Raw genomic sequence first — 72,089 nt, 5'->3', positions numbered from 1 at the left:
ACAGAAAGCAACAACTCAGATGGACATCGTTGCCTCAGGGCTTCGTAGATTCCCCGAACCTGTTCAGGCAAGAACTTGAACAAGTGCTGAGTCACTTTTTACCAGTGGAAAGAACTAAATTGCTACCCTATGTAGACGATTTGTTGATTGTGGGTCTGAGGGAGGAGGATGTAAGGATGAGTACCATTGAACTTTTAAACTTTCTTGGGGAAAAAAGATTAAAGGTGTCTAAGTCAAAGCTGCAGTTCACAGAGCCCGACGTCAGATATTTGGGACATTGGTTAACCAAAGGAAAAAAGAAGTTAGATCCTGAAAGGGTGGTGGGGATTATTGATTATTGCCCTGCCATCCCCACGGACAAGAAGTGAGGCAGTTGCTGGGGTTGTTGGGATATTGCTGGCAATGGATCAAAGGATACAGTGAGAAGGTGAAGTTTTTGTACGAGAAACTCACCACAGACAGAATCAAATGGACAGAAAAGGATGAGGATGAATTTAGGGGAGTCAAGGAAGCACTCATGGCAGCACCAGTGTGGAGCCTCCCCAATGTGAAATGGCCATTTCAGCTGTTTGTGGATGTGAGCAGTCACACAGCCCACGGCATGCTAACACAGGACTGGGCTGGGGCCAGGAAACCGGTCAGTTACTTGTCTAGGCTTTTGGACCCTGTAAGCAGGGGTTGGCCCATGTGCTTGCAAGCTATTGTAGCTGTGGCATTGTTGGTGGAAGAAGCAAAGTAACTTTTGGAGCACCATTGGTAGTATTCCCACCGCATAGCGTGCGGGGTATACTACAACTAAAAGCAGATAAATGGCTCACGGATGCTAGGTTGTTAGAATATGAAGCCATTTTGATCCACTCGCTGGATTTGGAATTGTGAACAACTACAGCACAAAATCCGTCTCAGTTTTTGTTCAGGGAAGCCTCGGAAAAGCTTGTTCATGACTGTGTGGAAGCGGAAGAATTGCAGACCAAGATAAGACCAGATTTAGAAGAAGAGGAATTGGACAAAGGGGGAAAATGGTTTGTAGATGGCTCAAGCAGGGTGATCGAAGGGAAAAGGAAATCAGGATACACAGTTGTGGACGGAGGAACAGGAAAGGTGATAGAAGCGGGTCCTTTGAATACAGGATGGTCAGCACAGGCTTGCGAATTGTACGCAGTTCTGAGAGCTTTGAAAGGACTGAAGGGAAGAAAGGGAATGATTTTCACAGATTCTAGGTATGCCTTTGGGGTGGTTCACACATTTGGGAAAATTTGGGAAGAAAGGGGGTTGATCAACACTCGAGGATGAGGACTGATGCACAGGGAATTGATCAGGCAGATTTTGGAAGCGATAAGGGAGCCTGAAGAAATTTCGGTAGTTCATGTAAAAGGGCATCAAGTGGGGATGCAGTTTCGAACCTGGGGAAACAATTTGGCAGACCAGGAGGCAAAAAGCGCGGCATTGATGATGGTAAGTACCCCGGAGATGGAAAGAATTGAGATCCCAGACCACCCTCCTCAACCCTCCCAAAAGGAGATTGAAAGCTATGAGAAAATAGGGGGAAAATTGGAGGAAGGTAAGTGGAAATTACCAGATGGGAGAGAACTAGTCTCCAAAGGCTTTACCAGGAGGATCTTGAGGAGACTGCACCAGTGAACACATTGGGGGGCTCAGACACTAGCAGAACAATTTCTGAAATTTTTCAGGTGCAGAGGAATTTATGAATTGGCCAAAAAGGAGGTAGAGGGATGCAGGGATGCCTGATCTGCCAGACAATTAACAAAACTAAAGTGAGACAGGCAATCCTGGGAAGTCGTCCCATTGCGTACTGACCTTTTGAAAGAATCCAAGTTGATTTTACTGAATTGCCCAAGGTGGGAAGGTTCAAATTTGTGCTTGTGATAGTGGATAAACTGACTCACTGGGTGGAAGCTTTTCCGAGACCAAGAGCAACGGCTCAAATGGTGTCCAGAAAACTGTTGGAGGAGATTGTGCCCCGATATGGGGTGGTAAACTACATAGATTCGGGCCAGGGAACTCATTTTACTTCGAAGATTATTAAGCAGTTGGCAGAGGTGCTAGGCATTTGATGGGAATACCACACCCCGTGGCATACCCAGAGCTCAGGACAAGTTGAAAGGATGAATCAGACCTTGAAAGCGCAGTTGTCTAAATTGATATTGGAAACTCGGATGTCCTGGCTGAAGTGCCTCCCTCTTGCCTTGCTTAATATCAGGACTATGCCTCACACAGAAACTGGGCTCTCACCATTCAAGATGCTGTATGGAATGCCATATCAGCATGGGATGCTGGTGGGACACCCCAGATTGGAGGATAGCCAAATTCAACTGTACTTAGTAGCGATAAATAAAAACCTACAGGAACTAAGGAAACAGGGAATAGTATCTCAGAGCACCCCTCTGGGATTCAGTATCCACAAAATTCAACCAGATGACAGGGTGCTTGTGAAAGTGTGGAAAGATGTACCCCTCTCCCCTCACTGGGAAGGCCCCTTTCTTGTCTTTCTGACAACAGACACGGCCATTCGGACGGCGGAGAAAGGTTGGACACACGTGTCCAGAGTGAAAAAGGTCAAGCATCAGGAGGAGGCTCCCAAGTGGAGGGTCACTTCTTCTCCAGGCGACCTAAAGATCAAGCTTCATCGTCCACATAAATGACTGACGGTGATTGGATAGGTTGTATACTGTCAGACTGTGTATGCTATCCGTTTGTACACTTCAAGTGTGAATATTGTCAAGGGGTTTTTGTTGTGCATTGTAGAAGGGGACAGAGACCAAAGGGATTGTGCACTCAGTGTTTGGAGGAAGAGCTTGAGCTGACTGACCGCATTCTAACCCTAGCCACAAATTTAGGTATTATTGAATTGGACTCGCAGGAGTGGTTCCACATTTTCCAGAATGGGGTACGTGGAAAACTCAAATCAAAGGCAGAGATATTTGATGTGGAGTGCCGAAAATCAATCAAGGTACCACACAGCTCAGATGCTGTCAAGATATCGAGGTGGGGTGCCTTTAAGAGGAGGTATGTGGCACAGTCTGAGAATGCATTCCCTGAAGAGTACTCCTGCTGCCCCAAAGATGGTCTTCCTCGATGCTGGTGGCACCCTAGGGGGCGGAGGCAAAGGCAGAGGAGTATGCCTGGTGGGAATCCTGATTGGCCTGAGCCTAGCCATGTGTGGGACGCAAAGTCTGCACATTGAGACCCCAATCCATGACGGGAATCAAAACCTCGTAGATGAGTGCAGTGAGTGTACGTAGATTGTCCTGATTGGACAAGGAGATGGGGATCTCAGCATACCAAGCCCCGGAGGAATGCATCAGGGAGCCAGGCAGGTACTGTTCGATAAACGATAAACGGCACTCGGGTGAAATTGTGCTAAATGGGCAAAGAGGTGTTGTGCTTAGATCCAAAGGCTGGAATGAAGAACAGGTGGTCAGACAGGCTCAACCACCGAACACTGAAAAGAAATGCGGAACCAGTGTCAATCCCCATTTGTAGCCAATGTAATCAGACAATGTGGGTCGGGGGAAAGTTGGAATCGATTTTTGTAGCATATCATCAAGTTACTCCATTGTGTTATGATAATTCAAAATTGGGAATGTGTGTAATGAGTGGGAAAACGTACTGGGTTGGAAGGAATTTGAAATTTGATAGCAAGCTCACCCTAAATAGAGAGCCCATCATGCTGGATTTAGTACAGGCAAACGATGACAGAGTTTGTCTGCAGTATGATAGGGCTGTCTGTTTTGCAAAGAACAAAGATGGGATAGATCCTGAGGGGAAAATGAAGTAAATTACTCAGGAGCTGAAGAGAAGGGAGTCAGAGTTGAGAAAGAAAAGGGTGGAGCAAGAAAGGATGACAACGCTGAGTGAACAGTACAAGCAGCTCGATAAACAATATGCTGATGGGGGATTACCTTCCCCAGACTGAAACCTATTCATTGACTTGGTTCAGGAGATAGCAACTGAATTGGGATTGTCAAATTGTTGGATTCGTGGGGGGCTGAAGTCTGATGAAAAATGGCCCTGGAAGGGTGAGAGTTTAGCTCCAGAACAACTTTTGAAGTGGGACAATCCACGGGTCTTAAAATTAGCACAGAGACCTGAGGGATGGGTGTTGGACCAGGAAGTGATTGGAACTATTTGCATCAGTCAACAGGGAAAGAAATATACCGAAATGGTGGGGTATACCCCTTGTATATCCACTTTGACGATAAATTAAAATAGTAGGAGCAAAATCTGGCAACCAGAACCTCCTACAGGATATTGGAGTCAGAAAAATGAGACAAATTGCGAATGGAATGGTCAGATGGGACTTTGCTGTGTCAAGAGTCCCGGAGCTAACCCTTACCAGTCATTGGGGGGACTGAAAGAATATTGGGGAGACCCAGGGAAAACTAATATCAAGTGGAAAGCCCCAGATGGAATTTATTGGATTTGTGGGAAAAAGGCGTACAGCGAATTACCTCCCAGATGGAAGGGATCATGCACTTTGGGCGTGATCCGACCTGTATTCTTCACTCTTCCCTGGACGAAAAGTAACCTGCTAGGGGCCCCCTTATATGAGACCCTGAACAGGGAAAGGAGAAGCTTGAAGAAAATGATACCTGTCATAAGTGGCAGGCAAACTTGGGGAGAGGAGGAATGGCCAGCGGCAAGGATAATTGATTATTTTGGGCTGGCCGCGTGGGCTCAGGACGGAAGCTATGGATATAGGACCCCAATCTATCTGCTGAATTGATTGATCAGGCTGCAGGCAGTGGTGAAAATTGTGTCAAACCACACCTTGGAGGCCCTGGACTTATTAAGCCGGCAGCACACTCAGGTGTGGGCTTTTGTGTACCAAAATCAAATAGCTTTAGACTATTTGTTGGCTAAGGAAGGGGGAGTGTGTGGAAAATTCAACGAGTCGGAATGTTGCATTGAAATTGATGATTATGGAGAAACCATAAGGGGTTTAGCACCCAAAATAAAGAAGGTGGCCCATGTCCCAGTTCAGAACTGGAATTCCATTTTGCAATCATCTTGGTGGGACAGATTATTCGACGGGGCCTGGTGGAACAAAATAATGTTTTTTGTAATGTGTTCAGTAGCTGGGGTCATATTCCTCCCATGTCTAATACCTTGCTTTATTAGACTGTTACACTCCATGGTACAGGGTATGCAGATAGCAGTAGTACCCATGGACCTGGAGCTGGCTTCTGGAAACAGCGTGTCCAAAATCATGAGCCTGGAAGAGGGAAAGTGTACAAGCAGTGCTGCCGAAGTCCTGGCAAAATTTGAGAAACAGGTCAAACGCAATGAGAACAATTATAACGGCTATCAAGGAATCCCGTAAGGAGAGCAGGGCATGATGAGAATTTAAATAAAGCCTTCTCTTTGTAGGAGATCCTTGGAGGTGGAGGGTAGATGTAGAAATTATATAGATGATAGTTATATTGTTAGCATTCAAAAACACATAATCACATAAGCAATTATATGCGGTGCTTTTTATTAAGAGCTCTGGGAATCGGGGTAGTTTCCACCCAAATCTGATTCCGACCATACATTTGAGGTGAACGTGTTTTATACTCTATCATTACATAACTTTCATGTTAATTATTAAACTTATATTGTTCTAGTGTATAAACAGATTTCAGCTAAACATAGCCCCCTTTAAGTTTCCAACATAGTTTCTCACAATTCTTCTTATGGTTATATAATAATTATATTTAATTACTAAACAATCATCACATCTAACAATTATATCTTTTATCATACTGCTTACGCAGGTGCAGTGATCTGAGAAAACACAAAGCCTAATATTTTCAAAGACTATTTTTCACATTTTCCAGGGCTCCACTATCAATATGAGTTGTAGTGGGAGCATGAACTAATGTGTTTATATTGAAGGGGAGGGATTGTAATACATTTTGGGAAATAATTCATGCTATAAAAGAATGTATTTTATAAAGATTGTGAAATCCAAACGAGTCTCTGACCACAAGCAGCCCAAGAGGCAGACGTCTATTCGAATTCCGAGATTCCTGGAGGCAGCAGGAGAACAATTGGCAGTTAACTTATGAATAGACGTACCCAGTGCGATGATCACCGATATCCCGAGTCATCGGAAGACACCTAAGAGCAATCATCGCCCTGTTGATAATATCGAACAAGATAGCTGAAGTCACCAGAAAGATACGTGTGAATACACGACTTCCCCAGACTCGATCACCACCGGCTGTCAACCAGGAAACAGCAATCGTCCAGCTCTGCACAGTGAAAGAAACAGCTATGAATATGCAGAGTTACAAAAGAAACTGGGACTCCTCTTCCTCGGGCATAATAAACTGTATAAAGCAACCCCGCTAGAAGCAGCTCTCACGAACAGGGAAGGGTCCGATGCGATAGAGGTCAGATCCAGGTTCACCCAGCGCCGAACCCAGGCTCGACGCTGTCTCTTTGGCTGTGGTGGTTTTGAGGACCGTATTTTGGTCATGGAAAAAGATAAATAAAATCTTTTCTCATTTTTGATAATTTGGCTTCTCGATTGATCATTTATAACAGTTTCTTTACATTGTCAGTGGAAAAGGTTGTGGGGTAAGGAGAAGTGTTCTGAAGGGTTTCTTTTGATTCCTACTACTTTTTTTTCCTTTTAGTTACTGTTAATAAAATTTTCTTTACACCCTTTTAAAGTTTTGAGCCTGTTTTGCCTTTCTCCTAATCCTATCTCACAGCAGGAAGTGAGTGCACTGGTGATTGGCCAGCACCGAACCTGCCACACTCTTTAGAGCATTGGCCAGGAAATCTCAAAATTGGTGAAATTTCAGATTTGCGAACCAAAACCACTACACGAAATTGGTATTTCTGCCTGGTTTTGAACTGAAACCACCACAGTACCAATTTTTAGTTTACTGTATTTCCCTCCTTAATTGTGGAGGGGGGCAATCTAAACATGCTGTAACATATATGCATACTCATGACTTCAACAAATCTATTTGGTGTGAATCAGCTGAAACATCAGTCTATATCTGTTGTGTTGTGTCATTATGCTCCCCCGGTTTAAGCTGGAATGTTCTGTTACCCCCTTTTTCTGTATAATGGTTCTGTCTGGAATTCCCCCTCTTTCCCAGTTATCTGTCAATCACCAGTTACCCTGGAAACCCGCGCCCTTTCTGTCACCCCCAAATGCCCCCCTTTTATCCAGAAACTTCGGTGTTATACATGGAATTATTGGGCCGGGGACCGGGGTCCCACCTTTGAGCTCTCTCCGTTGGCTACCCGTCCTGTCTCTCTGAAAAGCCCGCGCTCACCGTGGGTTCCCATTCGCTGCCTGTCTGAGCTCTCCCCCTCCCTTTTCTCCTATACAACACGTGTATTCCCTCCCCCCCGCCGCCCTTCGGTCCGGCGGCTTCCCCTGGGTGTTACTCTGCGTTCTGGAATAAAACCTGGACTGGCCCTGGTCGGAGGGATGCTCTCCATCCCTTTTTGTCTGCCTCTGGCAGAGCTGACAGCCGATCCAGCGCGCGCCTGTCGATGGAGCGGCTCCCGCGTGCCGAACCGAGAAACCACGCACCCCCCCCCCCCCCCCCCCCCCCAACTCCGTCCGCTGGCAGGCAGGAACTTTAAAGTCACGGTCACCGTATATATCCTTAAAGGAGAAAGCCCTGAAACTACAAATTTCTTGTGACACATGCTATTCTGTTTATCAATAACTGTGCCAGCCACTCTAAGGCTATATGAACAGTGTTATAAAATTGACTCAAAACGAGTAGTTTCCAATCAAAGAATTTATTAATTATTGAAGCAGTTATACTACGTAAGCAAAGGCTCAGTGCTGGGCGACAGGGGAGTCTCCACTCCACCTACTGCCGCTCCAACTAGTTTCTGATTCAGTCCTTTTATCCTCTCTATCCTTCAGGAGTCCATGTTATCTCGGAGTACTCTGCGCCTGCGCTGGTTGTTGCTAGGGGGTCATCCTTCTGTCTCCTGGTGGTCGGTGATAAAGGCTGCGGAGTCTTCCTCAGCTGCGTCTTCTTCACCCTATGTCCTTATTTGGTGACTTCTCCGTGGAAAATTACCAAAATCTTATGATTAACGCAACATGTGCCCTATCAAGTTTAAGCAAGCAAATGTCCTGCCTTGCAAACTGTGCCCTATCAAGCTTAAGCAAGCAAATATCCTGCCTTGCAGACTGTTTATCTGCCCCTGCCCCTTCCCCAGCTTTTCCCTGGTCGTTATCTCTGTGAGTTATCTGCTTGTACCATTTGTCAGCGGGAAAGGTTTCCCTGCTGGGTGTTTATCTGCCCCTGCCCTTTCCCCAGCCTTTCCCTGGTCGTTATTTCTGTGAGTTATCTGTTTGTACCATTTGCTGGGTGGGACTATGTGTGGGCTCCTGCAACCCCTTCCCTGGTATCCTTGTGGCTCATATCTCATGAAGTAGTACAGAAATAGTCAGCAGACAACTCTTGTAACACACTGATCTCTTTTTCGTGACGAACAAAATGTAATCCCTCATCTCAAACAGTACACAATATAAGGAATAATAACCCAATCCAGAAAACAAGGAAGCATATAGTAGAGGAAATGTATTTGAATATGTGTATAGAGGCTTTGCCCCAGAGGTCCCGGTTGCCCTCGATGGGCTGCAGCTGCGATGTCCTTAATTGGGCTGCGGCTGTGACCAATGAAGATGACCGGGATAAAAGGGGGCGGGTAAGCCAGTCAGGAAGAGTCTTGGAGGAGCCCTGACCCGAGAGAGAGAACAGTGTGTAGAAGAAGGAGTCTGTGCAGCGAAGATCTGCAGCCATGAGAATATGCCAAAGAGGTATGGACTCTAGAAATAATAGAAGAACAACAGAAGCATGTTCTGGTTTCTTCCATAGAATTACTCATATGCTTCTTATGTTAAATACAGTATGGGATTTCTTAGACTGAAAATGTTTTGGTTTCAGGCTCCAATTAGCCCTAGCATAAGAAGAAGGTGTCAGAAAAAATACATGTCTTTCAAATAATCTGCATGTAAATAACAATTTAAAAACACATTGGCACTGTGCCTTGTTTATTCAATTTTAACAGCAAAAACCCCTCTTCTCCCCTCACCTCTGTGTAGTTCATTTGTGTGCCCCCTAGGCAAGTCTGCCCATGAAGCACCCTTCTTGCAGCATGACCCCTGAAAGCCAGTGGGTTTCTGTGCTCCTTTTTCAGAACAAAGCACCAGGATATGACAGCATTTTCATGAATCAGATTACAGCCCCAGCAAAGGATATGCAGAATTAGACCTCCAGCTGAAGGGAACAATTGGAAACACCTAATTTTGCTTAAAATATGTTAAAGAAAAGTCAGCATTAGAAAAATGTGGGATCTTATGGTATAACTTTATGAAGAAAAAAGTTCCCTTTAGCCAGTATACTTTCTCTAAGCAAATTAGCATACAAATTTAAACAGCAGCAACAAATACTACTGAAATTATTAAAACTACTCCAGGGGCAGTGCCTCTTGGATAACATATTTAAGAAGGGAAGAAAAATTGTGAAACACCAGCAGCTGGGAGAGCAGGGTGAGAATATGTGAGAGGAACAACTGCAGACACCCAGGTCAGTGCAGAAGGAGGGGCGGGAGGTGCTTCAGGTGCCAGAGTTGAGATTCCCCTGCAGCCTGTGGTGCAGCCCATGATGAGGCAGCTGTGCCCCTGCAGTCCATGGGGGAGCAGAGATCCACCTGCAGCCCCTGAAGGAGCCCATGCTGGAGCAGGCTGTGCCAGAAGGACTGACCTCGTGGAAAGGGACCTGCATTGGAGTAGGGGAAGAGTCCTCCCCTGAGGAAGAAGGAGCAGCAGAGAGAATGTGTGAACTGACTGCAGCCCCATTCCCTGTCCTCTTGCACTGATGGGGGGGGGAGGTAAAGAATTTGGGTTTAAAGTTAGGCCCAGAAAGAAAGGAAGGGTTAGGGGAAGGTGTTTTAAGATTTAGTTTTTATTTTCTCACTATCCTAATTTGATTTGATTGATAATAAATGAAGCTAGTTTCCCCAAATTGAGTTGTTTTGCCCATGACGGTATTTGGTGAGTGATCTCCCCCTGACCTTATCTCCACCCATGAGTCTTTCATTGTATTTTCTCTCCCATGCCCACTTGAAGAGTGGAGTGATAAAGTGGCTTGGTGGGCATCTGTTCAGCCAGGGTCAACCCATAACACCTTGGCAAAAGCTTTAAGACCCAGTTGTGCTGGAAGAGCACCAAAATTATAAAACTCAGCACATACGGGTGTGAGGAGTCCATGCATGTTCACAGCAAGCTGGCAACATGCAGTGGTTCAGCCTTCCTTTCCCACAACAATCCATTGGCAGAATCTGACAAGGAGCAGCCTGGGACACTTGGCTGAGGCAGTGCCACCTCCAGGGGCCAGATCTCCACCCGAGCAGGGGACATAGCTGGCCACCACTGATGCTGTGGTTCCACTGCTGTACCTGAAAATTGGCTCCCTCCCCATTGCCTCCAGCCTTGGCTTTGCAGTGCTTCACTGCCTCTTTCAACCTTTCAGCAGGCTAACTCTGGGCACAGGAGGCCTACCTGGGATTGTGGGCCTCAGCACTGCTGCAGTTCCTGCCAACCACCTGCCATCACTCTTCTCCTCATGAGATGGGGACAGACCTCCTTGCCTCACCACATCCCCTGCTTGCCCAACTCCCAACACCCCAGCTGAGAGGGCTTGCAGTCCAGGCTAGTCAGCCACTGCAGCCATCTTTGTTACAAAACCTTGGACAGCTCTGGCGGCGATGAGCTGCAATCCCACGACTGGCTATCACCTGCCAGGCACAGCCCCCTGCACACCACTTACACCCTTCGGGTCATTGTACCCCATGTTAGAGACCCTTACCCTAGGATTTACATGCTGCACCTCCCTTTCTAGTGTCAGATCTTTTAATGGTACAAATTATTTCCTCAACAGGCCACCAAACTCTCAAAGGAATCGGAAAGACAAGTCCCAGCAGAGACGTTTATAGATGTCAGTCAGGGAAAGAAGTATGAGGGAGCTGTGAGAGCATTACTCACACCACACACAAAGCTGTGGGCAGTATGCAAACACAGGCATGCTCCCACAGTTAGGTCTAGCCATGGCTAAAGCTTTACAAGATCTGAGCTAGTGAGCTCCAGGTTCTGTTGTACCTGCCTGAGCTGCTAAGTGTTTAACAAGCTACAAATTATTTGTATTTTCATTGTAAACAGGTTGCTTTAATTTAAAAATTATTTTCTAGAAGCAAACACTACAGTTTAAGAAGGAAGTTGTTAGAAATAACAAAAAAAATTTCTGACTGCATGTTACATTTTCACAATAGTCCCTATAGAACACATACTTTGGTCCTTAAAAGTAAACAACCAAATTAAATATCTATTTAAATGTTTCCTCATTTGAAATAATACTGTTACAGAATTGGTGTAAGAGACTACCATATTCTGCACCATTAGCTAATTAAAAATTCCACTGCAAGCATGAAACAGTAGAAGCTGCATGATCCTCCTCTAGTGACCATCTCACACAGGACTGACATCCAATTCCATCCTCATAAGCCTGCAGATGAAACATCCTTTTGCAACTGTTTTCAAAAAAAGCAGCTAATCCTTTTTAATATTGTGTGAATAACTTGGCAAATCTCAAACTATTGATCAGCACCCTTTCCTCTCCCTGCCCTTCTTTCAGAAGTAGCTTGTGGCCGACTTAATGTGTGCCTTGGCTGGGTTTCGGGGTATCCCCGGCTGGCTGTCGCAGGTCCGGATAGCGCAGTCCTGTTCAGCACAGCCTGCCTGGGCTCCCAGGCAGCTCCCAGCCACAGGCTACCTTAGCAAGCTCAGCTCTTAAGTGAGATCTGCTCTTTAGTGATTATCAGCTCATTTATGATTTCAGCTCTTTAGCTTGCTAAGTGCCTTAGGCAGACGCAGGGAGAGAGAAGAAGGCTGTGTAAGGTTCCACAGAGATGTCTTTATTGAAGTCTTCTGTGAAGGTTCTCAGGGACAGCTCTTCTGTCAAACTGGGCAAAAGTAGGGGTTTTTATAGTATGCAGGAGTTTTAGAAATTGTCCAATAGTAAATGACAAGGCGAATGTGACCTATAGTCTTACAGAGAGATAAGCAAGGGTCCAAAGGCGGAAGAGGGGCATCTTAGGTCTGGTCATCATGACATGGCATTTCTTAGGCTGCTGAATGCCATGGAGGCATTGCAGGCCCTGTGCCTGCTACAGTGGCCTCTCATGAATATTGTATATAAATCCACAAGTCTCAATTTAATGTTCACTTTTTATTTTGTATCCAGACACACCTCACAGGTTTTTGTTCATTCCACCTTTTCCATTTCTCACTGCCTAGACCCCAGTGCTTTAGGCCAATTACTTTCATTCAGCATAAATTCAAGCATTCCCTTCATGTGACACAGCCCACTGCAGGCACCAGGCAAAAAGTGCAGCTGCATGCTGCCTCATTGCAAGCTACAGACCAGTACCTGCATAACAGAGGGCACTCTGGGAACCAGCAGTATATACTTATTTAAAGGAAAAAACTCCTCCAGTGGTGAATAGGTATATAGTTTGGAGAGGTCTGTAGGTCTATACAGACATTTGTGGCAGAAAGAGGATGGCAAGTTGGCTGTAATAGAGGGCATCCAGAACTTGACTCTCCAAGTCAATCATCACTCCTGCAGTTGCAGTAAGGAGGCATGGGGGACTCCACTGGTAGAAGCAATTTGAGAAGGAAATTCTAGGGAAGAGGGGATTGCAAAGGGAAACACTTTCCAGTGGAGTTATTATTTAAGAGCCTTTCACCCTGTCCCTCAGTGAGGAGAGGTTTGGTCATGCCCCCACCGCATTTCCACCCAGGCTCAACAGAAGTCTGTATAGAGGCAGCACTGGGCACAACAACAAAGCATCATTTCTCTCCTACCAAATTTGCAGGCTGTTCTTAAAAAGGAGAGATCAAACAGAACAAAAAAATAGCTCAACTGTGCTTACCAAATTATAGCCCTGCTATCAATATCACCTAACTGCTCATTTTACATTGGACTTAAATTGCCTAAGTTAGTTTCATTAATTAGACACAACCAGATTGTTCCTTTAATTCCACTGATACAGATCTGGTGTCTATATGCCTAAATGCCTAAAAATTTAGAGTTATGCAGCTAAGCATATTACACCCCCTCCATGTTTAAAAAGACAGGCTTCTTATCAGAAGCCAGGTATAAGTCCAATAGCTATCTTTTACTTTCATTATTAACATCAGGCCATTCTTTTCTCTGCACAGAATCTCATCCCATATTATTTGCATCTCAGAACATACAAAACTGTTGCCGTTCATTTCGGGGGAGGCTCCCCGGGGAGTCCCTGGGGGGCCCCCTAAGCTGTATGTTTACTGGTAGCAGCAGGCAGGCAAGGAGACTCCACACGGCTTCTGAGGGTGCTAATTAGATGAGGGTTTATTGGGGGTCCCACCCCCGGGAGCAGCATAGTTTCTGAGGGAGAAGGGGGAGAAGCGGGAGGGAGGAGGAGGGGGAGAGAGAGAGCCTAGGGAGAGAAGGGCTAAGAGAGAGCAAAGGGTCAAGAGAGCATCTAGTCTCCCTCTCACAGCTTAACAGGGAGATTCAAAGTGGGCGCGGAATAAGACTTGGGCCAATGGGATTACAGATACATGATACTTCAGGGGAGGATCACAGGCTTGGAATAAACCGTACATTTTCGAGGGGTGAGACAGAGCATACCATGTAACTAAAATGTAACACCACAATTCACTCTTTTTTTGTTAGAAAGAAAAGATAAAGAGAAATATGACAACAATTTAAAAAATGAAGCAGTAATTACACAGTTTCACAGCATAAAAATAAATACAATTCCGGTGAGGATTATGTTTTAAACAGTCAATTTGACCTGATGTTTGCCTTTGGTGGTAGGTATTAAAGATAAAATGAGCATTTAATTGTAATAAACGGGTTATGTGGGTCCATATTGCAGATTTTAAACGAATTTAAAGCATGGGCAAGTGCTTAAAGGGCTTTAGCCTTATACACTAAACTCATATGAGAGTTCTGGGATTGGCCTTTTCAGCGTGACTGGCCCAATGATGTCTAACTTTTTCCAACTGGCTTTTCGGACCACCACAGCCCCCAGTTTAGGCTACGGTGACGACTTTTGCTCCCCCTCTCAGGGACAGGGAATCATCTGGCGCCCCCCAGACTACAGGCAGGTTTGTGGCCTCAGATTCTCACCCTTGGATCTGAGCTTTACCGCTGCTTTCACCTTCCAACTGGTTTAACCCAGAAGACCCCCCAGTTTTAGGTCATTAAAAGAAAAACAAAAAGAAAAAAAAAAGAAATTCGGCTTCAGCTACTACCTATACTCAGGGAGCATTCACCACAAAACCGTCAAAATACTTTCCCAGACACCATTTTATGTTATCAGTCACCCTAAGAACCTACTAAAGACAGCATAAACCCAACAGCGATTTTGATTCAGCAGTCTAATACTATCTGAACACTTGCTATTAAAGAAACAATCGAAAACTGCTTCTCGTTGGATCTACCCTTGTGACCTGACAGGCCCTTGCTTTCTAAAACTGAAAATATGACAATCTGCAATATGAACACGCATTTAAACTAGAAACGCATAATTATAAAAACTACTTCATGGGAATGGGAGGGAAATGGAGAGAAGACAGATATTGGATCAGAATGATAAAAAGGTTAGAGGGTTTTAGGATAAAAGTTCTAGCTGACGAGCTCTTTTCAGCTAGAACAAGTGGATAGGGATTGGGAATTGGGGAGGTTATGGGGAGCCAGGGACTCTGCGAAAGAAAAACCTTTTCAGGGTACCCTGCGCCTTCGAGCGGTTTGCTCCCAGTGAACTACCCAAAATAAGGAAAAAAGGGGTATGGATTGCAGAGAAGGATATTATTCTGCTCCTGGAGTAACAGGGGAAGGAGATCATAAAGTAGAATTTTCAATTCAACAAAATGTTGAGGCTTAGCCGTGTGGCTGCTGTGCCGGGCTTAGCAGGACGGAGTGGACTTCTGGGGGTTTGTTAAGGGGAAGGCAGGTTAGGGATGGAGTTAGGGAGAAAGAGCAGCGAGGGGGGGAGAGAGTAAAACCGAGGAAAGAGGTCACAAAACTGACGAAAGCAGTTTTGGGGGGGGAGGGGGGGGGAGGAGGTGCGGGGCTCGGGCAAAGCTGAAAACTGCTTCTTGCTCGTCTGGTGGCTCCCCCGCGGAAACTGGTGGGCTTTGGTTTCTTCTTTCGCCGCTGCTGTGGTCCAGGGCAGCGGCTGCTCGGGTTCGACGATCCGCACGGCCCGCCCGCTCTGCGGGGCCCTCCCCCGCCGCCTCCGGGCAGGGGGCAGCGGGCTCGGCTCCCGGCGAGCGGCGGTTCCGAGCAGCCACGTGGTGGCCACGTTGGCGCAGGGGAGCCGGCAGCTGCTGGCGGTGATCTGAAAAGCCGCGCGGGCTGCGATGGTGCAATGGCGGCGCGGTGTCTCGCGGGGCATCTGCGCGGTGGTGGCGGGGCCGCCCGGGGTCGCGGCTGCGGCCCGGCGCGGCCGCCCCACGATACTGGAGGCGGCGCAGAAGCGGTGCTCCATGGGGTTCTGCGCTGTGCCGGCGGGGCGATGAAGGTCCATTTTCGTCTTAGGGTTGTCGGTACTCGAACCGCACGTTGGGAGCCATTTGTCGCAGTTCGTTTAGAGGGAGTCCCCGGGGGGCCCCCTAAGCTGTATGTTCACTGGTAGCAGCAGGCAGGCAAGGAGACTCCACACGGCTTCTGAGGGTGCTAATTAGATGAGGGTTTATTGGGGGTCCCACCCCCGGGAGCAGCATAGCTTCTGAGGGAGAAGGATGGGAAGGGGAGAGAGTGAGAGCCTAGGGAGAGAAGGGCTAAGAGAGCAAAGGGCCAAGAGAGCGTCTCGTCTCCCTCTCACAGTTTAACAGGGAGATTCAAAATGGGCGCGGAATAAGACTTGGGCCAATGGGATTACAAATACATGATACTTCAGGGGAGGATCACAGGCTTGGAATAAACCGTACATTTTCGAGGGGTGAGACAGAGCATACCATTTAACTAAAATGTAACACCACACAAAACTATCATGACATAAGATGGACTGTATGCCTCATAAGAGGAGGAGGGATTTGGCTACAGAGAGCCAGTCCATTATATGAACGCAAGCAGGTAGCTATTGGTCAATAGCTGGGTTGTAACCAGAGTCGAACGCGGAGTCTTTTGAATAGCCTATAAAAAGGTCTGTGTACACCAATAAAGGCTCTCTGCTGCATGAAACCTCAATGTCGTGTCATCTCTCAGTCTCCCAACACACCATGACACAAAACATCACAAAAAAAGAATGCAAATTACATTAATTAAATGGTTTGAAATTTTAATTGAGATTCATGTTTGTTTTGCAACAGTTTCTCCAAGGCTAGCTATGATGAAACACAAGAATCATTTTGAACGATACTAAATAAAAGCAAAAATCTCAAGAAATAATTTTGCATTTGGAGAAGACTGAATAGAAAAGCCTGATTTTAAGCAAGATCTACAGGAATACCAAGAGCATTAGGGAACATCCTTGCAAAAATTCCTCCCTTTACTTAGGGCTTTGAAAACAAAGTTTTTCAGAAATAGGGAGGCACTTCTAATCTCAAGGCAATAATTGAGCATTGGAAGTCCTTATCATCCTTAAACATAGAGCCAGACAATATTTTCTAAACAAACTTAAGATTAATAGGTCATTACTGTAAAGTTATTAAAATTATATTGATTCTTGTCACTGGGATCTGGCACTGTAATTGACAGTCACTCAGTTGTTCCTAATTTATTGGATTAAGAAAATAATGCAATATTTCATAGATGCTATTGTTTTGTTGTCTAATACTGATTAAATATTTGCACTCCTACTTTTCAATTCACATTTTAGCATTCATACCTATGGCTTTTACTTTTAGTACAATGTCTTTGTGTCACGTGTCAGAATTTCATTAAAATAAGTTAGGAACCTGATACCATATAGATAAGCCTTCTCTATATGTTTAAAAATCTTCCTTTTCAAAAATGACAATTTATAAAAGAAGTGTCTGCTGGTAGCTTTCTTCCAGCTCATGTTTACCACAGATTCTACTGAGCTTTTCCTAATTTAAAGTGTCCTTTTTAAAGTGTCCTGCTGCCTCCACATGGAATGTTTCCTCTCTCATCTCCTCCTAAATTTAATGAAAAAAAACCCTAAATCAGCAGCTGACAATTTTAAGTAAAAATATAAAGCGCTATATAACATTATCCACATTGCCTTTTATTGAACTAGGTTGAACACTCTCTCTAGGAGCTTTGTGGAAATTTCACTCCTGTTGAAAAGGCACAGTATTTTTGTGCTCTGAGACCTCCAGCAACAATGTTTTTTCCCCAGCCTGAAAGTTAGGGACTGCTGTTAGGAAACAGCAAACAAACAGTCTGCCCAGAAAATTCACAGGTACCTGATTATCCACTTACATTAGAACCCACCAGATTTTACTGATTCTTCTGCCAAAAACACCCTGCAAATCTATAACAAGAGTTTGCTTCTATAGCAAGAAGAAAAGAGGCAAAGTTACTCTTACATATACCTAGGGATGATGTAAATGATACAAGCTGTTCATTATTAAAATCCTAACAAAGCTGTGGTGGTTTCTGTTCCATGGCACTACATGAATGGTAAAGTTATTTTTCACATAGGAGAGGTTTAGTTCTACATGAAGAAAACTAACTTTGGTCCACTTGTCCAGCTTCCTAAGGACAGCATATTGGAAAGGTGACCACAGACCATTGGTTCAAAAACCAATGTAAAAGCTAACAAAAATAATTGGGTACTTAATTCCTAAAGCTGCACAGTGTGGTCATTTGTCCTAGTTATCCACCTTTTCATTCTGTGTGTCCACTAATTGTTGAGTTTTTAAGTCTTCAGCTTGTTCATGATCTTCCATATCTGCATCATCTACTTGACTGGTTTCATTTTCTTCTGCTTCTCCTTGATCAACACTTTCATATTCTACTTGTTCAAGGTCTGTTCCATCTATAAGTTCTGCCTGTACTTCTTCCATCTGTATTCGACTTACACGCCCAACATGTAATTGCTCCACATGCACTTCAGCACCTTGTTCAGTCTGAATGTGTTCAACTTCTAAATAACTAATTTGCACCTGTTCTTGAAGTTCCTCCATCTGTGTGCTTTTCACTTGATTTTCCTGTATGAGATCCTGGTGCATCTGTTCCACAGTTACCTGTGCAGGATCCACTTGTACCTGAATTACTGGTAGGACATGGACTTGCTCCACTTGTTCTATTATAGTCATTGATGTTACTGGTTCAGCTTCCATAGCTTCCACTGGAAGAATCTCTTCTGTCACTATTTGTTCTGAAATATTGTGCATGTCTTTGAGATGCCTTCTTAGCTCACTGCCTTGCATAAACCACAAATCACATAAGGTACAGTGGTTGGGTTTGACACCTGTATGTATTACCAAATGATTTTTAAATTGATCCCAGCTGTTAAACACACTGTTACAAACCTGAAACAAAAAATACAGTGTGTTAAACAGTGCCAACAGAAATATAACAAAGTATAGTACCTATTTCAGATCATGGCTTCACATAGCATAGCTTCTTGCTACTTGGATTAAAAAACCCCACCATGTATGTTAGAGGTAAAAGCAGAGAAATCAGCTTCAAATGAACAGAAGACCTGGTATTTATTTATTTTTAAGATACAGTGTGCCATTTTGAGTTGTGCATACAGAGAATACCTACAAAATTAATCAGCCAGTACAGCATGTAAAGCTTTCCTATTTTAACTTTATGTGAAATCCACATACAGATTTACACCCCAATAAATGTCTGATGCTAGAATTTTGAGTGGAAATCTATTTATGTAATATCATATGATCAAAGTGCAATTCAAACTGTCCTTTTACTGAAGTTCTAGATGCAGTACTAATAGCCTACTTTTATTTATCAGTTTTCATTTGTTCATGGCATTGTAAGATTTAGCTGTATAGACTAAACTCTCACATTTTGCCATTTCAAAAAACAATATTTGAGCGATTTTAGCAGATAAAAATCTCTTAAAACTCCATCTTTTTAAGTTTCTTCCAGCTAAAAGTACTGCTTTGACTGCAGACACACTATTTTCATAAAGCACATGAGCACACTTCCCTTCAGCTGGCAGTGAGGTAAGTAGCTTGAAAACAATACACAAAGACTGCAGAAATGAATGAGGTACCAGGGTAGAAGAGAGAAGAGTGGGGTAGAATCAGGCTTGGAGTAAAGAAACAGGGTCAGGGATTTCTGTCCATACAAGTGCTCTTGGCTTCAGAAAGAAGCAAAGAACATGCATTTCACCGTTGGAACCCCTTCACTGTTGGCAAATAATTTGGAAACAGAATGTTCCATCTCCTCAATGTACAGCAACAGCACAAAAGGATGATGGAGTATCTGACAGGGATTAACTCAAGGAATGGGTCTATGTAATGCAGCTGAATATCCCCATTTTGCTGTTGAAATCTTAAAATCACATTTGTGATGCTAGCAACATGCTTTTTGTATATGTGTGTCCCCATGGCTCATGCTTTAGAAAGAAGTTGCACACACAGACTTCTCAAAATACTAACTGTGGTGGTTTGACAGGAAATGTGTTTTCTGGGATGCTGTGGTTAGGCCAATGGATGTTCAGATTTTAATATTGGCATCTAATGTGGCCATTGGGACATTGGATCCGCCTCTGAGAACATGGGGTTAAAAGCAGAGCTCTCCCCTGGGAGGCTCTCTTGGGTTTCCGGCGGGAAAGAGTTCGGGTCTCTCCCCCCGCCCAGCTGCTGGCTGGGCAGGGAGAGGGGAAAAGCCATGTGGCCAAGAGAGGTAGGCCTGACCCCGGGGATGGAAGGGTGGAAGAGAGAGAGAGACACCAGGAGCCATCGGGCAGCCCCCCCCCCCCCCCCCCCCCGGGAGACAGAGAGAGAGAGAGAGAGCCGGTGCCTGGGACTGTTACCTTGAAAAGAAGGGGGGGGCGGGGGGGGTGTGCAGCCGGCCGCTTGTAGGAGCTTTTAACCCCTTTTCGGACAATGAAAACTTTACAGAACATTGACCTTTCCTAGAAGAGAGATAGAGTGGAAGATGAGGAAGGAAATGGGCAAGTGTGAGAGAGGTCTGGGCGAGTGAGAAATAGTGGAAGAATAGAGAAGTATCTTAGTGGGAAGAGATGATGGAGTGGCTTTTGCTGGACTCTTTTTGTACAGCCATGGACAGAACCATGTTCCTTGTGATACAGAGACTGCATCTAGGGGGAGGCAATGCCTCAGAACCAAGAGGGTTCAGTGTTGGTACCCCTCGGCCCCAGGGGGTGAAAAAATATGGGGGGGACAGGTGTCCCAAAGGTGAGACTGTGCCCTTTTTGGAACAGGACAAAGCATCCTTAAAAAGACAACCCTAGAAGCAGCTCTGGTCCATGTTCAGTGGTGAGAGCACTGGACATGAAAGGAAGAGGTCACGACGGCAGATGTACTCCGGGCGGTGCCACGAGTGACACAGAAACACACGAGGCTTCAACTGTGTTTCCAGGGGAAGCCCATGGTACAAGAAGGACTCCTCTCCTCTTGATGAACTGAGGATTGATTGTCTGAAGGGTGGTGCTGGACCAAGAGTTGGTGATTTGGGAAATAGATGTATTGTATTGGAATTTGGTGGGGGGAGGAGGAAGTGTATTTGTAAGGTTTTCATTTTTCCTGTGTGTGTTCCTTTTTATATATAGTTGTAGTGTAGTTAATAAAGTTCTGTTTTCTTTATTTCTAAGTGGGAGCCTGCTTTGCTTATTCCTGGTCACATCTCACAGCAGAAACCAGGGAGAGGGTATCCTCATGGGGGCACTGGCATTGTGCCAGTGTCAAACCATGACACTAACCTTATAGATAAGTACTCAAAATTAATTAGTCATACATAAAGGTAATGACTATCAGTAATGCCCAAGCACATAATTACTGTTCTTGCCATGTGGAGCCTAATTCAGTTCTCACGGCATTCACTGAAGAGCATCCAAAGTGCTCATCAAGCAAGTGCAATTTTGTTTTTTCTTTCTTGTTCAGTGAGCCAAGATTTTATTTGTTGAGCACCATTCAAATTCAGTTTTAAACAGAAAAATAAATCAAGAATTTGTGCAAGAATTCTTGTAGTTGCTGAGGGCTGAAATAACACTAACCCATATTCACAGTTATCCGTAACAGAAAGCTACAAGGTGAAGTAATTAAACCAAAGGCTCACAAAGACAAAACAGAATCTTCAGTGAAGCTACTAGGTACAATTTTGTGTTATATAGTAGTTCTCATGTTCAAAACAAACTTATCTTTTAAGACAAAGGCATGCTCCCAAGAATTAACTTTAGTCTAGTATAACAACTAAGCAATGCCACAGCATGGGTAAAACTTGGATTAAATGATGAATTTATTCACCTCCTGCAGTATTTGCTGCTTTCTTTGAATAAGATCACTCTTTTTTTTCAAAATAAAGCCAATATCCAACAGTTTTCTTTACTATATGACCCAATTTAACCTCAAACCACAGCAATTCTGTGAGCTGAATAAGGTGAGAGCCTTATTTGAGACTGTCACAGCAGTGGGGCAGCAAAATGGCAAATAAAAATGCTACAACCAACCTCAGCTCTCATATTTTCTAGCTTTTCAGAATCAACTTTTAAAACCTAAGTAATAGTCTTCTGAACAGCTTTTCACATGTCAGTTGTGTAGTAACCAAGTACCCTAGCTATCCATCTACAGCATTTATATTTGCTTAAAAGACATTACAGATTGTCATCATAAGTTGAAATGACTTCCTAGCCAGTCAGTATATTGGTATTAAACAGAAAAAAAAAATTAGGAAATTGTCACCATTGAGTCAGAGATGACACACAGTTCAGTCAGAAGGCAAAGTAGCAAAGGCCCTGTTTATTCCATCCTCTCTTCTTTAATAGCTTAGTTCGCTATGGGTGGACCTGATTTGTCATTTAATCAATACATTTCACCTGTTTGGCTAATTAACAAGACACCCCCCCCCCCCCCCCCCCCCCCCATTTGTAAACAATCTTATGAGAAAAACAGCAAAACAGATTATTAGAAAAACACCACCTGCAGGTTAATATTTTGCTATCAATGTTTATCTCCAGCTGCCTAAAGCTTCCCAGGCCGATTCTAGGAAAACTTAGCTATAGCTTTCTCTGTCTCTGACTACAGAGCTACCATCACAGGAAATAAAATAGTACTTTGTATTTTGGACTTTAGTGAAGCATGCTCACGAGCAGGAAAGGCCTAGGTCTGTGCATCAAGAAGCAAAAATATTAGTAAGATGCAGATGAACACTTACCTACTCACAAGAATCTAACTGATTAACTATTATGAAGCTCCATATCAGTAATTTCATATTTTAAATGGAACTACTTAGATATAAGAATTTACCTTCATGTCATGGTTGAATGCAGCCTTTATAATTTATTTTGCTAAAAATAGTTATTGGATACAAAAGTCCACTCTCTATGCCTTTCCTGCTCAGTACTCTCACACTCCCTCCCTCAGCACAGGAAGGTGTCTAGCCTCAAACTCTGCTACTTCTATTACCCACCTGACATTCGTACAGCTTCTTTCTTCCCTTTTTAGCTCCAGCTCCAGACTGACAGGCTGTCAGGTGACATTTGAGTGTACTATTCCTAGCAAAATGCTCATGGCAGTTTGGACATTCAAATGGTTTTTCACCTGTTAAGACAAACATGGGGATTTGTAAGTGTATAAAACCAGCCAGTTTTTGGTCAGCTCTTCCTTTTGTGTAGGTTGATAAATATGCTGTAAAGATGTGGCCAACTGGACTATTCTACAGAAGAAAAAGACATTCTATGTAAATTTTATGTAAATAAAATTGCAAAAACCAAATGTGGAGTCATAACTCTCATTTATAAAAACAAAACAAACTGGACAAAACAAAATAAAACCCACAGACATGATAAAGTAACACAATTCCCAGTGTCATTTAAGGTATATGCAGGTTTTTATGAAAGTTAGGCTATTATTCTGATGAAATATCTTAAAGAAAAAGGAGCTATTTCTCTCTTTTCACCTGATAATAACAGTTAAAGACTCAACATTGGTATATACAAAGTGACACATTAAAGAAAGAGGTATTTAAATAATACAAAGTTTTATTTTCAAGAACAATGACAGCTTATGCTTGAGAGCTGAAACTAAGCTCCAGAAAAAGAAGTTGGCACAGAATGACCATGAAGTAACAATGCATTGGTATTAAAACAAACCAAACCCAGAAATTTTAATTCAAAGTAGTATACTGTTATTAGCATCATCAAATAGTAACAAAGAGCAGCTGCTGTTTCTGTTTACTAATTTCATCATGCAGAAATACAATGAAATTCAAGGAAATTAAAGTACAAAAAATTGGTATCAGTGTGTTTCTTCTAAGTCTGATAATTAATCTGTGGAGGTACTGATACCAACATCACTATTGAAACAAACTATTTAATGAACTCCAAAAGATGCTGAGACATTTCATTGAGTAACATAAGAATCTATTCTAGCTTAATTCAGTTTAAAAGCCTACATTTTCAGGGATATAGTAATTATTGACAACTGAGATGGAAAGCAAATAAACCTGTATTTTGAGAAATAAAGATATTCAGCACGATCTAACTTTTCAAAAGAAATCCATAACTAGCCTATAATTCTCACTTATACACTCAAAGGCCACGGAAAAACATTAAATGGAGGGAACATTCCCCTTAATGCTTAAAAAAGGCTACACTTTTGGAAACTTTCGTACAGGTAATGCAGAGTATGCTGAACTACCATCTGTCTCGCAGATCAAAAATCACAGACATTGCATGAGCAACCAAATACATTGGTGAGCCTAAAGAATGACCCAGGAGGTGATCTCCAGGAGTAAAAAACTGGACAAGTGTCGTGGTGAGGGAAACTTGGACGCTCAATATGAGTGTTTAGCAAGCTTCATTTATTGAATAGAGCATCAGACTTTTATGCACAACAAGTAATAAGCTCATACATATTCTGCAAGCTAAGCAATCTATTTGCTATACTACAATATTAGCTCTTCCTCATACCTTAGGGATTACATCTTTCTTTTCTCATGTCTCTCTAACTACTTGTTATTGTATCACAGCTATACTCAAGGACAAAGTGCTTTGCAGGTGCAAAGACCCAGATTAGCTGCATCTTCCCAATTCTTGGTCTAGAACGTGGCCCCTGTCACGTAGTCATTCCTCCACAGACAAGGAAGGCAAGAGACTGGCATGGCTGAGTGGGGAACTGCTGGTCAAACTAAAGGGAAAGAAGGAAATGCACAGGTAGTGGGAACAAGGACAGCTATCCTGAGAAGAGTATAGAGATGGAGTTTGGTTGTGGTAGAGATGGGATGAGGAAGGCCAAGGTGAAACTTGAACCGAACCTGGCAAGGGACACAAAGAATAACAGGAAGGGCTTCTACAGGTCTGTCAGCCAGAAAAGGAAGGTCAAATAAAGTATTACCCCCTGATAAACAGTGCTGGAAAACTGGTAACAATAGACAAAGAGAAGGTTGAGGTACTCAACTATTTTGACTCAATCTTCAATGCCAACCTCTCTTCACACACCTGTCGAATGGATGGACAGCAGGATGGGGACTGGGGGAGCAAAGTCCTTCCCACTCTAAGATCAGGCTCATGACCACCTGAGGAACCTGAATGCACATAAGTCCATGGGACCTGATAAAATGCATCCCAGAGTCCTGAAAGAATTGGCTGATGCAGTTGCCAAGCAACTCTCCACGATATTTGAAAAGCCATGGCAGTCAGGTGAAGTCCCAGGAGACTGGAAAAAGAGAAACATCGTCCCCATCTTTAAAAAGGGTAGAATTCACAGAATTCACAGAATGACTAGGTTGGAAAAGACCTTCAAGATCATTGAGTCCAACCCATGCCCTAACACCTCAACTAAACAATGGCACCAAGTGCCACATCCAGTCTATTTTTAAACACATTCAGGGATAGTGACTCCACCACCTCCCTGAGCAGACCATTCCAGAACTTTATCACCCTTTCTGTAAAAAAATTTTTCCTAATATCCAACCTATATTTCCCTTGACGCAGCTTGAGACTGTGTCCTCTGGTTCTGTCAGTTGCTGCCTGGTGAAAGAGACCAACCCCCACCTGACTACAACCACCTTTCAGGAAGTTGTAGAGAGTGATAAGGTTGACTCTGAGTCGCCTTTTATCCAGGCTAAACAACCCCAGCTCCCTCAGCCGTTCCTCATAGGGCTTGTGTTCCAAGCCCCTCACCAACCTCGTTGCCCTCCTCTGGATGTGCTCAAGCATCTTAACATCCTTCCTAAACTGAGGGGCCCAGAACTGGACACAGTACTCAAGGCGTGACCTCACCAGTGCCAAATATAGGGGAAGGATGACCTCCCTGGTCCTGCTGGCCACACTATTCCTGATACTGGCCAGGATGCCATTGGCCTTCTTGGCAGCCAGGACACACTGCTGGCTCTTGTTCAGCCAGCTGTCGACCAGTGCTGCCAGGTCCTTTTCCACCTGAGCACTGTCCAGCCACACTGTCCCCAGCCTATAGCGTTGCAGGGGGTTATTGTGGCCAAAAAGCAGGACTCGGCACTTGGATTTATTAAACTTCATCCTGTTAGACTCTGCCCATCCATTCAACCGTTCCAAGTCTCTCTGCAGAGCCCTTCTACCCTCCAACAGATCGAGACATGATCCCAGCTTAGTGTCACTCGCAAACTTACTAATGAAAAACTCAATCCCTTCATCCATGTCATCAATAAAGATATTAAATAGAACTGGTCCCAGCACAGACTCCTGAAGGACACCACTGGTGCCTGGCTGCCAGCTGGATGCTGCACCGTTCACCACCACTCTCTGAGCCCGGACATCCAGCCAGTTCCTAACCCATCGAAGAGTGCTCCCGTCCAAGCCATGGGCTGCCAGCTTCTCCAGGAGTATGCTGTGGGAGACAGTATCAAAGGCCTTGCTGAAGTCCAGGTACACAAAATCAACAGCCTTTCCTGCATCCACCAGGTGGGTCACTTGTTCATAAAAGGAGATCAGGTTGGTCAAACACGACCTACCCCTCCTAAACCCATGCTGGCTGGGTCTGATACCCTGGCCATCCTGTAAGTTCTGTGTGATGACACAATATAAACCATTCCATAGCCTTACCTGGTATAGAGGTCAGGCTAACTGGCCTATAATTGCCAGGATCCTCCTTCCCACCCTTTTTATGAATGGGCGTCACATTGGCCAGCTTCCAGTCATCTGGAACCTCACCAGTGAGCCAGAACTGCTGGTAAATGATGGAGAGTGGCTTCGCAAGCTCATCTGCCACCTCCCTCATCACCCTGGGATGGATCCCATCTGGCCCCAAGGATTTATGAATGTCCAAGCAGCTCAGCAGTTCTCTGACTGCCTCCTCTTGGATAATGGGGGGACCATTCTGCTCCCTGATATCATCAAACAACCCAAGAGGACAGTTATCCTGTAAAGGCAAGTCTTCTCACTAAAAACCGAGACAAAGAAGGCGTTAAACACCTCTGCCTTCTCCTCATCTGCAATTACAAAGTTCCCTTCTGTATCTAATAAAGAACAAAAGTAAGTCTTTCTCTTCCTTTTACCATTAATATATTTATAAAAACATTTTTTTATTATCCTTTACAAAAGTCACCATTTTAAGTTCAAACTGAGCTTTAGCCTCCCTAATTTTTTTTTACATACTCTAGCAACCCTCTGAAATACTACCTGAGAGACCTGACCCTCCTTCCAAAGATAATACATAGGGTTTTTTATTCCTGAGTTCCTCCAAAATCTCCTTGCCTATCCAGGCTGGACATTTGCCTCGTCGACTCATCTTTTGGCACACAGGGACAGTCTGTTCCTGTACCCTCAAGATCTCCATTTTGAAGCACGCCCACCCTTCCTGAACTCGTTTATTTTTAGGGACTACTTCCCAAGGAACTCTCTGAATAAGTCTCCTGAACAGGCCAAAGTCTGCCCTCCAAAAGTCCAATGTAAAAGTCTTATTAATGTTCCTCTTGACTTCACCAAATATTGAGAATTTTATAATTTCATGATCACTATGCCCCTAGCGGCCTCAACCATCACATTTCCCACCAACCCATCTCTATTTGCAAATAGCAGATCTAACATAGTCCCTCCCCTGGTGGGCTCACCCACCAGCTGCGACAAAAAGTTGTCCTCCGCAAACTCCAAAAATTTCCTGGACTGCCTTTTTTCAGCTATATTGAGTTCCCAGCAAATGTCCGGCAGGTTGAAATTGCCAACGAGAACAAGGGCTGATGATTCAGAAACATTCTCTAGCTGCTTATAGAATGAATTGTCCACCTCTTCTTCCTGGTTGGGTGGATGATAACAGACTCCCAGTAGGATGTCAGCCTTATTGGCCTTCCACCTAATTCTTACCCATAGGCATTCAACTTCATCATTATTAGTTAGGCATCCAAAGCCTCCCTAATATAAAGGGCCACCCCTCCACCTCTTCTCCCTTTTCTGTCTCTTCTGAAGAGCTTGTAGCCACCCAGTGCAGTGCTCCAACTATGTGAGTCATCCCACCATGTTTCCGTGATGGCAATTACATCATAGCTCTGCTCTTGCACCATGGCCTCCAGCTCTTCTTGTTTGTTACCCATGCTATGTGCATTAGTATACATGCACCTCAGCTGGGCTGCTGATTTCACTCCTGTCTCAGGCTTACCACCCTTGGGCCTGCTTCCAGACAGCCCAACAGCATCCCCTTCCTCCTTCAAACCTAGTTTAAAGCCCTCTACACAAGTTCTGTCAGTTCACAAGCTAAAAACCTTCTACCCTTAACAGAGAGATGGAGCCCATCTGGAAAGGACCCTGGGAACCACTGCTCTGTCAGCTTTACCTCTGTGCCTGGGAAAATCATGGAACAGATCCTCTGGGAAAGTTCTGCAAAGGCACATGGAGGGCAGGGAGGTGATTCAGGACAACCAGCATGGCTTCACCAAGGGCAAGTTCTGCCTGACCAACCCAGTGGCCTCCTCTGATGGAGTGACTCCATCAGTGGACAAGGGAAAGGCTAGAGATGTCCTTTCTGTGGACTTCTGTAAAGCCTTTGACATGGAGCCCCCACAACATCTTTCTCTGTAAATTGGAGAGAGAGATTCAATGGGTGGACTCTTAGATGGGTAACAAAGTGGTTGGATGGTTGTGGTTTGACACTGGCCAAACACCAGGTATCAACGAAAGTCATTCACTTACCTTTTTTTGCTACAGTTGGGCAGAGGAGAGGGAAAAAATTAACGAAGGGTTCATGAGTTGAGATAAGGACTGGGAGAAAAATACTCTAAGGGCAACACAGGTTCAAATTTAAAGGTATAAAGTAAATTTATTATTAACAGTCAGAGGAAGATAATGAGATGTAAAATAAGCCTTTAAAACACTTTTTCCCCCTAGTCCTTCTCTCTTTTCCACCAATAGCGCAGGGAGACAGGGCATGGGGGTCTTGGTCAGTTTGTCATTTGAGATCTTTTTTTTTGTTCACTCAGGGAGACGAGTCTTTTCTCTGCTATGCCATGGGGCCCCTCCTGTGGGCAAACTGTCTTCCCAAAACTGTTGTGGTGTGGGTCACTTGTCCATGGGGTGCAGTCTTTTAAGGCTAGGTTGCTCTAGTTTGGAAGCAAGGGTCTTTTTGCTCTATCTCTGGAAGCAAGGGCCCTCTCTCTTTATTCAAGTTTCTTACTAGATAACAGTTTTCTCTGGTATCCACCCACTCCAGCGTGAGCACTTTTCTCATGAGCTGCGAGTGGATTCTGCATCTCCCATGGATGACATGCATTACAGGGAGACAGTTTGTTTCACCATAGTCCTCACTATGGCTTGTAGAGGAATTTTGGCTCCGATGCTTGGAGCACCTCCTCCCCCTCTTTCTTTTCCACTAACCTTGGTGCTGCCATATTTCTTCCTTATATGTCCTCACTTCCTCCTCTTCTCTGACTAGAAGAAAAATTGCTGCTTGTGGGTACCATTACCAACAAGTTTCACTAATTCAAAGATTCCTGAAGGATCCTGCAGCGCCAAGAAGTTGATTTCGTCCAGGTTCCGCATCAGGGAGTCGTCCACCATGTTTTTGCCATCGGCCATGTGACCCTGCTGACACCACATGGGCAGTGGTGGCCGCTGCAGCGCTGGCACTATTTAATGCCTTTCTTCAGGTGGGGCACCAGGAAGGAGAAGATACCGCCCCTGTCCTTTTGCCCGCAGGAAATTGAAAGATGAATTGGAAAGGAAGGAGCCATTTGCAGCTTTTGGAAATGGCTCTTCTCAAGTGTGAGGGCAAGATATCCATGTAAGGAAGAACTTGTGAAATCCCCAGGGAAGTGGACCACTGCAGATGAAGGTAGCCAGTACTTGAGAGAACTAGCAGTGCTGGAAATCATCTATAGTGATCTAAAGAATGACAGTGTTTCTAAAGATCCAGAGGATGTCCCTTGAACACTGGCCATGTGGAGGAAGGTGGTTCAAGGTGCCCCAGCATCATATTCCAGCAGATTGGTAGCACTGTATTATCCACAAATGGATACACCAACTGTAGAGGTGGTGTCCTCCTGGCTCCGAAATGTAGAAGAAACCCTGGCTACTCCCTCATCCCGATGAGCCAGTACCCCAACTTTTAGGGGCAGCCCAAGAGATTGCGCCTCTCCAACCCCGGTCAGAACGAAGGGAAGCCCCAAGAACAGGCCATGTAATGAACTCTGGTTCTTTCTGCGTGACCAGGGGGAGGATATGAGGAAGTGGGATGGTGAACCCACCTTTAAGCTGAAAGCCTGTGTCCATGAACTGAGAGGGAAGAGACGTGTTAAGAAGGGGCCGCCCAAGAAGACTGTCAGTGTAGTTGCCACAGAGAGACCAGAAGACAATCAGCCATCTCCCAGATATAAGAGAACTAAAACCATTTCCTACAGTCCTGATGAGGGCACTTCTGATCTAGCATTGCAAAGGTCAGATAGTGAATACTCTGACCAGGAACAGGAATAGAGGGTCCCTGCCTTCGGCCAGGAGGCAGAAAGAGATGACTGGGTATACTGGACTTTGTGGATTTGATGGCCTGGCACATCCAATCTACAGAAGTATAAAGCTTTAGTAGATACTGGTGCACTGATGCCATCAAGGCACAAGAGTGCAGAACCTGTCTGGATCTCTGGAGTGACAGGGGGATGCCAAGAGTTGCCTGTAATAGAGGCTGAGGTGAGCTTAACAGGGGACAGATAGCAAAAGCACCCCATTGTGACTGGCCCAGAGGCCCCTTGTATCCTTGGCATCGATTACCTCAGGAGAGGGTACTTTAAGGATCCAAAAGGCTATTGATGGGCTTTTGGTATAGCTACAGTGAATACAGAGAAGATGAAACAGTTATCTACCCTGCCTGGCCTCTCAGAAGATCCCTTCACTGTAGGATTGCTGCAGGTGGAAGACTCACAAGTACCAATTGCTACCAGGACAGTGCATCAGTGGCAATATCGCACAAACTGAGACTCTATAACTCCTATCCATGAACTAATTTGTCGACTGGAGAGCCAAGGAGTAATCAGCAGAACCTGCTAACCCTTCAACAGCCCCATATGGCCTGCGTGGAAGTCAAATGGGGAATGGAGGCTAACAGTAGACTATTGGGGCCTGAACAAAGTCACGCCATCTATAAGTGCTGCTGTACCAGACATGTTGGAACTCCAATATGAGCTGGAGTCAAAACCAGCCAAATGGTATGCCACAACTGACATTGCTAATGCATTTTTCTCAGTCTGTCTGGTGGCAGAGTGCAGACCAAAATTTGCTTTTACCTGGAGGGGTGTCCAATACACCTGACACCGACTGCCCCAGGGGTGGAAACACAGTCCCATCATCTGCCATGGCCTGATCCAGACTGCCCTGGAACAGGCTGGAGCTCCAGGAGACCTACAATATATTGATGATATCATTGTGTGGGGTGATATAGCAGAAGTTTTTGAGAAAGGAAATAAAATGATCCAAATTCTTTTTAAAGCTGGTCTTGTCATAAAACAAAGTAAGGCAAAGGAACTTGCACAGGAGATGCAGTTCTTGGGAACAAAATGGCAGGATGGATGCTGCCATGTGCCTACAGAGGTGGTTGACAAAATTGCAACTATGTCTCCACCAGCTAATAACAAGGAAACACAAGCTTTCCTGGGCTTTGTGGGGTTCTGGAGAATGCACATTCCAGGTTATAGTCAGCTTGTGGGCCCCCTCTATCAAGCGACCCAGAAGAAGAACCACTTCGAGTGGGGCCTTGACCAACAACAGGCTTTTGAGCAGATCAGACAGAAAATAGCTCGTGCGGTAGCTCTTGGGCCTGTTCAGACAGGACCAGATGTGCAAAATATACTCTCCATTGCAGCTGGGGAGCAGGGCCTCACCTGAAGCCTCTGGCAAAGAACCGCAGGAGAAACCTGAAGTCAACCACTAGGGTTTTGGAGCTGGAATTATCAAGGATCAGAAGCCCACTATACTCCAACTGAAAAAGAGATACTAGCAGCTTACGAGGGGGTTCAAGCCGCCTCAGAAGTTGTTTGGACAGAAGTGTGTCTCCTCCTAGCACCACAATTGCCCATGCTACACTGGATGTTCAGAGGAAACATTCCCTCAACACATCATGCAACCAGCATTACATGGAGTAAGTGGGTAGCATTAATTACACAACGAGCCCAAATGGGAAAACCCAATTTCCCAGGAATCCTAGAAGAGATTTTGGATTGGCCAGAAGCCAGAGATTTTGGAGCATTGCCTGAGAAGGTGACTTGTGCCTAAGAAGCACCACCATATAATGAGTTACCAGAAAACAAAAGAAGCTATGCTTTATTTACTGATGGATCCTGCCGAGTGATAGAAAACCATCAGAAGTGGATAGCTGCTGTGTGGAGTCGTACACAACAAGTCATTTAGGCTGCTGAAGGGGAAGGTAAATCAAGACAATTTGCAGAGGTGAAAGCCATTCAACTAGCCCTAGAGATTGCTGAGAGAGAAAAGTGGCCCATACTTTATACAGACTCCTGGATGGTGGTTAATGCCCTATGGAGATGGCTGCAGCAGTGGAAGAAAAGCAATTGGCAATGCAGGGGTAAACCCATCTGGGCTGCTGCATTATGGCAGGACATTGCTGCATGAATAGAAAACATAACTCTGAAAGTACATCATGTAGATGCACAGAAGTTGTGCCACTGAGGAGCATCAAAACAATGAACGGGTAGATAAGGCCACCAAAATCGGAATAGCTCAGGTAGACCTAGATTTGGAAAGAAAGGGTGAGCTATTTATAGCCCTATGGGCCTCTGAAACATCAGGGCATCTTGGAAGGGATGCAACATGGATGGGCTCGTGATCGAGGGGTAGACCTGACCATGGAGGCTATTTCACAGGTTATCCATCAGTGTGAAACATGCTGCCATCAAGCGAGCCACACAAGTGAAGCCTCCTTGGAGTGGAGTGCATTGGCTGGGCTTCCAGTATGGTGAAGCCTGGCAAATTGATTACATTGGGCCATTGCCATGGACACACCAAGGCAAGAGTTATATCCTCACCATGGTAGAGGCCACAACTGGCTGGCTGGAAATGTACCCAGTAAACCATGCCACCACCCAGAACATGATTTCAGGTCTTGAAAGGCACATTTTGTGGTGACATGGAACCCCAGATAGAATTTGGTCAGACAATGGGACTCATTTTCAAAATAATCTTATAAACCCTAGGCAAAGAGACATGGAATTAAGTGGATATATCACATTCCCTATCATCCACAGGCCTCTGGGAAGATTGAAAGCTATAACAGGCTGCTAAAAACTATGTTAGGGGTGTTAGGTAATGGGATATGGAAGCACTGGGATGCAAACTTGGCAGAAGCCACTTGGTTAGTCAACACTAGGGGATCTGCTAACTGCCCTTGTCCTGCCCAAACTAAGCCCTTAGACACTGTGGGAGGAGACAAAGTCCCTGCACTACACACAGGGAAGTGGCTGGGGAAGTCAGTGTGGATTTCTTCCCCCATGGGAAAAGGCAAACCCATTTGTGGGATTGTCTTTGCCCAAGGACCTGGGTGTACTTGGTGGGCGATGCAGGAGGATGGGGAGACTCGGTGTGTACCTCGAGGAGATTTAACCTTTGGGTAAGAATAACCTATAGTGTAAGTTGCATGTTACAGAAGGTAAAGCAGCAGGAGGGACATGAACTGACAAAGAATGAATTTTGCAAGGAGCAAGAAGAATGTGATGATGAACAGGGATAGTGGCAGTGCCCAACCATGAACTATCAAGTGTACTATTTTTCCCGTCCTGACCCCACATCCTGATGGAATGGAGACCACCTGGAGGGATGTGAAAGGATAGGCAATAGTTGTTAATAAAATGTATGTTTGGTATAGAGATAGTTTAAGCATCCTAGTAATGAGAGCATATATATTATATGGGATCTGAGCATGACGCAAATGGTATGGAATAAGGGGTAGAGATTGTATTGGGTCTGACCAAGGTAAAGTTCATAGCCCTTACAGTGCTATGCTTTGCATTGGTAGCTGGAAGGGTGTTGATAACAGACCAGTGTTTTGGCTACTGCCGAGCAGCGCTGTCCCTCTGATATTCCTTCCCCCATCAAAGGGGATGGGAGTGGGCAAGATCCTGGGAGGGGACACAACCAGGCCAGCTAACCCAAATTGGCCAAAGGGATATTCCATACCATATGACATCAGTTCAGATATATAAGCTAAGGAAGAGAGGAGGAAGCAGGGGGGACAATTCATGAGTTTTTAATGTTTGGCTTCCGGAGGAACCATTACACATGTTGAAGCCCTGCTTTCCAGGAAGTGTCTGAACATCGCTGCTGATGGGAAGTAGAGACTGACCTTTTTTCTCTTTAGGCCATGTGCACGCAGATCTCTGCTTATTTCTTTCTTTTACTATAACAAAACCGGCTTATCTCACCCTGCTGGTTGTTCTCCATCTTTTTCTCTTCCCTGACCCAGTAGGAAAGAGTGACTGAATGGGCACCTGGCACCCAGCCAGGGTCAACCCGCTACACAGTGTTACTTAATATCTCCATTAATGACACACACAAAGGGGTCGAGGGCACCCTCAGCAGGTTTGCAGATGACACCAAGCTCATTGGTGCAGGTGACACACCTGAAGGACAGGGCCATCCAGAGGGACCTGGACAAGCTCAAGAAGTGGCCCATGGGAATCTCATGAGGTTTAACAAGACCAAGTGCTGGTGCTGCACCTGGGTTGTGGCAATCCCCAGGATCAATCCAGGCTGAGGGATGAACAGATCAAGAGCAGCCCTGGGGAGAAGGACCTGGGGGTACTGGTGGGTGAGAGGCTGGACATGCCCTGGCTGTGTGCACTGGCACCCAGAAATCCCGTGTGCTGGGCTGATTCCACAGTGTGGGCAGCAGGGGAGGAGGGAATTCTTCCCCTCTGCTCTGGTAAGACCCGACCTGCAGTTCTGCCTCCAGCTCTGGTGTTCCCAGCACAGAAAGGACATAGACCTGTTAGAGCGAGTTCAGAGGAGGCACCAAGATGATCAGAGGGATGGAGCATCTTTCTGTCTTGGAGTGAGTTATTACGATAGTATATTTCCTGATCCTCTGCTTTGTGCCCAAAAAATGGTTGCTGTATCTTTAAGGCAAGGGACTGGATGTGTGTGGGGCTGGGGGTGGGGAGAGCCCGTTTCGGTGCAGGCTTTTTTAAAAGCCTTGCTGTCCAGGTTTTCTGTGGCTCAGGGGATATCGTGAGAGGTGTAAGCTTGGCCTGGGACCTAGGGGGGGTGGGGGGTGGGGCTTGGGGCTCTCTCGCTCTCTTCTGGTTCAGGACTGAGGTGGTGGCCACAAGGAGACACAGTGAGTACATCTGACTTGAAATATTGTTGCCCTCTTTTTTTTTTTTCCCAGCACCGCTTCCCTGTTGTTCGGGAGCCCAGAGCCAGCGCATGTGGTGCCACCTGGGACTGGGACCATGCCTCACCGGACCCTGGCCTGCAGTGTGGTGTCTGTGGCTACTCCTGTGTGTTAGGCTCCAGGACTTCGTTTTGCTGCAGATTCTACACTGCAAGCCTGCTCGTTTTTTCCCTGTTTCTCAGCCATTTGGGGGTCCAGAGCCAACGTGTGGGGTGCTGCCAGGGCTGGGGCTGCCCCCACCGGGCCACTTCTCGGCACAGTAGCCCGACATTGCTACCAAGCCCTGCCCACCTCCCCAGAGTGTGCCAGCTGACAGTGGGGGTACCAGAACCAACTGCTGCCTGTGAGCTTTGCAAAAGGAGCAATCTCCTGTCCTCCTCTTTGCTCGAGCTCCCACCACCACCGCCTGAAGATGTTGCCAAGCTTGTGTCAGAGCGCCCCCTGAAGCCACAGAGGGCAGCCTCTCTGCCCTGCTAGAAGCAAAACAGTGCCCCCTGCCGGTTGTGGTTGTAACTACACCCAAGGGAAAAATTACCAGGCAGGAAAACTTGTTATTGTTTTTGTTGTTTGTTCTGATTTCTATTTATAGTTAATTTGCCAGTAAAGAAATGTTATTCCTTTCCCCACAATTTTGCCTGGAAACCCTGTATTTTGAAGTGATAATTTGGAGGAAGGGGATCATCTTTTCCATTCCATGAAGATTCCCACCTTTCTTGGCAGACATCTGTCTTTTAAACTGAGACACTTGGCTATGAAAAGCTGAGAGAATTGGGATTGTTCAGCCTGGAGAAGAGAGGCTCCAGCATGACCTAACTGTGACCTTCCAGGTCCTAAAGGGAGCTGACAAGAAAGATGGAGAGAGACTATTTTCAAGGGCCTGGAGTGAGAGGACAAGGGGGAATGGCTTAAAATTGAAAATAAGTAGGTTTAGATTAGATATTAGGAAAAACTCTTTGCTGTAAGGAGGGTGAGGCCCTGGCACAGGTTGCCCAGAGAAGCTGTGGCTGTCCCATCCCTGGAAGTGTTCAAGGCCGGGTTGGACAGGGCTTGGAACAACCTGGTCTAGTGGAAGGCACTCATGGCAGGAAGGGCTGGAATGAGATGAGCTTTAAGGTCTCTTCCAATCCAGGCCATTCTATGATTTTATGAATATTACAGAACAAAACACACCACAAACCTTCACCTGCTCTGCAATCTCATCACATTTAAAGTTACTTGAAGCGAGGCACTGCCCAGTTAAGGACAGATTTATTCTATTTTTACCCAAATTCTTCAACAATCTTCATATTCTGCCTAACGTATCTGAAACTGACAATTCAAAGACAGCAGTGGCAATATCCAAAGGCCAAAAAGACATTGAGTGACTTCTTGCACAGTAAAAATCAATGCAGTGACTTCAGCAGCAGCAATGGAAAACAGAGAGCGTATCAGCCTGCCTCTAGCTTCAGAAGTACACTGGTGAGCTGGTAACTGAACTCCTCTGCTAAAGGTGACAACTTGCTTCTCTTCCCCTGGGGTGTCATTAAACTATGAGTTTATAAAATGTCACTTAGATAAGACTAAAGAGGGAGGGTTCTTGACCTGATCTAACAATTAATTTTTTTCCATTTACGAGAACAGGCCAGATTTCACTTGCCAATCATAAGTAACTCACAGGACAGAAATTCTGATCTAAGATAGTCCAATATTTTGTTGGACCTTTATAATCCTGCAGCCACAGGAAGGGGATTGCCCAAAATAAATATTTTTTAACCCAAAGACATTCATAATAACACAGTGACTTCTATTTGCCCAATATGTAAGAAATACCAGGGAATTCACCCATAACCATAAAGCTGCCATATCATTGTTTAGATTTGGTTTAGAGAGATATAGTAAGGTTGTTGGGATTTTTTGTTTGGGTGTCTTTCTTTTTTTCTCCCCCAGAAACACAAAGGCAGGCATTTATCAAATGAACTTCTTGGGATCATTTATTCATGGTATGTAAATAGAGTCCATTTATTCACTCCCATGGAAGATGTTATTTGCAGTTCAAAGTACACTACCTGTGAAACATATTTTGCATTCATGAGGAATGACAAAGACCTTGATGAATTTTTCTCAAGAAGTTTGTATAATCCGAATACAAATTACTTCAATTACAGAGTTTTCAGACATGGGCTGATTAATTTGGCTGCTTCAAGCCCATCACTGGAACGGGAAGTAATTAGATTCCATGGTGATACTTGCATCAATACATATTTAGAATGTACTCTGCACCTCTTGTGATATGCTAAGTTGCTTCATCCCTAAAATCCTTCTGTCACAACAGCAATGAATATACTGTTATATTTGGCTTATTCTGTTAATCCAATCCTCCACAAACTTCTCTGAAAAGACTTTTGTTAGGTAGCTTGCATTTGGCTTGGTCATAATGGAGAAACACTCCGGGCTTCATAGGGAAGAAGGATTTGCCAAAGAGTTTTCATAAATGCAACTTTTAAGGGGCTATTTGGAGTACATTTGATGCAGTGTCATATACAGATACAAAGAAGTTCCAATTAAAAGGCTTTTGCAACAGCAAGCTGGAAAAGAAATAAGACTGCTACCCTCTATTAAATTCTTACTGATGATTCATGACTGATATATCAAAAAAATATGTCTGAAAGATCAGGACAACATATATTTTACATTCAGAGAGCTATCTATATAATATTCAGTGCCTATTCAGATAGTACAGACTTTTCAGTGACATGAAGAAATAGCGTCTTAACCTCCCATATTACATAGAAGAAACACAAGCAATTTTGGACTCAAAAGATACTGTTCAAAGAGGCAGATTTTACAGTAACAAGTCTACTATAGTCACAAGAAATGTTTTGCTGAGCTAATTAACAAAAAAAATGAAATCAGATGAGATGTCAAGAGGAAGGGGGTACTTTATGCCTAATGCATTATTAGGCATTTGCTCATATGTTCTGTTAGTAAAAGAAACTTTAAAATATATATTCCACTGAGAAGCTCATGGTTTAGATCATATTTCAACAGAAACATTTACTAGTAGAATTGTGAAAACAAGAGCATGTCATGGCAGCTCCTCAGTTTGGTACTTTTCAAGAAAAAAACATGCTTTAAGAAATTATTTTGAAAGTAATATTTTAGGATTTAATAGACTGAAAAGAGAAGCTTTCTGGTTTTAGGCATCTATTTTTAACCACCTCAATTCCTCAAAGTTTATATCAACGTAAAACAAACAAACAAAAAAACAAAAACCAAACCAGCATTTTAGTTGCAACTACAAGCCAAGTATTTCTAGCACTCAGGACTCATGCATTTTCTTCAGCATATTTTCTATTTCCCCAAAATATGTAAAACCTCAAAATGCTAGACCCAAAGCCACAAGAACAGGACCATATCAGTGTTCTTACCTGTGTGCTTTCGGAGGTGCTCTTTAAAATGTCCAAAGTGATCAAACTGCTTATCACAGTATTGGCATATATGTATTTTCTTGCCAGGTCTTTGCTTCTTGCTAGCACCACCTTCATCAAGGTGGTGACAGGTGAGGTGTTGTTTCAAAGCACTCTCTCGTAGGTAGCTTTTATTGCATAGATCACACTTGTAACTCTCAGCAGAGTGTGTTTTCGTGTGTTCCTTAAAATGGTAAAACAATTTAAATGAACGGTTACATTTTTCACAGTGGAATAAATTCTTCACATGCGACACTTGAAGTTCCACAAGTTCAATATCTTCTACCTGTTTGCATGAGGGATCAGTTGCACCACCTTCTTCTTGAATCCGGCATTTTGTCTCTCCTTGACGATACTTACTGGTGATATCTGCCAAAAGAGCCAAAGCAGATTCATCTGATGTTCCTGTTGTATGTATGTACTTTATAGATTGCTCTGCAGAAGCTACTTCAAGTGTTTCAATGCTGTCATCTTCCACTTCAATCGTCCCTTCAGCAATCTCAACCTCAATTTCAACAGGCTCTGATTCTGCAGATGGCAGTGCTTCTGTGATAACATTAGATGTTTCAGCAATCTTCCTCTTTTTTGCTTTATTTTTACCTTGTCTTTGATTTGATTCTAAGGGTGATGAATTTTCTTTGTTCCTGCAAAACATTTACATAAACATAGTTAAGATCCATAAGCACTTACATAACAATCCCTGCCTGACGCTGAGCTTCTGCATTAAACACTAGCTAGATGTTTCTCAAAGAAGCTGAATGATGAGTGGCCACATAACCTGCACCCATTTCAGATGTTAATTTGTCCTTAATCTATACTCTGTAGAGCTGTAGAACAGCACAGTTAAAGTTGTGGAGCCTTTAACACAAGGTTATTAAAGTGTTTTAAATGGCTCAATTTGAATGATACAAAGCACCTATCAAGAAGAAAGGCCAGTTAGCCTAATGGCATAGGTTTATACAAGAAATGCAAAATGCTGTATTTTGGCCTGCCTACTCAGAAATAAGATTCAAGTTCTTCCTACACTATTCACCTCTCAAGCTCTGGAGTGCATGAAACTGCCTGAAGCACTTAGAGCTTCTTACAAAACACTACAGCTGTGACTTCACACAATGATTATTATAACACCTTGTACTTTAGGAAAACACACAGCTAACAGTTGAAGTAAAAAAGAAAAACGTCACTGGGATGTGAAAAGAGTATTTTAATTTAATTTATCTGGGCTTAAGCACAGCTTCCAGCTCTGTTCTTCTTTTCCTTGCACCATAAATACAGAACCCCCTTCCTCCAAGATGTCAGAGATAGCATCCCATCTCAAACATGGACAGAGTTGACTGGGTGTCTCAGTTTGGAGACAAATTCTAGGAGAAAAATGCTGTAAAATGAGTTTTTCTCTCTAAAAAGAGAGGGCTTCAATAACTCCCATTTCTTCTGCCAATGAGAGAAATGGATACCAGGGGATGAAAGTGAAAAAAACCCAGAAAACTGTTTATTAACAAAGCAAGATACCCACAAAGCACAGGAAAAAAAAAGAAAATTGAACTTTACACCCCACTCCCACCTTGCTGCGTGGCTGAGAGGCAACGATGGCGACTGCCCTTTGTCAGTGGAGGAGAAAAGAGTTCACAAAGCAGCAGGGAATCTGCTGGATTTCTGGTGTGGGTCTTCTCCTCTCAGCCGGCAAAGTTGGTGGAGTTTAATGTCCCTTCTTTGGCTGTCTTGGTCTTTCTGGGGTTCAGACCAGGCAGGGCCACCCCACAGGCTCCTCAGGCAGGAGAAAAAAAACCAAACCACAAACCCAAAAAAAACCTGCCAAAAGGATTTGCCAGTGAAAAGCCTCCAGGCCAGGGGAAGGAGAAAAAAACAGAAAAAAACCCAGAAGCTTCTTGCCTAAGTTGGCGAAAATTAATCCAGCAAACAAGTCGATTAAGTAACAATCCGTGTAGGCACCAACCACTTCTGAGAGAGATAGCTTGAACAGAGCGCCGCGCATGAGCCCAAGGCTTCCTGCCCCACCCTCTGAGTCCATCTTAAAACTACAGAAGTTGTTTTCTGGGCATAAAGCAGACAGGGAATAAAGCATCATCATAAAATCACCCCAAGACACTGGGGCAATGCTTTCAAGTCACACACTCATGATTATCCACAGCACTTACGTGCTGGAGGTTTATCTACTGATTATCAGTTTTGAAAATGAGTGGCTATCTTCCCCTCAAATCAGACTGCAATCAGAGTACTTTGTACCTTTACCTTCCTTTGCAGCCTGATAAATCCTTTTATGTAACCTACTCCCTATCACTTTCAGGTTTTCTAGCAATAGGGGTGATAAGGTTTTCCTCCAGTTTTGGTATGTCATACAGTAGAGATGTGTGGCTAATGACCTAATGCAGGATACAGCTTATTAAACTGCACTTTACTATATTCAGACACAGGAAGACACAGCAGCTAAACTTAAGTTTCATCTAGGACATATTTCTGATGCCTAGAATGTGACAGTTACTTTGCACATTACTGCAAGGAGCTCCAGGAACACATACAAAAATAATAATCTGCTCAGCAAAGAGGAGACTACTGTCCTTGAGTACATTGTGTGGCTCAGGTGTGGAACTGAATGAGGATACACACATACAATACACTGTACCTCAAGGAATAACATAGTTGTTTTCTTTCATGTCTAGATTATGTGCTGTGCAACTCTGATGCATTACGCAAATGGTTAGTTTTATAATAACCTCTACTTTAGCTGAAGTTTCTGATGCTTGCCCCTTTTAATCAAAGCTCAGCTAGAGGCACTGTATTGCAATTTGTCCCCTTCCTACTATGAAGGAGAGAACTGAGACTGAGTGGTACTCAAGTTTGTTTTTCTAACTGAAGACACCCACCCAAATATCTATGAACAATGGAAATAATTCTAAGAATAGACTGGCTTGCACCATGTGTGTGTTAAGCCAAACATTTATTTCCTTGTAACATAAGAATTACAGCATTTACTAGTGCTGCATAACCAACAAACATTATACATTAGTGGGAATTAATTGCAGACTAGACAGTTTAGCTTGATGGACTGATCTGAATCCTGGTTAAACAGCTCTACCAGTGTACAGAGACTCAAAGTGATACCAATTAGAACACAGTTTTTCGATTTCAAGTGTCTTAAATTTCTCAAACAGACAGCAATGGTCTGCTTTTCCCTAAATGAAAAAAAAAAAAAAGTTCTTAGTTCTTTTGGTGATACCATGTTTAATCTCAATGTCAAAAAAGGGTATTGTTGGGGTTGGAGAGTAGAACTAGAAATGCACAAACCTATATTTTCTATCAAAAAAATACAACATAGTTATTCAGCTCTGCTACCAATCAACAGAATAACTTGATTCCAAAAAACAAAAAAAACACTGATGTTGAAAAACAAGTTTCCAGGGTACCATGTCATGGAGGTTTTGTTTGTTTGGCTACTAGAGGAACTCCATGTCAGAGCCATTCTCCTTAGCTTAGTGTGTCTATGGGTAGATAAAGAAGAAACAACAGTCTTTCCTTAGCCTGAACAAAGACCTTTCAGCATTCTAGAAGAGAAAGCAAGGATAACTGTAATGCTGGGAGTTATTTATTGCCACTCCTCCTGCTTCATGACAGAAGAACAGTATAGCATACAGAAGAAATGAGAACGTGACAGCACTTTGTGAAAGAGAAGGAAGAGGAAGAAAAATAGCATGATGGGAATGGCACCTGCTTTTCTCAGGTTGGAGTTTGGTAATGAATTACAGTTCCTTGTACTGGATAAAAGGTGCTAGAGCAACATTTGATTAAGTACTGATCCCATATAAAACCAATTATAACAACTACATTTGTTCAAGAAGTTTGAGACACTAAATTTGCAACAATAACCTTTAAAATCACTGCCTATTCTCTTGAAAGCAGAAAGCTGCATGAAATCAAAGGAGTAGTTCAAACTTGTTAATGTGGTCTAATTACCTGAGAGATATCATCACTGTACAGCCAGCTGTCAATCAGGTGCAGGCAGTCAGTATAGAAGCCTGGTATTAGTTATCACAAAGTCACAGCCCTACAATGTCTGCAACATTTACCAGCCATGTCACTTGTCATCGAGTTCTAGCCCAAAGAATGTGACATTCATTTGTTTAGCTTGTATAATTCTGACCCCTATCTTATAGTAGAAGAGTATACAATACCACATGAGTTTAGGAGGTTTCAGGATAAAGAAGAGCACTGGAAAATACTGGCAGCTCTCATACAAGGATTCTTAAGACTCTACATTTCAGTGTTGGGAAGAAAAAGGCTTATGTGTTTACCTGATTTCAAGTGCTTTGATAGCTTCTAACATCTGTAGATACTCAGCTGCTTTCCAAACATCATTTGCTTCTTCCTCACCTTGGACCATTAGTTTTGCTGTATAGGTGAACTCAATTAGGTGACGAAATGCCATGTTACTTACACCTGTTTACAAGCAAGAAAAACAGTCTCTTTTAACAATTCCTCAGTCTTTCACACTTGCCTGTTCACAGTACTCCAATAGCCAGTTTCAAGAAGATGCCACCCTTGAAAGGCTCACATTGGAATAAAAAGTCTAGTATAAAAACAGGTGAATGTGGAACAACTACAGTCATTCCATGACAAAGATAAAAAGGATAAGATGGACAAAAAGCTACTTGTATAAAATAAAAAAGTTCAAATTTAAACATAAAAATATGATCTCTCTCAAGAGATCTCTGAGCAGCAAGTTATTAGAAGTTGCGTTGCTCCAGGAAATTTCTTACCTACTAGGAAGGTATTGCTCCACATCTATCCTGTTCTTGCATCCCAGCAAAGGTATCTTTTTATTTTAAATTTTTCTTCAGGGGAAGTTTTTTTTCCCAGTGGTAATAGATACCTGTACTGGTTTTGGTTGGGACAGATTTAAATTTCTTCATTGTAGCTAGCATGGGGCTATGTTTTGGATCTGTGCTCAATCATAGAATGGTTTGGGTTGGAAGGGACCTTAAAGATCATCTCATTTCAACCCTCTGCCATGGGCAGAGATACCTTCCACTAAACCAGGTTGTTCCAAACTCCATCCAACCTGGGCTTGAACACTTCCAGGGATGAAAAATCCACAACTTCTCTGGGCAACCTGTGCAGGGTCTTGTTACCCTCACAGGAAAGAATTTTTTCCTAATATCTAATCTAAACCTACTGTCTGTCAGTGTGAAACCATTCCTTCTTGTCTTGTCACTCCAGACCTTTGCAAATAGTCTCTCTCCATCTTTCCCGTAGACTCCCTTCAGGTAGTGGAAGGCCCCAATTAGGTCACCCTGAAGCTTTTCTTCTCCAGGCTGAACAATCCCAATTCTCCTAGCCTTTCCTCATAGCAGAGGTGCTCCAGCCCTCTGATCATCTTGGTGACCTCCTCTGGACTTGCTCCAAGAGGTCGATGTCCTTCCTGTGCTGAAACAGTGTTGATAACACACTGCTGTTTCAGTTACTGCTGAGCAACACTTACACAGATCCAAGGCCTTTTCTGCTTCTCCCACTGGCCTGACAGTGAGCGGACTGGGGGTGTGTGGGCAGTTGGTAGGAGACACAGCCAGGACAGGTGACTCCAACTGACCAAAGGAATATTCCAAACCATATGACATCATGCTCAGTATATAAAATGTGTGTGGGAGGCAGGTGGAGGGGCCACTGCTAGGGGATTGGCTGGGCATTGGTCAGTTGGTGGCAAGCAACTGTTTTAATTTGCATCACTTGTCTTCCTTGGGTTTCTCCCCTCTTTTTTTCTCTTTTACTTATAATTTTCACAAAATTACTATTTATTTTTAATTATTAAACTGGTTTTATCTCAATCCACAAGTTCCTTTCTCACTTTTACACTTCTGATTCTCCCCCCATCCCACTGGTGGAAAATGAGCCAGCCTGGCTCTGTGGTGCTTAGTTGCCAGTCAGGGTTAAACCACAACATTACCTCACAACTCAAGAGCTGATATATAGAAAACTAATCAATATGATCAAGCATGCATTTAAGCCCATACCAGTGATACTACATTCATTTTGAGCATGAGCACACAACTCTGAAGGTTTTAATTTGCATGAATCAGACTACCTTCAATCTCCACCAAGGGCTCCTGAGTGAAATCTTGGAAGAATTTGTAGAAGAACTGGCTACAGGCAGCAAGAACAGCCTTATGAGCTTTGAAATGGTGACCTACAAAGAGAGAGAAAAAATTTGGTTTAGGATAACACCTTCTTCACTCATAGTGCAGAAAAAGTGCAGATGCAGAGAACAGCTGCAGAATCACCCAGTCTACAAATCTATTCCAGCAGCTCATAGTTACTCAGCATGTCTCTTTGTAACATGGGATACCACTGCAGCTAGCCTGTCCTATCTTATGCAGATCCTTGCTGACATCAGTGACCTTGTTGAAGCTCTTCAATTCAGTCAGCTAAAGGACTCACTCAAGAGTGTTTCTCTTTTCAAATATTTAAGTTGTGGGAAATTCCTGCTCAAACTTTTTCCTCTGTGTTCCAAGCTTGTTGTGGTTTGACACAGGCCAAATGCCAAGCACCCATGAAAGCTGTTCGCTCATCTTCTCTTGCTCTCAGTTGGGCAGAGGAGAGGGAAAAAAATTAACAAAGGGCTCATGAGTTGAGATGATGTATTGGTTTTGCATGACCTGGTTTTTGGTAGCAGGGGGGGCCACAGAGGTGGCTCCTGTGGGAAGTTGTTGGAAGCTCTCACCATGTCCAGCAGAGCCAATCCCTGATAGCTCTGAAGATGGACATGCTGCTGGCCAAAACTGGGCCAATGTGAGAAGTTGGTAATGCCTCTATGATGACATATTTAAGAAGAAAATCAAAGCAAAGTCACACAGTTTTTCTTCTAGTCAGAGAAGAGGAGGAGGTGAGAACATGTGAGGGAAAACAACATGGTGACACCAAGGTCAGTGGAGAAGGAGGGGGAGGAGGTGCTCCAGGCACCGGAGCCAAGATTCCTCTGCAGGCTGTGGTGAAGACCATGGTGATGCAGGCTGTCCCCCTGCAGCCCATGCATCCATGGGGGATGCAGAGATCCACCTGCAGCTCATGGAGGAGGTGCTCACACCAGAGTGGGTGGATGCCTGGAGGAGGCTGTGATCCAGTGGAAGACCCAGTGGAGAGAGGGGGCCCTTGCTTCCAGGCTGGAGCAGCCTGTCTTTGGAGGACTGCACCCTGTGAAGAGTGACCCACGTCACAGCAGTTTTGGGAGGATTGATTGCCCGTTGGGGGAATTCACATTGCAGCAGGTGCAGTAAGACTGCTGCCCATGAGAGTGGACCCATGCTGGAGAAGTTAATGGAGAACTGTCTCCCGTGGGAGGGACCCCATGATCTCACAGGGGAAGGACTCCTCTCCCAGAGCAGCAGGAGAAAGTCTCTATAATGAACTGACCCAAAAACCCCCATGCCCTGTCTCTCTGCACTGTCAGTAGGAATGGGCTGGGGGAAAAGGTGTTTTAAGGGCTTATTTTACTTCTCATTATCCTCCTCTGATTCTGTTAGTAATAAATTCACTTTGTACCTCTAAGCTGAGCCTGTTTTGCCCTTGAAGTGTTTTTCTCCTTGTCCTTAACTCATGAACCCTTAATTAATTCTTTTTCTCTCCTCTGCTCAGCTGTGTCAGCAGAGGGTGAGTGAGTGACTCTCATGGTTGCCTGGCGTTGGGCCAGTGTCAATCCACTACAGATGAGGATTGGGAGAAAACATTCCAAGGGCAAAACAGATTCAAATTTAAAGGTATAAGGTAAATTTATTATTAACAGAGTCAGAGGAGGACAATGAGAAGTAAAATAAGACTTTGAAACACCTTTTTTCCCTCCCAACCCCTCCCTCTTTCCCACCAACAGTGCAGGGAGACAGGGCGTGGGGATTTTGGTCAGTTCATCACCCAAGACCTTTTTCTGTTCACTCGGGGAGAGGAGTCTTTCCTCTGCTATGCCGTGGGGTCCCTCCCACAGGAGACAGTTCTCTGTGAACTTCTCCAGCATGGCTCCAATCTCACGAGCAGCAGTCCTGCCAAAATTGCTGCAATTTTGTCCCTGTCAGAGGCAAACAGTCTTTCTGAAACTGCTGCAGCATGGGTCACTAATTCACAGGGTTCAGTCTTCCAAGGATAGGCTGCTCTAGTTTGGAAGCAAGAGCCTTCTCTCTCTTTATCTGTGGAAGCACGGGCCCACTCTATTCAGGTCTCCTACTAGATCACAGCTTTCTCCAGCATCCACCCGCTCCAGCGTGAGTACTTCTTTCATGGGCTGTGAGTGGATCTCTGCATCCCCCGTGTACTTCATGGGCTGCAGAGGAACAGATTACCAGTCCTCACCACGGCCTGCAGAGGAATCTTGGCTCTGGGGCTTGGAGCACCTCCTCCCCCTCTTTTTTTCCACTGACCTTGGTACCGCCATATTGTTTTCCCTCACATGTCCTCACTTCCTCCTCTTCTTTGACTAGAAGAAAAACTGCTGTCCGTAAGTACCATTGCCAACAAGTTCCACCAATTCAAAGATTCCTGCAGGATCCCACAGCGCCAAAAGGTCAATCTTGTTTAGGTTCTGCACTGGGGAGTTGCTCGCCATGTTTGCGGCCAGGAGGCTCTGCTGCCACTATGTGGGCAGTGGCAACTGCTACGGCACTGGCGCTATTTAACACCTCTCTTTATGCGGGGCGCCGGGAAGAAGCCACTGCCGCCACCCCTACCCTTCTTCCCGCGGCACAGCTAGCTACGGGGGGCCAGCTAGGGGCGGCCAGGCAGGCAAGTCTCACCACAGGCTGCACCAAGATGGCAGCGGCCACGGCACCTCACCACCCCTGGAAAAACTGCACACGCACTGTTTTGATTTTCTTCACAAATATGTCATCACAGAGGCATTACCAACTTCTCTAATTGGGCCAGCAGCATGTCCATCTTCAGAGCCATCAGAGATTGGCTCTGTCGGACATGGTGGAAGCTTCTAGCAGCTTCTCACGGAAGCTACTTCTGTGGCCCTCCTCTGCTACCAAAATCTAGGCTGTGCAAAATCAACACAAAGCTCTCCTCAGATTTTGCTGCTCTTACATATGGATGTATTTAATCATCATTTCTGCCATCATAAAGATCCCTGAAAAACAAAATTGGTTTAGCTCTATTCTTCCTGTTTTCCAGACTGTTTATTCCCATCATGGTGTTGCCTTCTCCCTGGTCCAGGCATGAACATCCAGAAGGTTCCATGGGACGGAGGAAGGAGAACCAACATGTATTAGAACTACACAGCTGCACAAGAAAACAGTTTTGAGCTCAATACATGGATTTGGTAATACTAGAGCAGGAACAAATATTCAGGATAAGTTTTGTGCAAGTGCTGTCAGTGAAACTATGGTGATTCCAAATAATGATTTTTTTCTTCATTTGCTTAGTTTTTCTAATCCAGGCTCTGTAGGTCCCTTTTCTTTCAAGTGAATTCTTGCTATCCTTGTAAGGATCAGGTGGTACTCCTTTAGCTAGGTCTGTCCTAGTGGACACTGCCTATCTTCACTGAAGTGCTCATCCATTCTAAAACATGCTTGGGATAAGAAGCAATCTTAGGTGACCTATCAGACACCACCTTTTCTAATGAGATAATAAGCATTTGCATCTCCATCTTCCCTTTAAACTAATACTTATGTCTTTAGAACACACAGAAAAAGATAAGTGAGTTGTTCTACCCTATTTTAACTATAGATTAAAATAGTAGGCAGATACCCAAGAAGCAAGAAGTCGACCTTATTTCAAGCTGGTTTTTATTTTATTTTTTTTTTCCTTTTTAAATAATCAACCAATATTTGTACAACTTCAGCCCCTTGTTCGGAAGGGGCTCCCTACTCTCCCCCTCTACTCTGCTCTCATGAAACCCCACCTGGAGCACTGCATCCAGGTCTAGAGTCCTCAGCACAAGAACAAGAATAATGTGGACTTGTTATAGCAGGTCCAGAGGAGGCCACAAAGATGCTCATAGGGCTGAAACACCTCTCCTATGAAGACAGGCAGAGGGAATTGGAGCTATTCAGCCTGGAGAAGAAAATGCTTTGAGGAGACCTTAGAGCACCTTCCAATGCCTAAAGGGGGCTTAAAAAAAGAGTGACTTTTTACATGGGCAGATAGTGATAGGACAAGTGGAAATGGTTTTAAACTAAAAGAGGGGAGATTTAGATTAGATGTCAGGAAGAAATTCTTCCTTGCAAGAGTGGTGAGGCCCTGGCACAGGTTGACCCGAGAAACTGTGGCTGTCCCATCCCTGAAGTGTTCAAGGCTAGGCTGGATGGGCTGGAAGCAACCCGGTCTAATGGAAGGTGTCCCTGCCCATGGCAGGGGGTTAGAACCAGATGAGCTTTAAGGTCCCTTTTAGCCCAGGCCATTCTGGGATTCTATTAAAAGCAGAAACAAAATTATTAATCTCTGCTGGAGTCTGTTCAGCCCAAGATTAATAACTGAAACTGCAAGCAACTCACACACCAATACAGAGCCAAGAATGTTAGCAGCCCAGTTTGACAGTTGACCCATGACAAACCAAACAGCTTCCCAGCACAGCTTTCAGAATTCTGTGGGTACCAACTGGTTCTTAAGTGTATACATACCATCAACAATCAGTGTGATATCTGTAAACTGGTCTTGCTCACGTTGTTCATTGAGTCTATCCAAAATAACTTTATAGTGTTCAGGGAATTCCTGGATACATTCCATAATTTCTTCAGCTTCCATGGCAAAAGGATTAGTCTGCAAAAGATGTGGTAGGACAGTAAGAATACTGTGCCACTTAGAAAGTACTATGCACAGTCAGCTTATTATATAGACATGAACTAACTAGCACTTTTCAGAAACTAAAAAACCAATGGAAACATCAAACTGTCTTGGTAACAGGTTTACCTGATTTTAGCTGTTAGGTAGGAAACATGAGGGTTAATGAAGTATGGCTTTATTTATATGCAGTTTATAAACAGTTTTTTTCACTTTCCTCCAAGAAATTCCTTTCGTTGGGGGGAGGGAGTGCCAAGACCTGCCTTCTTCAGAGGAGACAATTTCAGAATGTTTCCTCCTAACTTGTCTCAAACCATGACAGCATGAAAAAACAGTCAAAGTTCGTAAATGCATTTCTTTATTCTACAAATTCAGCAAGGACCCACCTCCCTCAAAGCAAATACTGCAGGGGTGTAACATCTCCACAGCTAACTATTCTCCATCTTGGCAACATAATGTCATAATCTTTATAGTTACTTCTTGCAATTTTATCAATCCTCTTTGTGAAAGAATGGTTCTAAAATTTTTCGTACTTAAGTCACATTTTGTATCTAGTAAACGCAAGATGTTTACTTCCTTTAAATAAGGATGTAATAAAACAACACTTTTCAGCTTCTGGGTACAGAGGAGTGTCCAGGGATTTAATGTGTTGTCACACCTGGGAGCAAAGAGCTTCTTATTCACCCAGGCTTCTTACACTTCTCCCCCTACAAGGTGAAATATTCTTTGCCAACTTTTAAAGAGACATATAGGCTTGTAATCTCATGGTTATTCCTCCCTTACTTATACAACAAACATAGCTGGAGGTGGGAGTTGCAGAGATCCTCAAACTTCAAAAAGTTTAGCAGAAGTCTGTGCCTGTGGATGAGACACAGAGGGTGTACTGCTGATGCAAAAGAATCTCTGGAGAGAGTTCAAATGCTTCAATGAAAGCATTTTACAAATTAACTCTGGGAAAAATTACTTCAGATCTGTGCAGCAGCACTTATCTTCAACTTCCACATTCACATGGCTCACACTGAGAATGCCACAGAAAAAGCAAAGACATTTCAAAGTCACATTAATGCAGAAACTTTGTTTCTTGTCATAGTCTAACTCACTTTGAAGAACATATGGTTTCTGAAAGAAGATGATCATTAGGCTTGAATGACTTTTATAGTGAAGGGTATGTCTCAAATTCCCTTATTTTTGTACTTAGTATGGACAAAAGGAAGAAAGTTAGGAGAGCTGCTAGTATCAAACCAAACATTGAATATAGAGATGGAAAATTAAGGTGTGGCTAAGAAGCAGTTTTCTTTAGACCACTAGAAGAAACTAGATAGCAAGTGTTCCCTAACTTGTACAGATTTTTGTATGTGACTGGAATTGAAAAGTCCTGAGCTGATGCCACCATGCTTGATAACACCCCTGAGCAGATGTGTAAATTCTACCTTGCTTCCAACAAACACATACTGAAGAGGAATTACCTGGTTATGATAAAAGCAAAGTTATTGTACGACATCAGGTAAAATAAATTGTGGAATTCCTATTTTTACCACAAAACACACTTTCTTGCATCTCAGAAAAACTGTCCCATGGAGAAATCATTTTGCCAAGAGATGGAAAAGAGCAGAAGCAACAGCTTATGGAAGTCTAGTTTTATCTGCTATCACTGCTTTGCCAAGCAGATGCTGAAATACATATCAGGATCTTGAGAGGGCAAAAGAGAAAGTGAGGCTGAAGGAAAAGAATGCTGCTGCCTTCACGTCATCTTTAATGATGGCTCTAAGACAGATGATCAGCATCTTTCTTCCATCCATCATTCCATAAAGTTTCATGTAGAAAGTTGTGAGCCATTTACTTCACTGTTTAATTTTCTTGCCCACTTTTGACATATTGTACATTGATAGATGACTTGCAGTTAAAAGTGTAATTCCCTAAAAGTTAAACCAAACAAAATTTCAAGCTCAAATCTCATTTTTTCCACCTATCCAGAATTTACTTCCAAATTGTGTTTATAGGGAGATCTTACACCCCCAAAATAACAGAGCAAGCCCCCAATCAAAAAAATTTTTAAAAGTTTCAGTCTCTCAGAACACTAAAAATCACAAATAAAAAACAACTTATGATAGATAATTTGTCCTGAATTAACACAAGACTAGTAAAAAAAAGTTAATTTATCGCCCATCTAAATACAGTTGCAGCATTCATTGAATCTTCTCATTTCAAACTCAGTGGTATTGCAGAAGAAAGCCCAACAGAACAGCATATGTTCAATGAGAGCATGACTACTTTGGAGCAAGAAATGAAATGCAGTCCTCAGTGAAAAACCAAGATACCAAGGAAGGCAGACAGAAGCGATCCAAGTAGACACTTAGATGCAGATTCATTTATGAGTGATGAAAACTGGATTAATTCCATTATTTACGTGGATTTTTCAGTAGACCCAGTTGACTACTGACTTAACCTTATTAACTTCTGACACTAGATGCATCTCACAATATGCACACAATTAACAATTTTTTTCTTATAAATCTACCTCAATAAAGCCATCTTATTACTTCCACCCTCCTGGACTTCAACAGGAATTCCTCTTATTCCAGGCACAAGATATTTGTTTTCTTTGTTTATATGTATTGTATGCAAATGCAGGCAGGCAAAGCAGACAACACAGAACAGCAGACTGAGCACTGGCCAAACCCCTGCCATCTCATTGTAGCCACATCAGGAAAAGAAAATGAGGGGTGTTTGGTCGGTAACAGCAGTAGTTGCTTGAAAATAACACAGACATGAGAATTTCTTGTGCGCTTTTCTATTTATTTTTCTTCAAAGATAGCAACCACAGAGCAAGGACACAAGCCAGCCCCTCAGTTCCCTCTCAATCACATACAAGGCCTCGCTATCGCTAAGACAGAGGTGACCAAGGCACCCACGCCCTGACAAGTAGGGCAGGGCATACATTGGGGTGTCGCACTTTCAACGGGCAGAAGCCTCACGTTGTCCATAGCAGCTGAGAGGCAGAACTGCGACCCGCCGCCAAAACCCCTTGTAGTTCCCGCTGGCTCGAGTCAGCGCGAAACTCTCGAAAGCGAGGCCGAGGCCCAGCCCTGTCAAAGCCCCTCACAGCCCCGCGGACCGCCGCAGCCCCACTGGCGGGCGCTGACAGTAGTCTGCGCGAACCCCGCCAATCGTAAGGCGGCAGCAGAGCCCGCCTCAGGCGGAGAAGCAAATGTGCGTCCGCCGAGTCTCAGAAGTGGCAGAAAGGCCTAATCGGTGCTAAGTGCCTGCCGGGCACGGGCACGGGCACGGGCATTCCGAGAGAGGTGTGCGCAACCACCGGCAGGCGCAAGTATCCCACAAGGGCTCCCCTGAAGAAGAGACCCAACCAGTGCCGGCCCGAACCATGCGTTTAGCACACCGCCACCTCATTAGTCGTTATTACGTCATCAAAGGGCGCATTAAATCGATTCCTTTTCAATTCCCGGCTGGGTCACACTCTGGAGGCAGTTCTGCTGGGTAACTCACCGTAAGGAGCCCCTCACCCTGCCGCGCTTGCTTTGCCGTTACCGCTTCCTGCTCCCCTACACGGTGAAAAGCAGGGCAGGCGCCGGCCAATCGCTACTCGCATTCCCGGCTTGCACAGCGTGCGGAAGTGACGATAGGGCCACCTTTCACACGACAGGGTGCGCAGGTAGTGAGGGACGTGGTTCGACTGCTCGGAGCATCCTGAGAGTTGTAGTATGGGATGTGTGCGTGTGTCAGCACCGTATGGCTGCGGGTGGGTAGCGGCCGTTGGGGGTGGGTGACGTTGCCGTGAGGCGCCGCAGCCAGCCGGGTTGAGCCTGGTAACGGCGGGGGGAGGGGGCAGGGGGGCTACTTCCCCTAGGATCGGCCCGCTTCCGTGTCGCTAGCTCTCTTCGCAGGGGAGCAGGTCGTGCTGATATAAAATTTCAACAGCCAAACCGAATTTTATTTCTATATCTTTTATTTTAAAGAAAGCAAGCAAACAGCGCTAGGTGGCCGGGGAGTCACCGCTCCACTCACGGCACACACCACTTACAAGTTCGGTAAAGTATATATACTGTTTTTAAGCCTACAAAGCATTTTCCAGTGTGCTTGTGTTAGTCCAAATCAGCAAATATCAATAAGCTGGGATCAGCAATTTCATAATCTTTCCAGGTGGTTGTTGGCTTCCGGTCCTGCTTGTAGTCTGGAGGGAGGCCCTTCACCAGTGTCTGCTAAATAATTTTAGTCTCGTACAAGTGCATCAAGCTTTTTGTTATACATAAGCATTTAGTCACTTTGTTGCAATATCCCTTAGCTTTACCACAGCTTCCTCTATTTTATTCTAAGCATTAGTCGTTTTTGCCACCTCATCTCTTGACTCTACTATACTTTTTTTTTTTGTTCAATGCTTTATTTGGCTTTTCGGTCAGAAAGTTTCAAAACTGTTCTTTGTAGTTATCCCAGGGAACGTGTCCACTTTCGACACAACAGATACAAGCATTTGCTGATTCCATTGCCAATTGACACGAATCACAAAAACATTTTTCACAGTGCCCACGTGGGGTGGGGTAGCCGCAGGAACTAGTGGCCCCGACTGTTATTTCACACTGTCCCAGACCTAAAGCTCTCGCCCACTGCCAAACATGGACTGTGTGTACCCCTTTTCCAAACACCATTCTTTCCTCCCGAAGATCCAATAACTACCTTTGATTCGGTTGCAAAATCCATTCCCCCTTCCCCCATCAAAAAAGAGTATAATTGGGGTCCAGATGAACTGCACCTCTGAGATCTCCCCAGACGTGGCCTGGTGAACTCCATTGGCTGGACACCGAAGGACTCCGGCGTACTACTTTTGGTAGCTATATACCCATTCTTTTTCCTCCCTCTTTTCCCTTATTTTCTCCCTTTTTCCCTGATTCCTCCCCAACACATTTTTGCTGTGGTTATTTCAATAAAGGTGCATTTGTTTTGATTATCACTGCAAACCCCCTTGTACCGTGTCGGTTCTTTTGCACCCTGAGATCACCCCACGAACCATCACGAAACCCGTTTGTAAGGACGGATTGTGACACTACTTTATCCCCTAACCTGTTGCATATGCATAAAAGACATATGCATTAAACTGTCTTATAAATTTTATGAGCCTGTGCAGTTCTTCAGTCACGTAGTTGTAATGTGGTGTTTATAACCCAGATTCAGTTTTTCTGTCTGCTTCAGTCTCGAGGTCAGCGAGAGGCAGGGGGCGGGGGGGGCTTCTTATCTCTCTTCAGCTTGGATGGTTGCATTCCTTTCAAGTAGCCTTGCATCTCCTTTGTTCTCTCTGCAGGCCTTTTTGTGAGCACCCAAGGTAAAAGACTAAACAAAAAAATCCAAAATCTACTTAGTACAAATTTCTACGATAATAGATGTCTCTTAATGCTTTGCCATGTACATTTGATAAGGAGGTCAACACCGCTATTTGTTGTAGCATTCTCCAATTCCAAATTAGCACTATAAACTCACCCCAGCTAATATCAGTAAAACTACAATGGGGTGGCACAATGTATTGAAAACCCCAGTTGCAGTTGGTGACCATCCAAAGATTACATCCCACCAATTATGATCTGCATCTTGTTTTATTTTTTGCAGAATTCTGCTTTTTTCTTTTGCATTATGATGGACTGTAATTAGAGTATTTTCTCTGCTTTTCTGGATCTTCTTCAAAGTCTCAATTAGGTCTTGGTGTTTAATTAATTGTCTTACTAATGTAAGGTCCATTCCAATAGGAGTAGGTGATAGCCTGTGATACATTGTGTAATTGTTTCTGATCAGCTGGTGGGATTTCACTGGTGCCAAATATGAAAAATCACACCTGATAATCTTAACAAAATTACAAATACAAAAACTAGAATGATTTTTACTAGGTAAAACTACACTGTTGTTATCGATTTCTACAAAAGTACAAGCAGTCCTTAAGCATACACAACTTTTACCAGTGTATACAAACACAGTTTTCTGATTAGTGACTGGATGAATCTTGAAGTGGCAAATACTTTGTTCAGTGTCAAGACACACATCTTGAGCATCAATAGTGTTGCTTTCACAGATGAATCCTAGTTGTTCCCGGGTAACACAAGATTCTAAGTTTACTGTTTGCCACTTCTTATTCATCTTTCGTGCCCACACTCTATGTTCCGAAGGATAAATCACCATTTTCTCATGGTTTAATCCTAGTGCAACGATGGGGTGAATAACATAAACGGTGGCATTATGTAGAGTAAGTACAAAGGCAGTGGCTACATTAGAAGCAGAATCGTAGGTAAAATTTACCATAGTCCACCAAGATTGGAACTTTCTTTCAAAATTAATCACATTATCCCAAACAATATTTCGGATCTCAACTGGAAAATCACCTTCACCCTCTTCCCATATGATCAAGGCTGCTGTTGCTTGCATCCATAACTGTGCTTGTATACAACTGAAAGCTAAAGACACATTATCTTGAACTATACTAAGTGCCTCTACTATCAACTTGTGGTCTTGGTCCCCATCCTTTTCTCATTTTGGTAGCACTTTTGAAATTTGCCACTGACTAGTTCCTAATGCCAATAAAGATGACTGCAGGGGCTGTTTTAGTTTTGTTAGATCACTTGTTGCAGTGGCCAGCTTGTTCATTAATATTTCTGAGTAAATTCTGTTTAAAACTCCCAATCCTGTCTATAATATCTCAGTTAAATCCCTTCTTATTCTGTTCCTGAGGGGTATTTGTAACCTCATTGTCCAGCCCTCAAAGGATGTCCTCAGGTGTCAGGATCGGCGGAAGAATTGCAGCACACAATATGGGTGAACAACAAATCTCAAAGTTTATTGATAGCTCACACATATTTATATTGGTGTTAATGAAGCTTATACATATTGCAAAGCTGAGCTCATTATTGGTTAAAACACACATGAATCAACCACACTTACTTCTATGCTCTAATGATTATTTTGTTTCTATGTTTACATTCCTGTGGCTATTCTACCTATGCTATCTTCATTTTTCTGGCAAAAGATTTTCTCCCCTATCTTCATGTTGCAGCAAAGGTCACCATGACCCTTGTCAGTGATTGGACACTGACTACTTAATCCCCAGCTTGTTTCTCCTAACCTTATCCAACGGTATCACATCAAAGTGGCCTTTCTCAGCTAGCCAATTATCCACAAAGCTCTCCACACTCAGGAAAGAGGAACAGGATGGTTGGATTTCTGATATGTTGATTTGTATCAGTAATTTGACATGTTTGAGAGACCACTCTGGATTAAACAACAGTTGTTGACCCATATTCTTTATTATATATGGGCCTATTTCATAGACCTTAGTTTCAAGTTTGGTTTGGGTTTGAGTTGCTTGAGTACTGGTGTGAGTTGTATAAGGTTCTGTTGTTGTAAGAGATCTTAATCTATTTTTAATCTCATCTATTTTAAATTTGAATGAGAGCCCAGTAATATTATGAGCCCAGAGACAGGTCACCTCTACAGGCTGTATTAATGTGAAATTATACCAACAGCCTGATTTACTTGGGCCATTATAAACCTCTTGGTTTATGTATGCATGTAGGAAAAGCTGAAACACTAATTTGATTTGCTCTCTTATGGTCCCATTGATCATCTGGCATCCTACCCTGATTTCTTTTCCTTTGACCCCTTGAAGTGTTCACAGTCTCCATTCTTGCTACTCCTGCTTCCCATATACCTGACTCCCGTGCATTACCACAGTTGATAGGTTTAAATCTCTTACATCAGAATGTTTTCTCATGGATCTAGTGTACCAAATAAAAGCTTGGAACCAAGGCTATTCAACATTGTTTTGGATAGAGGTACCTTCTAATTCTAAGACTTCAATTGCAATTACACACAGAACAATTCTGCAAATGAAATTACTCCTGGCCGCAATATACTCATTTTGCCCAAGTAAGTTTTAGTTTCAGTTCATTGTCTCCCGGCGTCACTTTCCAAGGGGCTTCTGGGGCCTTCTTCACTCGAGAGTAGTGGATCCAGGCAGTCTGCTCCTTGATCTTAATCGTGGTGAAAATGGTGAGAAGCACCTGGAATGGCCCTTCCCACTGTGGTTCCAAAGTCTTTTCTGTAAGAAACTTAGCATATACATAATCTCCAGGTTGTATGTTATATACTGGTCCATCTAGCTCCCTGCTCCGAGTTCCAGCCACATGTTTTTCAATTTTACTTAAAGCCACCATGTATGTGGCCAATGTCACCTCTCTGATGTGTGTAGACATCCCCTTTTGTATACCATATGGTCTTCCATAAAGCATTTTAAAGGGACTCAACCTTTCTTTGGCTCTAGGTTTAGTTTGAATTCACAACAATGCCAGTGGAAGAGCTTGGGGCCAATTTGTTGCTTAATCAAATGGTTCATTTTTTCCACCTGGCCACTCGATTGGGGGTGGTATGGAGTTTGAAGTTCTCAATCCATGCCTAGATGCCTTCTAATTTGTTGCACTATTTTGGAAATGAAATGTGATCCTCTATCTGAGGACATCATGGCTGGAACTCCGAAGCATGGTATTATTTCTTGTAATAATACCCTGGTTACCTCCCGAGCCTTGGTAGTCCTGGTGGGGAATGCTTCTGGCCACCCTGAAAATGTATCTGTCAATACTAATAAATACCAATACCCCCCTTTCCTTGGGAGTTCTGAAAAGTCAATTTACCACTGCTGTCCCAGTCCATGGCCCTTCCCAATCTGACCAAGTTTTGGCGTGGGGGTATTCTTGGGGTTAGTCTGGAGGCAAAGATCACACTGTTGTGTCACTTGAGTAATAGTGGCATATAAATTCCTGGTAACGATTCTTTCAATCAGATAGGTGTTCAGGGCATCAACTCCCCAGTGTACTTTCTGGTGCTTCTCCCTTATTAGTGACCACAACAAATGGAAAGGGATTACTAGCTTCTCGTTAATAGTAGCCCACCCCTCTTTGTCATATATCCCTTCTTGATCTTGGATTAACTTTCTGTTTTTATTCTGGCTTACCTTCAAGGGTCATCTGGAATTAGGGCTCCCTCAGTGGAAATCTCACCTTTTGCTGTTTCTTTTGCCTCTCTGTCTGCCAGACCATTTCCTTCCTCCAATTCCAAGCTCACTTTCTGGTATGCCTTGATATGCATTCTCAGGTAGCTGGACAGCTTCTAACAGTTTTATTCTTTCTTGTGCATCCAAATTGCTCCATGTGCATGTACAACCTCAAATGCACACCTTGAGTTTGCCAGTTCTCTTTTGTGCAGAGGTGTTTGTTGATAGCAGTCTAGACTCTGTTACCTCTCTGCAAGTGGTGACAGCATACCTAACATGTTTCTTTCCGCTGATGACATAACTACTCCCATTGGTGAACCAGGTCTCTGCATTATCAAAGGGGGTATCCTTCAAATCCAGACGGTTGGATTAGGTGGCCTTGATAGCTTCCAGGCAATTATGAATCACTGGTTCTCCTGTATCCCAGTGAGAAAAGAAGCTGGGTTCACAAAATTAGTAACTATAATCTCTACATCATCTTGTTCTACCATTATGGCTTGGTACTTCAGGAACCTTTGTGGGGAAAGCCAGTGTCCGCCTTTTACTTCCAGCACTGCAGACACTGTATGGGACCCTAGCAGAGTCATCTTCTGGCCTAGGGTGAACTTGCGTCCTTCATTTTGGTCTTGCCTTAGAGTCCTTTGCCTAGCATTGATCTCATAACCCAGATAGGTGATTGTTGGATTCACTGTCTGAACCTTTTTCTGAGGTACTCTATACCCTTGTAAACCCAAAAAAAGTTCAGGAGGCTTACCGTCTAATCCACACATGCCTCTTGGGTTCAGGTAGTTATCAGGACATTGTCTGTAACTGCAGCAGCTGTCCTTCCTCTGATGGAGCTTCCCAGGACTATAGATCTCTTGCAGGTTGTTCTCTGAATATCTTGGGGCTATTGTTAAACTTTGGGGCAATACCATCTATGTGAGCTGAGTCTTACGCCCACTCTTGGGATTCTCCCATTGGAAAGCAAAAATCTTCTGTCTGGCTTCAATGGACAGGGAGGCAAAAGAAGGCATCCTTCAAATCTAAAACGTTAAACCAGGTTAGTTCAGGTGTCAAACATGTTAGCAATGTGCATGGATTTGCCACCACTGGTTGCAGATCAGGCTTTTACTGTCTGACCCTAACTGGTTGTTTTCCTTAACTTGCACAGGAGGTGCGTTCTTTGCCCTCCCTGGTATGTTAGAGGTCCATACCGCAGAAAACACCCGATCCATTAATTTCATCCTTATTTTCAATTTTGATCTCACTAATTGTCAAAATTAAGCTTAGTATGTCTACATATTGTTGATCCTTTACCTCCAAAATAATCTCCCCATCTTTAAATGTGATCTTTGCTTCCAGCTGCTCCAACAAATCCCTACCCCACACTGCCTTTGGAGAGTTGGGCAGATACAAAAACCTATGAATATTTTGATGTTTTGCAAAGTATGCTTTTTCAGATTGGCTAGTTGCCTCCTTACCATAACATAATCATCTGTTATAGGCATTGAGACTTTAACACTGAGTATGTTGCCCCTGTGTCTACTAAAAATTCCATTTTCTTAGTCCCCATTTTTCTACTCCATCCCAACTCTTTGTCTTAATTCAAAAATCTTGAGGTATAAAAAATAGACTGAGCACACTCAGCTTTAATTACTTCTGCTGGGTTTCTTAAATTACTTGAAACTCTCTTGTCTAATAATTCAAACACCCTATTACTTCTTTGCTTCTTGTGACCGGTTGCTACTAAAATCCTTATAGCTCTCTGAGTAGCCTATGTTTCTTTAGAATAACACAAATGGCAAAGTGCCTGTCTTGGTCTCCTCCACCTAAACTCTGCTTTACAAAATCTCAGTCTTCTCCAGTTATCTTCCCACACAATCCAGTTTTCAATTAAAGCATTGTTTCCACTGACACTCACTTTGCTGCCTTGCAAAAGGCTGTCCCTGTTACAGTAAAAACTCTGATATGCCCCCAAACACAGACCCACCCCCCATCTCAAATTCACGAGAGTCAACTATAGCAAGATGTCTCTATTACAGTTCTAACAGAGCAACTTTGCAAGCTCCACAAGGAGAAGGATCACAAAGGCACTGTGTTACAGCATCTGTCCCTTGCCTCCCAAGTCTCGCAGGCAAAGCATCAGTTAAAACCCAAACACAAAGTGCTGATGAGAGACTGGTTATACTCAAACACCAGGTCTCACAGGGAATACCGTTCCCTGCACCTAGAAAGTTCACACAGACAAGCTCACCAGGAAAGGGTGTTCTGGTTTGAAAGCAAAACCAGTGAGAGACTCCAAGTCAGAAATACAATTTATTAAGAAAAGGAGAAAAAAAACCCCACCAAAATACATGCAATAATACAAAAGAAAAACCACTGACAAAGTCAGAATACAACCTGACACCCTGCTAGTTAGGGTGGTGGTAGCAGTCCAGATGAAATTGTCTTGTTGAAGTGGTGATCCTATAGAATAGATCTGGTAGCTCTTGTCCTCTGGAAACCAGTGGGTAAGGGCAGCTTGCTCTGTCCTAAACCCCAGATTATATCCAGGTGGGGATGCTTAGCTCCCCCCCCCCCCCCCCCCGGGCGGAGCATCTCACAATGGGCTGATATCATTCTATGAGTCATGCGGTGGGTCCTTGATTGCCCATTAAACAGAAATGGCTCTTGGAGGGAGTTATCTCGGAGTCATGTGGCAAGGCATTGATGGGTCCATTAACAGGAGATAAGGAAAAACAATGCACCTCCTGGTTTCAACAGCTCTTGAAGATGGGGATAGAATACATCTTTATATTGTAACCTAGGACAAGCCATTAAGGAGGTTAAGATTGGAGGCAGCCTGGGCTGTTGTGACGATGCCCTGTTTGAGTTTGTGGTCTTGAGGAATGGGACCCTGGCAAAGAGCAAAGTCAGGACCCTGAACTTTGGAAGAGTCTCCTTCCAGATGTTTATGAGTTAGTGAATGAGATCCCCTGGGAAACTGTCCTTAGGGACAGAGGAGCTGACTAGAACTGGCAACTCTTTAAGGACACTTTTCCTAGACTGCAAGAGCTCTCCATCCTGGTGTGTAAGAAATCAGGCAAGGTAGGCAGGAAATCAGCATGGCTGAGCAAAGACCTGCTCCTCAAACTGAGGAGTAAGAAGGAGATAAACAGCCAGTGGAAGCAGGAACATGTGTCCTGGGAAGAGTACAGGAAAGCAGTCTGCATTTGTAGGGATGGGATCAGGAAAGCTAAGGCATGGATGAAATGGGACTTGGCAAGGGATGTGAAAAATAAGAAAGGATTCTATAAGTGTTAGGAATGAGAGGAGAAATGTGAGGAAACAGCAAAGCCTGGGAAAATTCCTGGGAAGCATGGAAGAACTTCAATAACACACTATCTGAGAACAGGAAAGGCGTCCTGTTTCTTCGAAAGCCTGCAAACCTTGAGAAAATGAACAAACTGTCAGGCTGACAGATTTATTACAAACCCGCAAACGGGTTGCGTGCAAAGGACTGAACAAAGATTCTCATACTAAGTGTATAAGTACTGTCTTAACTCTGCAATAAACAGATTCATTTTGCTCTCTGCTTGTGAGTCTTGCATTCATACGCCACAAATGTCTCCTGATTCTACAGGGCCTTCATTACTACTGATGTGATCCAGTCCGGTGGCATACCCTGACCAAATTAAGCGTGTGTGTGTTCAGCTGATCTCAAAGGAGCTCCTCTCATTGCTAGCTATAGAACAGGTTAGCTTTTTGCAAACGGTCGGGCAGCATTTTTATAATGGGGCAAGGCGCAACAAAATTCCAAAAACTGCATAAAGACTGTCTGTTGTGCATCACCAGGGGACAGAGTTATAAACTCCAACCCCAAAGCCTCATCCAATTACTTATATGGGTCAAACTTCTTTGTCCCTGGTATCCATCAGATGGTTCCTGTGATCTTACTCACTGGCAAAAGGTCAGTGAAAGTTTACAAACCCGACAAATTTCTCATCACAATGTCCACCCTGATGACATTAGTACTTTGCGTGTGGTATACTCAGCTTTGCAACAATTTAAGGAAGCAGGTCGCGTCCTTGCAGATGCTCCACCTGCATTGCTGTCAGATTCTGATATTTTTATTAATGAAACATCACCTGAGGCTAACGATCCAGAGAAAAAGAATCCGTTTGATCCGGGTCCTATTGAACCTGGACAAAAAACAGATCTATATCCTCCTTTAGCCCCAGTATGTGCTATGGCAGCAGCTGCTCCCAGCACAGAAGAAATACTACAAACAGCGTGCAAAAAGGCTGCAGTAAATATTTCACAAATTTGACCACCTTCTTATACCTTGCCTCATTCCTCTAGTGACTATGATGATGAAAGAATACCACCTATAGGACCTGAGCCAGAAAGGTTTATACAAAGATGCTGGAGGTGAGCACTGGAGGAGGGTGATATTGAATTTTTTCAAGCAATGCCTGTTGTATATCATAATCAAAACCCACATTACAAACAATTGTCATATGAGATGGTAAAGGAATTGAGGAGATCGGTGAAAGAAAATGGTTTGCATTCCTCCTTTACTATGAATTTATTGGAGGCAATTGCAGAAGGACATACTATGTTACCAGTGGATTGGAAATCTCTTTTAAAGACAATTTTGACAGGAGGACAATACTCTGTCTGGTGGATGGAATTTGTAGATTTGGCTCAGACTCAGGCATTGAATAATGGTAATCAGTGACCATCCATTAATATCACTGTGTCACAGCTCTCTGGCACAGATGCATTTGCTACTGCTCAGGCTCAGTTAAGACTTTCCCCCCAAGCGTGGGATCAGTCTACTGTTATTGCCATGAGGGCACTACAAAAGATACCTGATAAAAAAAAAGTTGGAGTCTGGTTTTGCTGCTGTGAGGCAGGGGCCTCATGAACCATATATTACCTTTATTGATTGATTACAATCTACTGTTAGATGGCAAATTGATATGCAGGAAGCAGCTTATGCTGTCTTAAAATCTCTTGCTTATGAAAATGCTAACAGTGACTGTAAAAAAGCCCTGGATCCAATTCATAATCGTGCTGATGTGGAACTTTCTCATTATATCAAAATGTGCTGATATTGGCTCGGGACAATTCAAAGCAGAACTGATTGCTGCTGCAATAGCCCAGCAGCTGGAAGTGGCCAGAACCCGACAGGATATGATTTTGCAGTTGCACATCTCCCTATCACTGCAGCAGAATTAGAGAATCTTTTCAGGGATTCACTGTCATTTCAAATTGCTCTTGCAGACTTTAATGGACAATTTTTTCACACAATGCCTCAACATACCCTGCTACAATCCTTCAAGGAACTCCACTTTCAATAATGACGACTGCAAGCGAAAACTCCAATCCTTGATGCAAAAACTATTTTCACTGAGAGATCAGCAAAGACACAAAAAGCTGTCACCCTGTGGAGAAATTATAAGGGACAGTGGGAACATTTGATAACCTTTCAACCTGGATCTACCCAGGTAGTAGAACTGGCAGCTGTGGTAGAAGCATTTCACCTTTTTTCACAGGAACTTATCAGCATTGTTTGTGATTCTCCTTATGTTACAGGAATTGTCGAGAGAATTGAGCACTCATTCCTGAGGGAATTCTCTAACAAAGATCTTTTTGCATTATTAACCACTCTGTACAACTTTTTACTTCACAGGTCTCATGAATATTACATTCTGCACCCTAGGTCACACACCACTCTGCCTGAACCTATAGTGGAAGGTAATGCAAGGGCGGATACCCTCACCATGACAGTCACTATACCACAAAAGTTGGGGCAGGCAAAACTTTCTCATGATTTTTACCATCAAAATGCCTGAGCGCTGGCAAAACAATTTGCTCTGACTTTGCCACAAGCACAGGATGTAGTGAATACTTGCTCACAATGTCAGCAGACTCTTTCTTTGCCACAAACATTAGGTACAAACCCACGAGGATTGAAACCTAATGACATTTGGCAAACAGATATAACACACATTGAGGTTTGGGACTTTTAAATATGTCCATGTTTCTATTGATACCTTTTCAGGATTCATAGTAGCAACAACACACAAGGGTGAGAAATCAAGAGATGCCACCCAACATTGGCTCCGTACCTTCAGCACAATGGGAGTGTCCCAACAGATAATGGACCCGCAGATACATCTCATAAAACACAAGAATTCTTCCACTCTTGGGGTATCAAACACGTCACAGGTATTGCCCATTTCCCAACAGGGCAAGCTATAGTCAAAAGGGCACATTACATGTTGGAAAGCATGCTACAAAAACAAAAGAGGGGAAATCCAATAAGCATGCTCCCTCAAGAGCAGCTTGACAAAGCAATGTGTATTTTAAGTTGTTTTAACCTCTCCAGTAGAGATGACTTAACTGTAGTAAACCCCATAAGTTTGGGAAAAGCACCATGGAGAATATGAACAATAGGAATGCTGAAACAGCAAAAGAAAATTCCTGTTTCCCTGTCCTCCACCCTTAACCTATCTCTGTAACCCTATAAAGCAATGTCATGTTAACCCCTTACCATTGGTCAAGCTTGGATCCTTTCCAACCCTATAAAAGAAGCATACTGTACCCCATTAGTTAGAAGAAGAGCAGAGACCCTTCACGAACCTCCCCAAATAAAGCCATCTCCGTGGAACAGCCTGCACCTTCTCCTTCTCCTCTCTCTCCATCTGCTGCAGCCTCAAGCCTGGGGCACCACTACCTAGCAAGCAAAGCTGAAATCCTGAGAGCTTGATAATCACTATAGAGCTGAAAATCACCATGCTTGCTAGATGGTAGCCCCGCGGCGTTGGCATGAGCAAGCTAGCTTTGGGCACCCAGTCCCTACTCAGGGACTGAGCTCCTGAGCCCTATTGCTCTGCTTTATGATAAGGCCAATCAGAGGCTTTATTACTTAACCACACATAAAAGGCTCTTGGGTCAGACTGCTGATGGAAGAAGGAGTTTACCCAGAAGTTACATACAAGGATGTACATAGTGGTCAGTGGAAAGGTCCAGTTCTATTGTTAGCTTGGAGGAGAGGTTATGGATGTGTTTCGTTACCTGCAGGACCATATTGGCTCCCAGCGAGATACATCAAACCCAGCCAAGGACGACAACAATGAACCTTGTTGTCTTTCTTCTGCTGTACTGTCATCAAATGGTGGAAGGGAGAATCTACTGGGCCCACATCATTCAACATCCACTGTTTCAGCCTCTGACTTGGTGGGATCCAGACCCACCCCTCACCAACAATGTGAATGGAATGGGTAGGAGGAACTTGGCTTCCTCCCCTGGATTGGGATATTGTAGATACATATAGAACTAACACTACTTTTGTTACTGATCTACTGCCTATATGCTTAACATGGAATCAAACAAGTACCTTTTTACCTTGTGCTAACTTTTCTATGCAATTACATTTAATATATGTACACTCAGACAATGCAAGAAAATTAACTGCTATTACATTGCCAGTTATTCTGTCTACCACCAACAAATCTGTGGATGCCTCTCCACCCAATTTCCTGAACTGTTACTTTACACCTATCTCCAATATACAGCATTTGGAATAGACATCACGTATAGGACAACAGCCACAACAACAATTCTTCCAGTATGGGAGGGTAAGTGATTGGGGACCACATGGTATCTTTAAAGAAAGTGGGACCAATACAACCATTCTCCCATCCCAAAAGGCAAACCACAGTATTGTTTGGCATGATGGTGGAATGGCTGGATCATAAATTCAATATTATTTAGGTAATAATCAGTCCCGTGTGCACAAACAGTTGTGGAAAATGTTGTTACCTGCTTTTGGCAATAAGACGTACCAAGTAAAATTAGATAAGAATGCTACAATTGCTACTTTAACACTGCAAGAACAATTACTAATAACTTGTACTTCACACCCATATGTTTTTGCTTTAGCTAATGATTTTTCGTTAGATTATAGAAGTGGTTTGTATTTTTTATCTGCTGATTCTTTTGTTTTCAAATCAGGTATAACCTATGGAGACATGCATGACTATTCTGTCCTTCTTCCATGTAAAAGAAGATCTGAACTTTGGGTACCTGTAAACTGTACTCAGGCCTGGGAAGGACAAGATGGTCTCTCACAAGTGACTTGAATAGTCCAAGAGGAAATCCAAACGAGTAAAAAACTGTTGCAATAGATAGCACTGCCAGCAGACTCCAACTCCCCACAGACTGACCGCAGGCTTTTCCTAGCACTCTTACTCCAGCAGGCTCCAACAGCAGCCCCTCACAGCAGGACCAATAAAAAAAACCCAAAAACCTTTATACCATCTCCGTCTGTACCTCTTCTTTGCACCTTCTCTGAATGCCCTCTCTTGACTAGCTAACCTACTGTTTATAACACCCATCCTCATTGGACATAGCTGTGTCCCATTAAGGGCAAGGCTGTTCCTCCTCTTTGGTAATTAGCACAGCTGTAACTCATCAGGGGTGAGGTTGCTTGCAATTCCTTCTCCTTCAAAAAACAAGTTCACAAATTTCTGTGTTGGTTAATCTTTGCTATTGTTTCTGCCGTAATAATATTAACCACAGCCTCTGTGGCTGTTGTTGCCCTTACTCATTCCATTCAAACTGCCCATACTGTGGAACAGGCTTTAACTAATATCACAAAAGAATTACAAACATTGATAAAGAAATAATTGCTAGATTAGATGCCTTGGAAATTGCTCTTATGGGTAGGCAAGAGAGTTGAGGCCCAAAAAATTGTCTATCCCTGCACTGTGATTTGGAACAAATTCATAATTCCTTGTGTGTCACACCCTTTCCATGGAATAACACGGAACAGAATTGGGAGGTGGTTAAAAACCACCTCCAAGGGGCCTTTGATAAATCCTTACAACAAAATATACAGTCACTTCATGCTCAAGTAAAGGATCAACTCAGAGCTTTACATACTGCAGGAACAAAAGGTGTTGACAGATCTGAAAAATGGTCTGTCTTGGCTAAATCTGAAAAATTGGTTCTCTGGGATAAATTTACAAGTCTGGGTTTTCATTGGACTGAGTTGTCTGGCAATGATATTCTTTTTAATCTTCTGTCTTGTCCTTTTTAACATAATCAGAGCTATTAGAAGCATGCAAAAACAAGTCATGGTTACCTTAGCCTTATCTATGACCCAAATTAAAATAAAGGGGGGAGATGTGAGGAAACAGCAAAGCCTGGCACTGCAGAAAATTCAGAAAATTCCTGGGAAGCATGGAAGAATTTTGATAATACATTATCTGAGAACAGGAAAGGTGTCCTGTTTCTTCGAAAGCCTGCAAACCTTGAGAAAGCAAACAAACTGTCAGGCTGACAGATTTATTACAGGCCTGCCACCGGGTTGCATGCAAAGGACTGAACAAAGATTCTCATACTAAGTGTATAAGTACTGTCTTAACTCTGCAATAAACAGATTCATTTTGCTCTCTGCTTGTGAGTCTCGCATTCATACGCCACAGGAGAGCTTGGGCAAGTCCTGCCTTTGACTCAGATTTCTGACAGTAGCTCTGTTTGAGGTGGCCTGTGCCCCAGATTGCTCTCGCTCGCAAGTTCTTCATAATGGCCAATTAGGTCTATTATAAATGAATTATTTATTGAATAGACACAAAATTAACAGATGGAAGACTTTAAATAGACTACTTACTACACAGGATAAAACAAAAAGAACTACTAGTAGATAAAAATACAGTGCACAATAAAGGTACCTATATTACAGCTAGCAAAGAAATAGTATAGATTAGGATTCAGTGTAACTTACCACCGAATTCATGATGGAATACACATAGAATTCTTTCACTCAGTTCTCGAGAATGTATCCATGGAATTTGCATCCAAATTCCAGGGAAAAGTCCTACATGTTTTCAGGGTGTGTGTAGGAAGCTTCTGCCTCCGTGAAAGTTTGTGTACCTTTTATAGTTTGTAGTGTCTCTCAGTCAAGAATTCAGCTTATCTCTCCACATCTTGTTCTCAAGCCCAGTTGTTTGTTGGGAATTCTACCCCTGGTACCAGAGATGAGGGGGAGAATGTCCAGAGCTATCGCACCAGCTGATGGACAGAGCAGATAAGCTCTTTTGTGGTAGGGGGGATGTCCTGCCACGATAAGCACATAGGCCAGAAAAGAAAGGCCAAGGAGAGTGTACACCACCACCACCAGCCCCAATAAACAAGAAAGGAGAACTTGTATTAATAGATATGGAGAAGGCTGAGGTCCTCAATGACTTCTTTGCCTCAGTCTTCGCTGGCAGTCAGGCTCACATCCCTGAACCTCTAGGTGGGGGTTGGCGGAACAAAATCTCTCACACACTAAGCAAAGAGCAGGTGAGACCACTTGATGAAACTGAATAGCCACAAGTCTATGGGACCCAATGAGATGCATCCCAGGGTCCTGAGGTAACTGGCTGATGTTGTTGCCAAGCCATTCTCCATCATATTTGAAAAGTCATGGCAGTCAGGTAAAGTCCCCAGTGACTGGAAAAAGGGAAACATCACTCCTGTTGTTAAAAAGGGGAGAAAGGAAGATTTGGGGAACTATAGACTGGTGAGCCTCATTTCTGTGTCTGGGAAGATAATGGAACAGATCCTCCTGGAAGCAATGTTAAGGAACATACAAGACAAGGAGGTGATCTGAGACAGCCAGCATGGCTTCACTAAGGGCAAGTCATGCCTGACCAATCTGGTGGCCTTCTATGATGGAGTGACTGCAATGGTTGACAAGGGTACACCAACTGATGTCATCTACCTATAATTCTGTAAGGTGATTGACATGGTCTTACATGACATCTGTTGTAATAGATCAGCCAGGACTCCATTTTCTCATGCAAAAAAGCCAAATCTTTATTGTATAGTATAGTAGAGGAAATGTATTGTACTTGAATATCTGTATATAGGCTTTGCCCTGGGAGGTCCTGGTTGTCCTTGATGGGCTGCAGCTGTGGCCAATGAAGATAACTGGGATAAAAAGGGGGCGGGTTAGCCAGTCAGGGAGAGCCTTGAAGGAGGCCTGAACTGAGAGAGAGCAATATGCAGAAGAAGGAGTCTGTGCTGTGAAGATCTGCAGCTATAAGAACACACCAAGGAGGTATGGGACTCTAGAAATAGAACAACAACAGTTTAGGGCGTATTTTATAGGATTATCAGAAGGCACTGCATCAGATCTAATTGGTTAACAATACAATCACACTTAGTTTATTGGTCGGTATATGGTATTTTGCATAGCTGTCAAACTGTGGAAGGGGCTAACAGCGGGCCTGTTAGCTAAAGGAGCGAGAAGAAGCTGAGAAGTAAGAAGAAACTGATAAGGAGCTCTCTCCAAGGCTGTAACCAAGGAGACTGAGAGAGGAGGGATAGAAGAACTTTACAGCTGGATGAAACATTTTTAGAAAGTTAATTAAGTCACCATAACTTTTTCACCAATAGTATTATGTTGATCTATTGTGGCCAATAGTAAAGATAGAAGAAGGATAAACAACTGGAAAGTGTATAAAAATCAGCCATATTCAATAATAAAGTTGTTGCCAACTGAGACTGCTTGTGGTCTCTGCTTTATGTCGTGACCGCCTCGACAGCGACATCAAACTTTATTTTTAGTTAGCTTACATACTTTTTCTACTGATTCTCAGGGAACAGATCTTTTGCTAATACAGGTGCAACCTGTTTTTCACACAGGAATAGTTTGTTATTAACTGACTTTCATTCCCAAGATTGTTTCACATGGGAACTTGAAAGCTATTGCTAGCTGCTTATCTGTACTTAGAAGAAGTAACAGGCCCAAGCTCTGACTCCACAAGGCTCCCTTTTATAATCTCTTTACCTGTCTGCAACAGACATCCTTATTTCTAAATTAAATACACATCAATTTTAAGGGTGAGCTATCCAGTGAATAAGGAATTGGTTGACTGGATGTAGCCAGAGTTCTGGTCAATGGCTCTATATCCAGATGGAGGCTGGTGATGAGTGGTGTCCCTCAGGCCTCTGTCTTGGGACCAGCACTCCTTAATATCCTTAGGTCCTGGTTTGATAAGGAAGTGAGGTTTTTGGGAGGTTGTGGTCAAACCAATCAGTGCTCAGATTTGAATATTGGCACCTGGTGTGGCCACTGAAGACATGGATACGCCTCTGAGAACACAGGGGGTTAAAAGGAGAGAACTCCCAGGGGAACTCTTGGTTCCAGTAGGTTGGAGGTTGATCTCCCCTGCCCAGCCACAGGCTGGGTGGGGGAGGGGAAACCATGTGGCCAGGGCTGAGGTAGGTCGGGCCTTGGACAGAGAAGGGGGATGAAGGCCCCTGCAGGATGGAAGTGTGGAGGAACACTGAGAGGCATCAGGCAGCCCCCCCCCCCCGCTTTTGGTAAAGAGAGAGGGAGAGAGAACCTGTGCCTGTGCTACCTTGAAATTTGATATCATGTGCTGGCAGCACAGCCGGCCAAGAAGGAGAAGGGGGGAGTTCTGGGCCAGCAGAGCCCGAGATTTTAACCCTTTCCTGGGACAACGAAAACTTTACAAAACACTAGTCCTCCTTAATTTGAACAAGAAGAGACATGAAATAGAAGGTGTGACAGTGGTCACAGGGGTTCTTGAATGAGGGGAGAGATGAGAATGTTGACTCCATGTTCAGAAGGCTTGATTATTTTATGATATATATATTGCATTATAACTATACTAAAAAGAAATAGAAGAAAAGGTTTCCTCAGAAGCTAGCTAAGAATAGAAAACAAAAGAATGACAACAAAAGGCAGCTCTCTTGGACTCTGTCTGAGATAGCTCTGTCTTGATTGGCCATTAATTATAAACATTCAAGATGGCCCAATCAAAAATCCACCTGTTGCATTCCACGGCAGCAGATAACCATTGTTTACATCTTGTTTCTGAAGCCCCAGCTTCTCGGAAGGGAGAAAAATCCCAGAAAAGATTTTTCACAAAAGATGTCTGCGACAAGAAGGAAATGGGTGAGTGTGCTGAAGGTCTGAGCAAATTAAGGATGTCAGAAGAAGATGGAGAAGAATCCTAGGTGAGAGGAGATGATGGAGTGGCCTTTGGGTGGACTTTTCTTGTGTAGCCATGGACATAACCTTTTTTTTTTTTCCTGTAACACAGAGACTGCATTTGGGGAGAGGCGATGTCTTGGAGCCAAGAGAATGCAGTGATGTTATGTGAAGGAGTGTCATGAACAGAGACGATGGGTGAGGAGGGTGTGGTGGTGCCCTCTGTCTTCAGTGAAGAAGAAGATCTCTGTTCTTGAAACCCCTCGGCCCCAGGGGGTGAATTTGGGAGGAACTGGTGTCCCAAAAGTGAGAGACTGTTGCTTTTTTGGAACTGGACAAAGCATCCTTAAAAGGGGAACCCTAGAAGCAGCTCTGGTCCATGCGCAGTGGTGAGAGCACTGGACATGGAAGGAAGAGGTCACGAGGGCAAATGTTCTTCAGGCAGTGCCACGTGTGACGAGGAAACACAAGAGTTTTCAACTGTGTTTCCTTGGGAAGCCTATGGTACAAGAGGGACTCCTCTCTCCTTGATGAACTAAGAGTTGATTATCTGAGGAGTGGTGATGAACTGGGAGTTGATCATCTAAAGGGGTGGTAACTGGATTGAGAATATAAGGTTTTATTTCGAGCTGTGGTGGAAATTGGGGGGGGAGAAGGAGGAATGTTTTGGAAAGTTTTCATTCTGAGTTATGAGTGTGTTCCTTTTTACATATAGTTGTAGGTTAATAAAGTTTTTTTCCTTGAGCCTCCTTTGCTCTCTTTCTGGTCACATCTCACAGCAGCCACGGGGGAGAATATATTTTCATGGGGGCACTGGCATTGCACCAG

At 43.8% G+C, this 72,089-nt stretch overlaps 1 protein-coding gene across 2 annotated transcripts; it reads right to left on the bottom strand.

Annotated features, from left to right (window-relative positions):
- Nucleotides 1-17,884: 17,884 nt before the first annotated feature.
- Nucleotides 17,885-49,209, bottom strand: LOC129133607 (zinc finger protein 131-like). 2 transcript variants are annotated; one of them, XM_054653245.1, is made up of 7 exons: nucleotides 49,083-49,206; nucleotides 44,564-44,665; nucleotides 42,777-42,921; nucleotides 38,756-39,113; nucleotides 38,431-38,653; nucleotides 22,638-22,768; nucleotides 17,885-18,547 (listed from the first exon to the last, which is right to left on the bottom strand). In XM_054653245.1, the coding sequence occupies exons 1-7, from the start codon at nucleotides 49,204-49,206 to the stop codon at nucleotides 17,885-17,887; spliced, it is 1,746 nt and encodes a 581-aa protein (XP_054509220.1). The 2 variants fall into 2 exon arrangements, with proteins under 2 accessions (XP_054509220.1, XP_054509221.1); XM_054653246.1 differs by having other exon boundaries at nucleotides 38,431-39,113; nucleotides 49,083-49,209.
- Nucleotides 49,210-72,089: the final 22,880 nt, after the last annotated feature.

Source organism: Agelaius phoeniceus, chromosome W (assembly GCF_051311805.1).
Source record: "Agelaius phoeniceus isolate bAgePho1 chromosome W, bAgePho1.hap1, whole genome shotgun sequence".
Lineage (NCBI taxonomy): Eukaryota > Metazoa > Chordata > Aves > Passeriformes > Icteridae > Agelaius > Agelaius phoeniceus.
Note: the sequence above shows the minus strand (reverse complement) of the source record. Positions and strands in the feature narration are given on the sequence as shown.

Bases quoted from the DNA above. Each gene is read 5' to 3' on its own strand.
- LOC129133607 (XM_054653246.1), bottom strand. From the start codon at position 49,206: ATGGAAGCTGAAGAAATTATGGAATGTATCCAGGAATTCCCTGAACAC. The intron at 42,922-44,563 runs GTAGTCTGATTC...GCTTGTAAACAG, and splicing joins GCCCTTGGTGGAGATTGAAG to GTGTAAGTAACATGGCATTT. The intron at 22,769-38,430 runs GTAAGAACACTG...TTGTCTTAACAG, and splicing joins GCACCTCCGAAAGCACACAG to GTGAAAAACCATTTGAATGT.